The sequence below is a fragment of the Schistocerca nitens genome, chromosome 11 (genome assembly GCF_023898315.1).
Source record: "Schistocerca nitens isolate TAMUIC-IGC-003100 chromosome 11, iqSchNite1.1, whole genome shotgun sequence".
In the NCBI taxonomy this organism is placed as follows: Eukaryota; Metazoa; Arthropoda; class Insecta; order Orthoptera; family Acrididae; genus Schistocerca; species Schistocerca nitens.
In genome coordinates this window covers 60,898,638-60,967,951 of record NC_064624.1, presented here as the reverse complement: position 1 = coordinate 60,967,951, position 69,314 = coordinate 60,898,638, and the positions used below count along the sequence as shown (strand labels likewise).

The 69,314-nt window shown below is 42.8% G+C and overlaps 1 protein-coding gene across 1 annotated transcript; it reads left to right on the top strand.

Moving 5' to 3' along the window:
- The first annotated feature begins 10,578 nt into the window (after positions 1-10,578).
- LOC126212624 (ankyrin repeat, SAM and basic leucine zipper domain-containing protein 1-like) lies at positions 10,579-56,859 on the top strand. The gene is made up of 3 exons (XM_049940052.1): positions 10,579-10,673; positions 56,478-56,629; positions 56,738-56,859. Exons 1-3 carry the CDS (start codon positions 10,579-10,581, stop codon positions 56,857-56,859), a joined length of 369 nt encoding a protein of 122 aa, XP_049796009.1.
- Positions 56,860-69,314: the final 12,455 nt, after the last annotated feature.

Sequence of the window (69,314 nt, the reverse complement as noted above, 5' to 3'; positions counted from 1 at the left end):
TTTCGAGTTCTTTTAAATTTGGCATGCTTTTTTTGTTGCTTCTGCAACAACGATCTGACGCGTCTTGTGCACCATGTGGGATCAGTACCATCACTCATTAATTTATGTGGTATATATCTCTCAATTGCTCTCGATACTATCTCTTTGAAAACATACCACAACTTCTCTACACTCATTACGATTTGCCTGCTCCTCCTCATACAACAACTTGTCAACTCTCTCCAAATAACTAACGAATTTATGGAACTCATCCCTCGGAGCTGCAATAATTTTGTTTCGCCAGTTCATGGGAACTTATAATACCTTCCAAAATTCTTTTGGATGTACATTTCCTGTTGGATCAAAACGTAAAAACTGCGTGTTAGCGACATATGATATTTCAGACGATTCTGCTACAAAACTACACCCACAAGTGTTAGTTCCATGTCTGAGGTTAGTTTCAACTTGGCATAATCTACTGCTATGCTCACCCGACTTATTTTCAACCTCTTCTACCTGGTTAGTCAGCTGAAGAACATTTTCTTCTGACACACCCACTAGGTCAGACACACTTTTTACTTCATCCATCCTTTGGCATATTATTTTATCACCTCTACCCTTTGTTTGCAAAAGTAACTTTTTTCAAGGCATCTGTTAATTCAGTTTTTACAGTTCTAGTGCATTGTTGGTAGTTATTCTCAACTTGAGAAATTTTGCCATCTACTTTACATTCTAAAGACTTCAAATCATTTTCTCACTTTTTTTTAAACCGCAGTTTGCCTTACAAGTTTTTCGTTGATTTTCTGGCCAATTGTTTCGGCAAAATTAGTATGTTCATCTTTTATAGAACCCATTATAGCTGCAAACATTTATTGCATACATCTTGGTTCTATTTTCTGCATTACTGTTTCTGTTCATGTTGTTCCACCGATACTATACCAAATTTTGTATCCAAATTTGACACATTTGATTCAGTTACACTACCAGCCATTGCCATCACAGAACTGGTTGTTACCTATTTCATGCTTCATTTCACTTCCAGACTCTACATTATCTCCACCAGTTACATTAACTGACGTACTTGAAGCAGCTTCTACTCCACAGCCCGTAAATAACAAAGAAACATCGTCAAAAATCTCCTCTTTTACTTTAACATCTACTAGGCCTACTCCTCTCTGTTCAGCCCTGCTGGTTTGTGAAGCACTTATATTCATTGAGGGTCCTTCCTCTTCTTATCGTATTTTAAAATGTTTATCACCTTCCATGTTACTCTTTCAAAACACACATACACACACACATACAAACACACACACACACACACACACACACACAACCAAATGTAACAAACTTACCTTTCATTGAATGCTGCAGCCTCGGCATGCTGAAACAGAGTGTCACACCACCTCAGCCTGCCGTACCAGTGTAAGGGTCCCCGCTCATCGTGTAAGTTGGCATCACTGCTCTTATGTACTGCTGCTCGTTGATACCGCTATGACGCCGCCTGCTGCTTCGCTGCGCTCTGTATTACATCTTCTTTCTTGTCAGTCTCTCCGGCGTCGCGAAATGGGTTGCGTTCAAAATTCCGCGTGTACCGATTTACAAAATTTTTCATTATCGTTCACTATACGGTCTCACTAAATTTCCCTCAACCACGGATTCAATGTACCACGTCTTTTTTACTGTTTCCCCGGCATATGCTCCATGTGCGTCAGCACGGTTCCTGTTGCCTGCACCTACCTGTGAACTCGTGCAGCAGATCAGTGGTAGGAAAGCCGAGCAGAAACCTACCGTACTGCGACTCGCACCAGGCTGCATACAGCGTAACTATTCTAAGAATTGGGAAAAGGTCTGAATTTTGAGTGAAAGGTAGAAGTACTGACAATTTTGGTATATTCTGAAATTTAGAATTGCAAGTTCACTGCCAAGCCCGTGCTAATCGTAACACAGTCATGCGCAAACCCTTTCATTCACGTTAGCAAGTCTGTGGTAACGTATTTCCCGAAATATGAACACCTGCTAAGCAAGGATTGTTCTTAAACGCAAATGCTCGCCACACTAATAAGTTTATCAGTGTCTAATTAATACAATCAACTTTTTGGTCATCGATCTTCTCAATGTGCCACGTGATAATTACTTACAAAATCTGTACTTCCTAAAACGTCTGCATTCAGTGTCTTAAAAATTTCTCACACTAGTTCGTACAGCGTTTCTCAGTATAACAATGATCTACATATTTACACATTCACGCATCATTCACACTGCTGAAACGTATACAAAACTGTACAAACATAAATAAACAAAAAATAATTTAAGAAATCAACAGAACAATTCACGAAAACATTCTCTTGGCCTGTTTGTTGAATGTGTCTGTCCCCTACTTTACTCTGGTGGATGAAAATTAGAACCACATACTCTGCTGAGCCCGATTCAGACCGTCTGCCACTGTACATGAATGAGTCATTCTCCCGATAAAGTCTTGAGACAGCAGCTCACTCGTAGATCCCCTGTGTGAAACAACTCCTGCAAGGGTACGTGCATAACCGCTACTGAAATGACGAATAATACAGATTCATGTCATAAAACAATCTACATCTACCCCGCAGGGGGTCCACAACTCTTTTTGTGGATACGTGCGTAGCGAGCACAGGACCCAGAGCTAATGTGGCTTTCCTTCCTTTCCGGGCTGCATACCTTCCCTTTCCGCATCCTTCCCCATCCCCCATCTTCGCCCCCCCTCCCCTCACCACTGGCTCCTTCCTCCCCTTTCTCCCCCTCTGGGAGTATGGTTTGTGCCTACGTCTGGAGACGGATGCTCATAAATGTAACGCATTCTTTTCCTTCTCTGCTTGTATGTCTTCATCATTCCTTTGTCCTTCTCTTTTCCTTACCTCTTCTCTTTACCCTTTTCTCCGCTGCGGCGTTTGAGACCTCTCCTTTCCTTTCCCTTTCTTTGTTTTTCCCTTTCTCTTTCTTCCTGTGCGTGTCTGAAGGCCGACCCACGCATTTTTGTGCGTAGCCGGTGACGGGGTAACGCGTAATTCCCCGCCCCGGGTAGACAAATGGTCCAAATGGCTCTAAGCACTATGGGACTCAACTGCTGAGGTCATTAGTCCCCTAGAACTTAGAACTAGTTAAACCTAACTAACCTAAGGACATCACACACATCCATGCCCGAGGCAGGATTCGAACCTGCGACCGTAGGGGTCTCGCGGTTCCAGACTGCAGCGCCAGAACCGCGCGGCCACTTCGGCCGGCCCGGGTAGACAGGTAGGACACATACGTACCCCCTGGTAACGGCCAGGCCCAGGCAGGGGTGATTACCCGAGCTGATACCTTCCAAAAGTGCCGATTGGTCCCTCCGTCCGTTTCTTGGGAGGTGTGACCTGAGGTGTGAACAATCACCTAAGGCGGGAGTGCCCTCAGAGGGCCCCCACAAGGGAGGAGCGCGCCATCGGAGACGCCGGTAATCGTGGGGGATTCTTCCGCAATGGTTTCCTCACCTTCCACTATGTCTGCTCACAAGCGTAAGTTCACCGAGTCTCAGCCACAGACAGTTCTTCAATCGTTGCCACAGTTCCTTGTTGTTTCTCGGTCTGACGAAGGGCACGACTTCTCCACGGTCAACCCTTTCATTATTCAGAAAGGTGCCGTCGCAATTGCAGGTCCTGTAAAGTCTTGTTCCAGATTACGGAATGGCACCTTGTTGTTAGAAACAGTCAGTGCCCTTCAGGCAAAAAAATTGCTGCGTACTTCACTGCTCCACACCTTCCCTGTCCGGGTTGAAGCGCACTGCACTTTAAATTCCTCGCGTGGAATCGTTTATACACGCTCCCTCGATGGATTGTCTGGCGAAGAAATTCAGCACTACCTGTCTGACCAGGGCGTAACGGCTGTTCATAGAGTTATGAAAAGGGTTGACACGAACATCATTCCAACCCGCACTGTCTTCTTGACATTTGACAAAGTTCAACTTTCATCAAAAATCAAAGCAGGCTATGTGAATTTCCGTTCGCCCTTACGTCCCAAACCCTACGCGTTGCTATCGGTGTCAGCGGTTCAATCACACCAGCCAGTCCTGCTCCAATCAGGCCAAATGTGTTACGTGTGGCAAGGATGCCCATGAGGGTGCTTGTACACCTCCATCCCTTCGCTGCATCAACTGTATGGGTGACCACGCTGCTTCCTCTCGAGATTGCCCCATTTTTAAAGACGAAAAGCTCATCCAGGAAATCAGAGTGAAGGAAAAGGTGTCGCCCCTTGCTGCTCGAAAATTATTCGCCAGTCGACAGCCCACCGTGCCTCAGACAGGAAGATACAGCACTGTCCTTGCTTCTCCTCGGCCAACAAAGGAGGCGGCCACGCAGACTTGCGACCTCACCTTTAGTGCCACGATCGTCAGATCGGCCAGCGCAAAGATCGCCCGTTCAACCTCACCACTTTCGCCTGCCCACTCTATGGCTCACCCTTCATCGGGTTCTGCTAAATCTCGAGTCCAAAAGTCAGACACCAAGACTTCGAAAAAAGAGCATACTTGTGACGATTTTTACGTACCCCAACTTCACAACCATCGGTTCCTCCTTCATCTAAACATCATGTTTCAGCTGAATGCCATTCCATGCTGTCGGTCGCAAGCTCTGAGCAGTCGTTGAGTTGACGGCAACCTTGGTCACATTCCTCCATTTTCTGTTCCCCCTATGTCCATTATCCACTGGAATATCCGCGGAATTCGAGCCAATCGGGATGAATTGTCGATCCTCTTACGATCCTACTCGCCGGTCATCTTCTGTCTTCAGGAAACAAAGCTGCGTCCCCATGACCGCTTTGTTCTCCCCCATTTTCAGTCCGTCCGATTTGATCTCCCCTCTGTTGAAGGCACTCCAGCCCATGGAGGACTCAAGATTCTTCTCCATGATACTCTCCATTATCACCCAATCCACTTAAACACTTCCTTCCAAGCAGTCTCTGTCCGTCTTTCCCTTTCTGGACATACGTTTTCTCTTTTTACTTTATACATTCCATCGTCCACACCAATGGCACGAGCTGATCTTCTTCATCTTCTTGGTCAGCTTCCATCCCCCTATTTGCTGGTTGGGGATTTCAATGCCCACCACCCGCTTTGGGGATCTCCACATCCTTGTCCACGTGGCTCACTATTGTTAGACGTTTTCCACCAAGCGGATCTAGTTTGCCTCAACACTGGGGTCCCTACATTTTTGTCTGCCTCCACTACAAATTTCTCTCATTTGGACCTTTCGGTCGGTACTGTTCCGCTAGCCCGGTGCTTCGAATGGTTCGCCCTTGATGACACACACTCGAGTGACCACTGTGCATGTGTCCTTAGACTGCAGCTTCAACTGCCATATATGCGCCCGCGACGCTGGAAGTTTGCCCAAGCCGATTGGACACTTTTTTCGTCTCTAGCGACATTCTATGACCGTCACTTTCCCAGCGTCGACGATGAGGTCACACATATTACCGACGTTATTCTTACAGCTGCGGAACGTTCAATACCACGCACCTCCGAATTGCCCCGGCGCCCCCCAGTTCCTTGGTGGAACGAGGCGTGCCGTGACGCAATACGTGAACGTCGACGTGCTCTTCGCGTTTTCCGCCACCATCCAACTTTGGCCAACTGTATCCGCTATAAGCAGTTCCGTGCGCGATGCCGTCGCGTCGTCCGCGATAGCAAGAAGGCAAGCTGGAACTTCTTTACTAGCTCATTTAACACTTTCAGTCCCTCCTCGGAAGTTTGGAGTCGGCTTCGACGGTTATCTGGAGCGCCTAGTTTCTCCCCGGTCTCTGGGCTCACTGTCGCGCGTGATACGTTAGTGGACCCCATCGCAATTTCTAACTCCTTGGGTAAACACTTCGCTGATATTTCGAGCTCTTCAAATTACCCGCCAGCGTTTCTCCCGAAGAAACGTGCAGCGGAAGTGCAATCTCTTGCTTTATTCTCTCAAAATCGCGAAAGCTATAATACTGTTTTCTCCATGCGGGAACTCCAACATGCACTCTATTCTTCTCCCTCCTCCGCCCCAGGACCGGATGGTATCCACATCCAAATGTTGCTGCATTTATCAACCCATAGTCTCCGTTACCTCCTTCGCCTTTATAATCGAATTTGGACCGACAGTAATTTTCCCAGACGATGGCGGGAAGCTATCGTCGTTCCTGTTCCGAAACCTGGAAAGGACAAACATCTCCCCTCTAGCTATCGCCCCATTTCTCTCACGAGTAGTGTATGTAAGGTTTTGGAGCGTATGGTGAATTGCCGTTTAGCTTGGTGGCTGGAGTCCCGCAGTCTTCTAACACATGCCCAATGCGGTTTCCGAAAGCATCGTTGTGCAGTTGATCATCTTGTTGCTCTCTCCACTTATATCATGAACAATTTTCTCCGGAAACGCCAAACAGTAGCAATATTTTTTGATCTGGAGAGAGCATACGATACCTGTTGGAGGACAGGCATCCTCCGGACACTTCTCTTGGGGCTTTCGAGGTCGGCTGCCCCTTTTTCTTCGCGAATTTATGGCGGAGCGCACATTTAGATTGCGGGTGAACACTGCTCTCTCCCGTACTTTCTCCCAAGAAAACTGGGTACCCCAGGGCTCCATGCTAAGTGTTGTACTGTTTGCCATTGCCATAAATCCAATTATGGATTTTCTCCTTCCTGATGTCTCGGTCTCCCTCTTTGTGGACGATTTTGCGATCTACTACAGCTCTCAACGGACCAGCCTTCTTGGTCTTCAAGGATGTCTCGATCGCCTCTACTCTTGGAGCATCGAAACTGGCTTCCGTTTTTCTCCCAGTAAGACCGTTTGTGTTAATTTTTGGCGACGTAAGGAGTTTCTTCCACCCTCCTTACATCTAGGACCTGTCAACCTTCCGTTTTCGGACGTCGCTAAATTCTTGGGTCTTATGTTTGACAGAAAACTGTGCTGCTCCTCCCCACATTTCTTATCTTTCGGCTCGCTGTCTGCGATCGCTCAACAACCTCCCGTGTCCTGAATGGTACCTCCTGGGGAGCGGACCGAGTGGTCCTTCTACGCCTCTATCGCGCCTTAGTGCGCTCGAAATTGGACTATGGAAGCATAGTTTACTCTGCTCGGCCGTCTATTCGTCGTCTCGACTCTCTCCACCACCGTGGATCACGTTTAGTGTCTGGAGCTTTTTACACCAGCCCTGTGGAGAGCCTTTATGCTGAGACTGCTGAACCTCCGCTGTCCAATCGGCGAGCAGTCCTTCTGAGTCGTTATGCTAGCCATCTGTCTTCCATGCCTGCTTATCCAGCCCATGACCTTTTTTTCGACGCCTCCTTTGATGTAGGGTATGCAGGCTGCCCCTCCTCCCTACTACCACCGGGAGTCCGCTTCCGTCAACTGCTCCGTTCTCTCTCCTTCCGCTTTCCTAAAACCTTCTTAACAACTTGGGGTACAGCACCGCCTTGGCTCCGTCCGCGGATCTGCCTGCTCCGTGAACTTTGTCGATTTCCCAAGGATGGTACCCCTTCACTTGTTTATCGTCGGGCATTTGCTGCTCTATGTGCACAAATGAAGGAAGCCACATTTATTTACACTGATGGCTCGAAAACATCGTTAGGTGTAGGGAGTGCCTATATTGTTGGCGATACCCCAAATCAATTTCGGCTCCTGACCAGTGTTCGGTTTATACTGCGGAGCTTTACGCTGTTCTCCAGGCTGTCCACTACATCCGCCGCCATCAGCGGACACAGTATGTTATCTGCTCAGATTCTCTCAGCTCTCTCCTCAGTCTCCAAGCTCTTTACCCTGTCCACCCTCTGGTCCACAGGATTCAGGACTGTCAGCGCTTGCTCCACCTGGGGGGCGTCTCGGTGGCGTTCCTCTGGCTCCCGGGACACGTTGGTATCTGTGGAAACGAGGCGGCCGATATAGCAGCCAAGGCTGCAGTCTCTCCTCTTCGGCCAGTTATTCAATCGATTCCCTTCGCCGATCTACGGAGCGTTTTGTCGACGTGTTGTTTATTTATGGCACGCACATTGGTCGACACTTACCCATAATAAATTGCGGGACGTGAAAGCTCTTCCTTGTGCTTGGACCTCTTCCTCCCGAACGCGTCATCGGGAGGAGGTAATTTTAACTAGACTCCGGATAGGGCACTGTCTTTTTAGCCATCGACATCTTTTAAGCAGCGATCCTCCCCCACTGTGTCCCCACTGCTCTCAGCTGTGGACGGTAAGACACCTTTTACTTGAGTGCCCCTATTTTAATCCGTTACGCTCCCGTCTACAGCTGTCGCCTGATATATCGTCGATTTTAGCAGATGACACGGGCTCGGCCGATCGCGTTCTCGAGTTTATTAGTGCCAGTGAAATGACGTCAGTCATTTGAAGCTTTTTTTTTGGGACAACCAACCCCTTTCTGTAGTGGATTTTTAAGCCTTCCTTCAACTTTTAGTTTCTCCAATTTTTTGAGTTTCGTTCCCATTGCTGCTGGTTTCCATTTTCGGTTTTTACTGTTTCCTAAGTCACGGACCGGGCGCTAATGACCATAGTAGTTTTGCGCCCTAAAACCAAAACAAAAAAAAAGCAAAAAAATCTACATCTACATCTAAACTCCGCAAGCCACCCGACGGTGTGTGGCGGAGGGTACCTTGAGTACCTCTGTCGGTTCTCCCTTCTATTCCAATCTTTTATTGTTCGTGGAAAGAAAAATTGTCGGCATGCCCCTGTGTGGGCTCTAATCTCTCTGATTTTATCCTCATGGTCTCTTTGCGAGATATACATAGGAGGGAGCAATATACTGCTTGATTCCTCAGTGAAGGTATGTTCTCGAAACTTCAACAAAAGACTTTACCGAGCTACTGAGCATCTCTCTTGCAGAGTCTTCCACTGGAGTTTATCTATCATCTCCGTAACGCTTTCGCGATTACTGAATGATCCTGTAACGAAGCGCGCTGCTCTCCGTTGGATCTTCTCTATCTCTTCTATCAACCCTATCTGGTACGGAACCCACACTGCTGACCAGTATTCGAGCAGTGGGCGAACGAGTGTACTGTAACCTACTTCCTTTCTTTTCGGATTGCGTTTCCTTAGGATTCTTCCAATGAATCTGTCTGGCATCTGCTTTACCTACGATCAACTTTATATGATCATTCCATTTTAAATCACTCCTAATGCGTACTCCCAGATAATTTATGGAATTAACTGCTTCCAGTTGCTGATCAGCTGTATTGTAGCTAAATGATAAGGGATCTTTCTTTCTATGTATTCGCAGCACATTACGCTTGTCTACATTGAGATTCAATTGCCATTCCCTGCACCAAGCGTCAATTCGCTGCATATCGTGCCGCACTTCAGTACAATTTTCCATTGTTACAACCTCTCGATATACCACAGCATTATCCGCAAAAAACCTCAATGAACTTCCGATGTCATCCACAAGGTCATTTATGTATATTGTGAGTAGGAACGGTCCCACGACACTCCCCTTCGGCATGCCTGAAATCACTCTTACTTCGGAAGACTTCTCTCCATTGAGAATGACATGCGGCGTTCTGTTACCTAGGAACTCTTCAATCCAATCACACAATTTGGCTGATAGTCTGTATTCTCTACTTCATTCATTAAAAGATTGTGGGGAACTGTATCGAACGCCTTGCAGAAGTCAAGAAACACAGCATTTACCGGGGAACCCGTGTCTATGGCCTTCTGAGTCTCGTGGACTGTGTTGTTTTTTTGAATAACACGAGATGTAAAGAGAATATCTCGTTGAATAAAGTACTACTATAGATCTTTACAACCTTTTTAATATTTTGGTAGATGTCCATTTTGAACCATTTCCAGACCAAGTAACATTTCGCTGTAGAAAAAATTTAGAGATAACGTCTTTGTCGCATCTGGAGCTTGTACTCCAAATGAAATGTGCTGAAAGGAAAGGAACTCTTGAAAATGTTATTACTAAAGATTTGCAGTTACTCACCAATGGCATCAGTCTGACAGAAAGGGTGTGATACTGCTGGAACTGACTGATGACAGATAACATTTATCAACTGTCGCTGGAGACAGGTGTGGCTGTCACTCGTAGAAGTGTCAGTAGTCACCTGTATGCTGAAAGGGCTGCTCCGCGTTGCCGTGTTTCAGAATCGTCCGCAATGGAAGCAGTTAAGGACGTGACGGAGGCAGTGACTGTGGACCTGGGTGCACTCCTGGACGCCGGGGACGACGCCATGGTGATACTCGAGGCAGGTGACACGAGGCTGGTGGCACACAGGGCCGTCCTGGTGGACAAGAGCCCAGTGTTGGCAGCCATGTTCGCGCACGACACCCTCGAGAGGAGCACCAGCGTGGTGAGGATTGCCGATGTGGGGGGCCCGGTGCTGAGGCAGCTGGTCTCCTACCTGTACACCCTGTGGGCCCCCCAGCTGCCCGGCACGGCCCCCCAGCTGCTGGCCGCAGCAGATAAGTACGGGGCGTCGGGGCTGAAGGCGGAGTGCGAGCGGCAGGTGGTCGCTGAGTTGACCGTGGAGACCGCGGCAGCGACAGCTGTCCTTGCAGTCCGCCACTCCTGCAGTGACCTCAGGCGCACCGCCATCGAATTTATTAAGGCACATACCCATGAGGTGATGGCCACTCAGGGGTGGGCAGATGCGATGCTTCATCAACCTAAAGACTTTATCGAAGTGAGCCGATTGCTGTATGATCCACCACCACAAATCGGGTAAGTGTGAGCCAACCCACTGATTCGTGTCTCTCGGTTCTAGGTGTGTGTATTTCCAACTGTATAATTTTTCCCACTGAATTTTCGTAGATGTGTGTCTGCTGCAAAATACACCGTCATAGACAGTCATTTCACGACAGCTCACAATGCTATCATTACCCTCGTGTAGCAGTTTCAGTGAACCCCTAAACTGAACAGTGTTCATTACCAGGTATGTTAGCTAACAAAAATCATCAAAGAGCCAGTTTGTAGGCATTATATTGAACTAGATGTATAGAGAAAATGGTTGTTTAGGTTTTAGCATCAACTGTCATGACAGAGGGTACACTCACTGTGTGAATAGATCATGACCCAGACTGCTGTGGACACAAAGCTGTATTGCCCAGCACAGGCTCCGATGCAGTGATGGGTGTAGTTTGCAACTGGCAGCCTGTACTGGTTGCTGTAAGCCTGTTCACATAAAGTAGTGTTCAAAGTTGTTCAGTGCCTCTGTCGCTGATGACAATGAGACACCTTTGAATAGTGTCACCCTGCATTAAGATGACGACAAAGTAAGTCACTTACAATCGACACATCGAGCAAGGTAGTGTACTGCAGAATGATTATAGAGGATGGTGGCAACATTTTTACAAATTTAGATTGCTGATGTTGACCTGTGGAATTTTCGTCATGTAGAAAAGAAAATTATCAGAGTATTCACTATTCACACCTCAGTACTACAGCTTTGTCTCTGTTGCATAGTTTGTCTGTCACCTATTTCTGTGTGCAGGCCATGTCAGCAAGTATCCCAACATAATTCTTCGTTCTCTCCAAATCGAAACAGTACATAAGGGATTTTAATTGCTGTAAGGGAATGTTGTTGTTGTCATCTTCAGTCCTGAGACTGGTTTGATGCAGCTCTCCATGCTACTCTATCCTGTGCAACCTTCTTCGCCTCCCAGTACTTACTGCAACCTACATCCTTCTGAATCTGCTTAATGTATGCATCTCTTGGTCTCCCTCTACGATTTTTACCCTCCACGCTGCCCTCCAATGCTTAATTTGTGATCCCTTGATGCCTCAGAACATGTCTTACCAACCGATCCCTTCTTCTGTTCAAGTAGTGCCAGAAACTCCTCTTCTCCACAATTCTATTCAATACCTCCTCCTTAGTTATGTGATCTACCCATCTAATCTTCAGCATTCTTCTGTAGCACCACATTCAGAAAGCTTCTATTCTCTTCTTGTCCAAACTATTTATCGTCCATGTTTCACTTCCATACATGGCTACACTCCATACTTAAATGTATACTCAACGTTAACAAATTTCTCTTCTTCAGAAACGCTTTCCTTGTCATTGCCAGTCTACATTTTATATCCTCTCTACTGCGACCATCATCAGTTATTTTTCTCCCCAAACAGCAAAACTCATTTACTACTTTAAGCGTCTTGTTTCCTAACCTGATTCCTCAACAACACATGATTTAATTCTACTACATTCCATTATCCTCGTTTTGCTTTTGTTGACGTTCATCTTATATCCTCCTTTCGAGACACTGTCCATTCCGTTCAACTGCTCTTCCAAGTCCTTTGCTGTCTCTGACAGAATTACAATGTCATCGGCGAACCTCAAAGTTTTTATTTCTTCTCCATGGACTTTAATACCTACTCCGAATTTTTCTTTTGTTTCCTTTACTGTTACATAAAAGAACAATCGTCTGCTGTCACGGCTTGTATGGAAGGTGTTCAGAAAACTGGGTGAAGTAAGCATCGGTGCTCCGGTGTATGGCTGCTCACACCTCTCGCACCCTGGGACCACCTCACCAGACAAGCCAGTCCTCTAGGCAGTTCCGGCTGGTTGCCTAAAATTGAGTCTTCTCACCTCATTTTGTAGTCATCTCTATTCAGCCGTTAGATAAAGCTCACACAGTACTTCGATTTATTTCCTTCTGTGTGACACAGAATACCATGCTTTACTGCATCTTCAATGAACAGATATCCGACCCGTCTGCGTGTCTCGATTGCTCCATGGCTTTTCGATAGCCACCCAGTGAACACTACAGACTTTCATTCTACTGTGGCACACCTTATGACATTATCTGTCCCATCCATTGTTGTTGCTATTGTGCCTCTGATTTCTGTGGGCATTAAAGTCTCTCTGCGACCAGAGTTACCTGTATTCTGCACCATTTTACAATTGCATATGTTCATAGAAGTCTACTAGCTACTAACACTGATAAATTATCATTTATTTTTCATTTAGGTTTTAATACTTATGTAGTATTTTATGTGCTATTTGGCATATCAGAAATCTTGTGTTTCAGATGACACTATGTGCATTCCCTGAACCAATTGTAATGAACTTATAGCCGGTATTGTAAATCATTAAGTGTTTTTCTCTTTTATTCAATAAAGATTATCATAAAAATTCATGTTCCAAACAACCAACATACGACAATTGTTAGTTATGTTCTTGAAAAAAAAAATTGAAATGCAACACGTAAATATGTTTCTCTACATTACTCCAAACTCGTTCTGCACACTGTGGGAAATGACCAAGGTCCTAAGTTTGAAAAAGTTTTTGTTAATGGTAATCTTCTTACTAACAGTATTCTTTGTGTACATTTTACAAATTCTCTTGGTGATGTATATTAGATTCTTGTCATAATTAGTGGTCTTCACCTAGTTCACGGCCACATACTTCCCACATTATTGGGTGTCAGCTGCAGACACATATACATTATTTGGTTCTGGAACTGCCTTGGTCTGTCACTGATTCCACTTGCCCCCCACCACCACTCCCCCTCAAATTATACTTAGTGTCACACTCAAAACTTTATACACCACAGGTGCCTACTGTTTTAATAATAATTAAAATAAGATGTATAAAACCGCATGTAAGCAGAATTATTTTTTACTTCATACAGTGAAGTGATACAGTTTTTTTCCCATTTCTTGGGGAGGATATCTCAACCTCCCCCCCCCCCATGTATCCATGCCATGCCTTCTAGACATTTGATTCTCATGGAATTTACAATTCATGCCTACTGTATGTGGGTCCGCAGCTCGTGGTCGTGCGGTAGCGTTCTCGCTTCCCCCGCCTGGGCTCCCGGGTTAGATTGCCTGCGGGGTCAGGGATTTTCTCTGCCTCGTGATGACTGGGTGTTGTGTGCTGTCCTTAGGTTAGTCAGGTTTAAGTAGTTCTAAGTTCTAGGGGGACTGATGACCATAGATGTTAAGTCCCATAGTACTCAGAGCCATTTGAACCATTTACTGTATGTGGAGGACAAACTTAATTTTATTTCAGTACCAAGTTCACGGCACAACTTACGGACTACAGTATCACACACACACCACACACACACACACACACACACACACCACACACACACACACCACTAGAAATTATGCGAGGAAAAGTTCTGTGCTGACTGGGACTCTTAACCCTGTACATGCTACCACCACTGACTACACACCAAGAGGTGTTCACTGTCAAATACTTTTTCACCAGTCACTAGGAGTGGAATTTATAAATCTGAAATGATAGGCCAAAAAGTTCTGTGCCTGATTCAGAGTTGTAACCGGCACCAATTGTTATTGACGACATTGCATGCACAAATGCTAAAAATCATAATTGCTTTTCACCTATTACTTGCAGTGCGAATGCTACAACTTGAAATCACACAGTGAAAATTTTTGTACACAACTAGTGTTTAAAACCTGACACCTGTGCCTTTCATTGAAACCTGGATCACTATGGAATGTTGCAGACACAACAAAATGATGGAACTGTATCGTCCGAAAAGTGTTCAAAATGGCAGAAAGAGATACCTGAGTTAGATTCTCAGTTCAGCACCAACATTTTCAACATTGCAAGTTCAAATAAGTGTGCTGTGACTTTACATGATCATTGGTTCAGTAATGAAATAAAATTTCTGGTATAGGAAAGGTTGATGGTGAGCTTCTAATTGTCGGACTATGTTGTTTAACTGAACTCAACAGAAGCTAAGAGGGTCTTTTCATAGTTGTTTAGTGTTCGGCTGATCAGTGACTCGAACACAGAGCTTAATCATATGAAGCTAGAGTCATTTTAACAGACCACCAAACTCTCAGTCCAGTGCCATTGTTTTGTTGTTAACGAAGGATGCTTCTCACTGGATGAGCGTTCCCTTTCCCTGGAGGTTAATTACAGCCTTTACAAAACATTCTTTACCTTGTTAACCCGTAATCAACTTTCACTAGTGGCCTTACCTACCTAATGTGTACTTTCGACTTGATTTTGTAATCGATGAAATAAAAACACATAATTGTCAGCTGCCTTACTGGAATTATTGTAGCCTATGGAAATTTCTGCAGGAAATGTTTCTCCCACCTGAGCAGCTGTGATCTTGTAAGAGTTTAGGTTGCACAACACTAGAGCGTACAAAAAAACTCGGTGATAAGTATCAATCAAACTTCCAGAACATTCTCCGGGTACCTTTGTTGTATTAATAACTGCAGTAGTGTGGTATTGTGTCAAGGAAAGTTAATCATTTTCTAGTTCTTTATTTTTGTGCTAGGTGTGTATAATTTTACTAAAAGAAGAGATGCATTTGATTTATAAGGAAGTCAATCATAGGCAGTCGCTGTTGTTCTGAGAATGGGTCCATTGTTATTCTCGAAGTGGATTCCTTTCGTTATAATTTCTGAAGAAATTTTACTTTGAGGTGGTACTAAGCAGCTCTGTTTATCGAATATAATGTTTTTTTGAAGAGGTCATTCATTATTGTAGTTTCTTCTGTTATTATTAACACCACCGGTCTTGGCAAAGACGAGGCTTGTCTTCAGTAAATGTAGCTTATGTAGCACAGATAATCCCTCCATATAAATTCCATGTGGAAAAAGGAGGCCTAAAAGTGTACCGTGCAAGTGTGTAAGGAAGTCCATAATTTTTTCTCATGTAGCCTAAAAGGACCACCCATAATTTAACTGAAACAAGTAGATTCATGCATAAGATCATAGAGATTTTGTTCTACATGTTCTCCCACAGGTTGCAATAAGTTTAGTTATCAACCATAATTTTTTATTTGAATTTATAAATTTTTTCTTGGAGTGACTTATTGAATGTTGTACACTTGACGGTCATAAAGATTTTTGTTTAAGCCTTCGAAAATGGTGCACGAAGTATTTTGTGCGTGTATGTGGTAAGTGCGCTGAACAAATCATATCAGAAAATAATTTTCTCATTTTGAGTTAGTTTGTCTTGATGTGGTGGTTTACCAGTATGGCCCAATTGATTACTGGCAAACGTCATGAAATGAAATGTGACCAGTTAACCATCATGCAACACCTTAATTCAATAGCAAATATTGCGGAAGAAAGAAAGAAGTAATTTAGTGTTTAACGTCCTATCGACTGCAAGACCATAAGAGACAAAGCAGAATCTACAGCACTCAAATGTGGGAAAGGAAATAGATAGTGGAATTTCAAGGGAAAGGTCACAGCATTTGCATTGATCAGCTTAAGAAAAAAAAGGGAAATGTAAACCAGGATGGTTGGATGGACATTTGAGCCATTGGGCCTTAACTTGATAAAATGAAAATGTTTGGTCCTGAGAAAAAATGTACAGTCAGAGGCTACTGTGTCCTTAGAATGTAACAGTATGCATCTGGTGTGACAAAGGTCTTTTGTGCTAAGAAATTGTTCCCAGGGATATGTCCATAGTAGTTAGCATCTGTTGTATTCGTGGTTGTGTGCAGATAATTTCATTGTGTCATTTGAAATAGTAATACGTGCTCATCAAACCAAAGGAGAAAAGTAATTTTGATTTTTATCGCCTCTACGTGTCTTGTCAACAATGACAGGTGGTGTTGATTTCAACTGTGTCACACACAACTTTTCAAGCCATCATTTCAAGTTAAGACATGTCACTCATAGCAACTGGCAAAAAGGAATTCGATAATAAACATTTTCTTGTGTGCAGTCAACAACGATGATGCATTCAGGCATGCAGCATGCAGGCTTAGATTTCCACTCCACACAGAAGTTTCCGTTAAGTTATTTCTGTTTCAGACATGTGCACATCTTGCTACAGCTAAACTAAGCAGATGTTTAATGTGTATTTGTGGTTAGAAAACAATGATAGGTGCTGGATTCAAATCCCAGTAAAGGTACAAAATACTTTCTCAACATTTCAGATTCGCATCTTGCTATATTTGGATATGTAATGTATTATTGCCCTTAGTTAACAATCCTATTACTTGCTGGGTTTGAATCATCTAACACAAAACTTTATGCTACGTCATTTCAACATTTGCACACACATGCTTACATGTGGCCAAAATGATATTTAAGATCTTTCATACTTACTTAACAGAGGCAATAGTTGCTTAATTGGAATCCTGGATGCTAGTCTAATACAAATGTCTTCGTCATGTAATTTCAAGTTGAAACTTAGTTTCTGGAATGTCATTTATTGCAATAAACTTGAGTTCACAAGTGCTGGAGACTGTCACCTAATTATACCAGGTTTCGTGATATTTACATTATCGTGACATTAGTCTGATTGTGGACTCAGTATTACAGATCAATTTCTTCAAGTAGTGTCTCGTAGTAACCATTTTGTAGAGTTAAATGCCCGTACCGAAAAGAGATCGGAGGGACTGTAAGACTGTAACATTATGTGGGTGCATACAATTTAGGTGGAGTGGAATTCAGGCCGTTTGTATAGTCATTCATTTGTATTAACGGGAGCCCTGTCCCCATATGTGGCACATGTCGTCCATATAGTTGCCAGTGTGTGGATGGTCCCTCAGCAGTGCTGGCCATAGGGAGGCACCCCCACATCCCCACGAGGAAACGCCAGCCAGCTCACACCCTGCCTCTCTCTGTATGTGCAGCTCACCAGTCGTTACAGAGCTGAGTACCACAACCAGAACCACCACCACCTCCGCCGCTGCCACCACCTCTGCCAGCGCACCTCGCCAGACACCTGCTGCTGCGCGGCCCACGACTCCTCCACCTGATGAGGCCACTGTCTCTCAAATGCGATGAGTTCCCTCAACACACACACACACACACACACACACACACACACACCATTATATGGTAGATCAGACATCAATACTGAAAAGCATCAGAACATACATTCATGGGTGGTATCCTCAGGACTAGATCATAGTATCATGGGAGAGAGGTTAATTAAGAATAGGTTGGTAGAGAAAATAGCTATTGTCAACAGTTCAGTGACTTATTCTCAAGATCAGCGAACCAATGCCAACAATAATTCATGCAATGTCATCCACAGAAAATTTAGTGGCAGGTGGAGTATGAGTGCACTGAATGTGTAACACTATGTCAAATGAGATAATTGTATGTTACTCTGGATGTATTGGAATGGTCTAGCAGAGGTTACACATAGACACACATTTATGAGACCATTTTTGGTTCTCGTCAGGAATGAGACAGGAAAAACAACCCAATAATTTGCTATAAAGTTTCTGTTAGTAACAAAAATACTCTCTGCAAGCACCAACCAGAAGCAAACATCAGCAGAGCCTTAGTGTGTCAGCGTGTGGTCCACCTTGGTTGCCCCACTGCTGTAACAGCCAGTCCCAGTAACCACAGACATGCAAAACAGAAACTCTGCCTCCTGTTGACAATGTGTCTGTCTGTGTGAGCAACAGATTTGCAGTGCCATGAGCACCCAGAATCCAGTCATTTGTGGTATGCGTTCCTCTCTCTGTCTTTCCCTTCAGTTTTTAACCTCAACAACAACCTCTAGTGCCACAGCAGTTATTCCCTGATGCCTTCAAATATAATTTACCATGCTGACCCTCGTACTTGTCACAGTTTTCCACATACCACACTATCCTTACCTGTTCTGCACAGACATTCCACAGTTCTTCTGTTATGAGTTCACCTAGTTTAAACATCCTTCTATAGCACCGAATTTAGAATGCTCCGATTCCCCTCTTGTTTTTTTCCATAATCCATGATTAATTTTTATGTAGTACTGTGCTCCAAATATACATTAAGGGACATCCAATACAAATTAAGGCCTATCCTTGGTATTAGTAACTTTGTTTTACAAGGAATCTCCTGCTTTTCCATGCAACATTACTCCTTATAACGATCATGCTCTGTCCCTCAGTGTAAATTAGCTTCACGTGTAATAGTCACTACAAGCAGTCTACTGTGTGGTCCTTAATTCTGATGTAAACTTTGCAACCAATGTTATTTCTGCTACTCCGCAGTACTTTCCTCTTTCTTCCATTCATTAATCCTGATTTAGTGTTCATTCAACTATTTATTACATTCATCAACTCTGGTGATTCATTCGGACTTTCAGTGAACACAGAAATATCACCAGTGAATTTTATTAAACAAAATTGTTTTCACCTTCAGTTTTAATTAAATTCCTGGAAGTTTCTTCAATTCCACCAATGATTCTTCAGTGTTCATCTGAACATTTGTGGATACTACCTGCATCTTTATCTTTAATCATCTTTGATTCAGAGTACCAATTCTTGTTGATTCTTGCTCATATTCTATGTTATCTGCTGTACCATATACGTACCTTTTAGAGAAAAAAATTCACTGTTTCATGCTGTCAAATGTCATGTAAAGATGTACAAATCCAATAAATGTCTCTTGATTTTTCTCACATATTCCTGCCACTACAAGGTTGAAGGTCAAGTTGACCTCCCTGGATCCATTACTCCAAATTTAGCATCCTCAAACAGATCATCAGCTTTGTCTTCCATTCTTCTGGATGTTGTTATTTTTGTCAGTAAGTTTTATTCATGAGCTGTTTAGCTCATTGTGCGTAAGCTATCGCACTTACCAGCACTTGGTCACTTCTGTAGTGTTTGGATGTCTTTTTCTGGCTGTCTGTTGTTATGAATTGTCTCTCATCGATTATATAGACGAACGTGAAAATTTGTTTGATCGCCATTCATTATCACATTATCTAGAGCCTCATAGAAGTTAAAATTCACGTTCCATTCCTGTGTACTTCAGTATCCTATTTATTTACACACTGAATTCATGTAACAACTCTCTTAAAATTTACTTCACTCATTGTCATAACTAAATTGTGATCTGACTGTACATCTGGTCCTGGGTACACCTTAAAATCCAATACCTGATTCTATAATGTGTGTCTGGTTGTGACGTACTCCAGCTGGAAATGTCTTTACCAACTAAAGCTCTGCCTCCCGTCTTAAGAGCTGAAAATGCCAAGATACCGAAGCAGCCATACAAATGTCACAGGGCACAGCCTTGCAGCAAGTCAGCCATCCACATGTGGTGGAATGGTGCAGGAGGGCTCCTCCAAAGGGAGTGCTTGTAATGGTAACACCGACCACCATAAATGGCAGTCAGTGATTACATTAAACCTCTATGAGGAATTTCTGAGAAAGTTGTGACCATGAGATAACCTAATGGGAACAGAACAAACAATCTGTTTGACTGGGATTCATTTCCAAAACACTCCAGCAGAGTATAACCAACACTAAACAGGTGGGTGAGGAACAGATGTTCTCCAGCACAAAAGCAAGTCATAATATTTCGTATTAATATCAGTTGCCAGCCTAATTAGGAATTTTTGTCAAACAATGTAATAAAGCTCAAGGCAGTGGTAAGACTAACCTAACTTTCCTTAACACCTTCTAAACTCTTTCTTGACATCTGTTCGTGCTACAACACAGTAACCTAACCTTGCAGATAAATGTAGTACTAACTTGGAAGTGAAGACAATGTACCTTGAATGAACTACATGCAGCAGTTAATACAACCAGTCACCAACACACATGATACTAAACAGGGCAGAGCATGAAATGATTCTGATTTAAATCAGGGTTTATTATGATCATACTCTATAACATCATTGCTTAGTACAATGTCTCTATGCCATTATATGAACCAGCTTGCATTAAAATAGCTAACATAGTAAATATTTCTTTCTTGAGCTCAGTTTGAAGCAATTAAACAGAAAGCAAATCTAACTACACTGGCTCTGGAGGGACCTTTGCTTTGCTTCATTAACCAACTAGCCTAGCACATGAGGGCTCTTAAACTTTCATGGCTTGATGAACCATGCTCATTAACAAAACTACACAAGTGTGTATGGGAAAATCTCATGAATAATTATTCATTAAGTGAAGCACAACAAGCTATAACTCTTCAAAAAACAAATGTGCTTAGGAAAGCAGTCTTTTTAACCTTCTCAAAATATGGTTGACTGTGCAAATGCCAACACAATTTTAAATTCAAGTTCAAACACCTTCTCATAAAATGAACAGTGATAAAGCTTTGTAATTCTGATCAAAGTGGATAATTAATAATCTTTTTTACTTCTGTTCAATATTATTATTCTTTTAACTAATAACTTTACTATTTACTGATACCTTTTTAAGTAAGGCAAATTATTTGAGAAAATGATTGCAGATCGGTTTAAAAATGCATTGGCAGTGTACATTTCTCAAACTATAAAACTGAACTTTAAACACAACTCCACACATTAGAAAGCAATCACAACTATTTTTACAGCTGCTGAATAGTCTTTTCACAATAAAGTAGCACACTTGGAATTAAATTCACTAGGATAGGATTCCTGGTGAAGTTTGTGATTTGGGATAATCACAGGTGCAAGATAGAGCTTTTAGCAATACCACGATTATTATTAAAATCAACCAAATTTCACAAATACCTGGTCCATTTACAGAGTGCCAAATATAAACATTTTGGTGGAAGGCTGGTGGCACTGGTGGCGTGATTTGCAGCGGCTGTTAACATGGCGGCGATGTAGTCATGGCAGTACTGTTGGCCTCGCCCTGTTATAGATCTTCTGAATTATATTTTTGCAGGGCCGAAAACAATGCCATAATAATGGTATCACCAAATGCAGCACCAGAGGTCCATAAATAATGCTCTTAGCTCCTCTGCCTCAAAACTGCAAGAACATTAGCCACAATGTTCCGCTACTGCTATCGAGATGTTAACCACAGCAGTGGTCAGGCCCGATTCCTTACTCGTTGCAAAGGACACATTTCAGCTCACGCTAACCACTCCTTTTCCATTCTGCCAGGCTACTTCCGTAGCTGCAGGGATTCCCCACATTTTTTACATTCAACCCTGCATTCGCTAACTATGGACCAAGTCATTTACAGTACATTATATAATAATTATTCCAGCAGTTATTTACATTAACAAGCTTAATTTAAACTTTGTTCCAAAAGTTCACATAACTGAAATATGTATATATTATCAAAGAATTTCCATGACAGATAAAACACTCTACATATGACAGATACAGCACTCTACATAAGCAACTCTACAAATAGAAGTATCAATACAAAGTAGGTCAAAAATGTTTGTTACATATGCCCCATGGTTCACTGAAGATTCCTGCTAGGCAAACAACACCACCGCCTGAATGGTACCAAGCAGTCGAAAATAATAATCACTTCATCCAGAGTTGAGCATGAAAAGAATACATTGCAAAACACATTAAAACACTATGCACTCTATACACTTAATTACCAAAACAAGACATAAGAAACATTATTCAATTATGTACACCTGTCATAACTGACTCTCATTTTGTGAAACTGTGAGTTGTGTAGTAAGCAAAATTTATCTGTATTGCCAAGAATATTGAGTAGCATTTTGTAAGCATTCAAGAAATGTAGGTACACACACGCAAGTATACCCCCTACAAATATCAAAAGCAATTTGACGTTGTACATGCAACACATCCTATAGCATGATTTTGAAGTTACAAAGGAGGAAACTATCAATGCTGATTCTAATAATAGTACTCCATTCTTTGATATTTACATAAACAAACATATTTAAACTGAACCTACTATTCTTTTCTTACTGCCTTTATTTGAAACACAGTCCCTCTTTGAAAACTGTAGCAAAACACATACAACACTAACAGATATGAAAATAAAATCATTTTGCTACCTGTAATAGCAACTTGCACTGCATTTAACAACATTAACAAATTACTTATCACATTAATGAATTGGCTGCCCATTTGGGTTTTGGCAGTCCATTACAGACGTAGTTTTTTTACCCCACTTTGGCAAGTCTTAAATGCTGCCCATTCTGTATTTAAGGCATTCCACATTTCTTTTCAATTTGGCAACATTTGCTTGTAGCCCTTTCAGTACAGGGTTTCACATATTTTACAACAGGTTTTAGAATCTGAAACTTCTAAGATAGTAACAGCAATTTTACATAGGTAACAACATTTTTATGTGAACATAAATTACAGTTAAATACAGTATAGTAGCTTCATAGGATAGATACATTATTTCATCTACAGCATAATATACATTTTTAGTCTGGTATGATTTCTTCATTTATTCATTCCTAGGTACATAGAGTTTGAGATCCACTACATTATGGACATCAAAGAGCTTCTTCGACTCTGGGTAGATTAAATAGTAGGGATTGTTGTGAGGTGTGTCTTGTACTGTGAATGGCCCATTATATATACATAAATTTAGAAATTTCGTGGTTAAGTTCACTTGATTATTCATGGGTCTTCAGAAGAACATAGTTTCCAATTTTGAACACGGCAAACTTCAGGTTGCTATTGTGCCTTTTAGATCTCGTTTCGGCTTTGTTTTTTCTTTTACCAAATCTTTCTTCTGGGATAATCCCAAATCTGTAAACGGTGGGAACTCTAGTTTTTCCTCAATTGAACATTTGTTCTTAGTATTGAGCAGAATTTCCCCAGGTGTGATCTCAGTAAACCCATGAGGCAAGGTCTTCATTAAACTCTCAAATTCACATACAAGTCTGCCCTACACTCAGTGGTTATGGTGACAATAGGTACTACATAACCATCCTATTTCCCTCGTATACTGTTCAACAGGGTTGCTGCCTGGATGGTAGGCCGAAATATATTTAGTTTCTACACCATTCTGCTCCATGCCGTCTTTCCAGGTTTTTGGCATTAAATTGGGGCGATTATTGGGCAGTACTGCACTGGGTTTTCCAATGGTTCTCAAATACTGAATCATCCTATCGAATACTGACATTACTGTCACCTTTTTTGGGAGATACAATTTTATAAATTTAGAAAATACTTCCAAAATCACTAAAATACATTTACAATTACCAGAAGTTGTGGGGAGGGGTCCATACAGGTCCACAGACAGTAAATCCATGGTATCTTTAGGTAACATGTTCTGCATTGGGTCTTGATTAGTTCTGTTGGTTACCTTAGCTCTCTGGCAGATGTCACAAGACCTAATACGTTCAGTTACCTTTAGACTCGTACTATAACACTAGCCAATTTATCCAGACACTCCTTTTGCCCAATGCTAGTGAAAGTAATATGACATCTGTATCAAATTGGGTAGGACAACACACCATCCATTCTTCAGTAATGAAGCCTTTCCTCTTATACAAGATACTTTTAAAAATCTAAATTCACTTTCACAGATTTCCAAATTGGATGCTCATTTTGATGATATCGCATGCTTTTGCAAATCTGTTCAAATTCATTTTTGCCTCAACATCTTCATGTAATTAATTTGGAAAGTTCCGTCTCCATTGCATTCCTTGGGTACTTCATCAGTACCATTGGGACAATTCATTGCCACATAATTTTTTGTACTCTTTACATAGCAGATTTCATAATTAAATTGTTGCAGGTATAAAGCCCACTGGGTGAGCCTGCCATTTAGAAGGCAACAATCTTTAAGGAATGTTTGAGCTTTGTGGTCAATGTGTATTACGATCTTAAAACCCCACCAATAATCTATAAATTTCTTGAGGTCCCATAATATGGCCAAGGCTACCTCCTACTCTGATATGGTGTAGTTCCTCTTGTTTCCTGTCAATGCCCTGCTGGCAAAAGCTTTAGTTCTATGTGCTAAATTTCCTGTACCATTTATATCCTGGAAAATTTCAATACCAATCCCATAGGTGCTACTGTCAGTATTCATATTGAAAGTCTCTGACAGTACTGGGTGATGTGGAACATTATCATGTCAAAGTTTAATCTTTAAAGTTTCACAATCCTGCCGACTCTCATCTATCGAAACAAAAGCACTAAATCTTTTTATAGATTGTTCAATTATGGATTATTGAAGGGTTGCCCCTTACCAAATTTTCTGTAAAATCCACACCAACCTGAAAAGGCTTACAACTGTTTCCTATTTTTTTGTGAGGGAAATTTTTCTAAGGCACGTAGCTTTCTCCAAGTCCTTATTAATGCCAGTATTAGTAATTATATGGCTCAAGAATTTAATTTCTAATTTTACAAGTTCACATTTCTATAATTTTAAAGTGATGCCTCCTGCTTGAAGAGCAACAGTTTGGAGCTTTTTTGCCAGTTTTCATTGGAGATAAATAAATCATCTACATAAATAGTTAACCTGGAACTCAACTCCACCCCAACACAAAGTCCAGAGCTCTAATAAACACTGCCAGAGGGGTATTCAGTCCAAATGGAACTACTTCGTATCGATAACATTTCCCGGTAAACAGGATTGCTTTATATTCATGTGATTCTAGACTTAATGGGATTTGCCAATAGCCAGCAGTCATGTTGAAGCTGGTTAAATACCTCATTATGAAATTTTGGCAACATTTTGTCCAGATTTTCAGGCCTGTCCACCTCTCTTTTTACTTTGTTTAGAGTTTTTGCATCAATGGCAACATGTACTCCTCCATCCTTGTTTACAATGATAAGTGGACTGATATATTCACTGTTACTGTGTTATATCACTCCCCATTCCATAATCTTATCTGTTTCATTCTGTACATCCTGTTTTTTAGAAAAAGGTACCGAATACGGTTCCACAAAGAATGGATCATGATCCAGAGTTTCAATACAGTATCCAAAATTTCGAGCCTGTCTGGGTTAGCCAAAAGTGATCTACTGTTGCTTTCTAAGATAGTAATAAATTTTCGTCAATATCTTTTGAACTTCTCACTGCAAAGAACTTGTCCTTCAGTCTTGTATTGCACTGTAGGTCGATCAGTTCCATCTGTAGATCATTCGGAGCATCTTCAACTGATGACGAGAACAGTCGAGCAAAGAGGCGAATGGCAGGAGACAAACTCGTATCATCTGCAAATTGAGCTCGAAATTGTTCCTTAATTTTTACAATTATTGAAACGTATTCTTGAAATCTAGCACTTTCATGGACCAGTCCAAGAGTCGGGAAATGTGCAGTGTTTTCTGTCATTAGCTGGCGCTCCCAAAGCGCAAGCTTCCTGTCAAAGGTATTTACTTTTTCCAACATGTCAGAAATTAAATTATTTTCACCTTGCAAACTGACGTTCAGGCTCTTCATGTGAGACGTAATGTCCACAAGAAATGCAAGGGTCTTACAACATAGGTTCACTTTTTCCCTTCTCATGTAAGAATGTTACTATGACCAAACGTAAATCAAAAAATATTTTCAGCATTTTACCTCAACTGATCCAGCGTACTTCAGTATAGTAAGCTATGTCGCCGTACTGCGCTCCTAATTCCTCCAAGAACCGCCGAAACTGGCGATGCTTATGCCCATGTGTCTTCAGGTAGTTTACAGTATGCACAACAATTTGCATGACGTTTGCTAAAGTTACTGATTTTGCACAAAGTGCCTATTGATGCAGAATGCAGTGAATCCATACGTCTCATTTGTGCACCCTAGCTTTTGGCGCATCCGTGCTATGAGTCCTCTCCAATGGCCTTGCATTGATGGTGCGCCATCTGTGGTCACTGAGACTCACCGATTCCAATCCATACCGACACCATCAATCTCTTGCTCGGCAGCTTGGAGTAAGTCCGCACCTGTAGTAGTCCCTTTCAAAGGTACTAAGTACAAAAGTCCTCTGTTACACAAAGTGCATTATCGACACGTCATATGTATATCACAACTTGGGCTGTATCTGTAAGATCTATTGCTTCATTGAGCGCAACAGAGAAAGCAACAAATTCTTTTGCCTTATTTATTAGCTGCCTGTGCACATCGCCGGCCATAGCACTGATACGTCTTGTCACTGTTTGTTTGGATAGACTGATTTCTTGAAACCTGCTAATGCTCGTGGGGGGCACCAGTTCTGCTGCATCAGTGAGACACCCTTTCACAAACTCCCCTTCGTAAAAGGGTTTCCCAGATTGTGCAGTTCTTAATGCAATTTTAAAACTTGCTTGCAGTGAAGATTTAGTGTGGTTGTCATTCTGGAAAATTGAAAACAGTACATTGTACAGCATACAGTAAAATAGACATAAATGTAATACAAGAAACTAAGAAGTATCAGTTATATTGACATCTTCAACTTTCGTAGTCTTGTCTTCCTCAGTTGCGTGTAATATTACGATATATTGATAATTTTTACTTATGGACCATCTGACAGCAACTGAATAAAACACAATTTTAGTGCCATACGCGTTTCGCCTTTATTTTCTGCAAGGCATCATCAGTGGCCTGGAATATGTACATATGATTGCTATTTTATTTACATTTTGGCACTGTGCCTATAGGTTATAAACAGTTCTGGTGGTTGCTATTTCCTATTAAGTAGTAATGTTTTGAACTGTACTTACAGGTTGCATGGACAATTTCTTACATATTACTCTCCTGTTAAATTTTTGGTGTTGTTGTTCTTCTTATGAACGCCAATTTGCGGTTTTTTCCACATTCCACAGCACTATGCACTGAACGCTTGTTTTAATGCAATGTTTTGGTTTCTGTTGCCAACTGTCAAATGTTTTTGCCAAAGATCGAAACTTATGAGTGTAATTATTGAAGTATCTGTGGTCTGTTTGTGTATGCATTTGAGTTTGTGTATGTGTTTGTGTGTATGTGTTTGTGTATGTGTGTGATATTAATTTTATTTATTTTTTTTGTGCTGTGTGTGTGTGGGGGGGGGAGAGTTTTTTTTTTTTGTTTTATGTTATTTCCTTTATTTAGTGTAGTAGGTAGCCTGTGCTGATGTGTGTTTGTTCATGTATCAAATGTTTGTTTTCTGCTATGGCTTTCTGGATGTGGAAGTTTTCCTGTGTTTGTATAAGATGTTTGTCATGGTTGCTTATTCTCATTATTTTCATTTCTTGGTCCATGTTTGTAGGATGATTGTTGTAGTGTTTTAAATGTTCTGCAAATGTGGAATGGTTTGTTTCATACTTCCAACATCTGATATGTTCTTTGTATCTTGTTTCAAAATTCCTGCATGTCATGCCTATGTATACTGCATCACAACTTTGACATTCAAGGTTATATATTCCTGATTGTTGGAATTTGTCCCTCTTGGTAGCTGGCTGGCTTAGGTGTGATTGAAGGGTTTGCCCAGGCTTATATGCTATTTTGAAGCCCTGTCTCTTTAGGATGTTTGCAACTCTGTGTGTTAGTTTATGTGTGTAGGTCATGGTGTACCATCTGGCTCTTTTCTGTGTGGTGTTGTCATTGTGTGTGATTGTTGAGTGCGTTTGTAAGTTTTCAGCTTGTGAGTTCTTTTGTATTGTGGAACTGTTGTGTTTGTTTTTTATTTGTGTTTTTATTTTTTGATTGAGCTTGTGTACCACATGTGTGTCATACCCGTTGTTCCTAGCTATTTGTATGATTGTAGTCACTTCTTGTTCATAGTTTCTCTTGCTGAGTGGGATTCTGTTTAATCTATGTAACATGTGTCATAGTGCTGCAAGTTTCTGGCTGTGGGGGTGGTTGGATGTGGAATGTATTATTGTGTCTGTGGCTGTTGGTTTTCTAAAGATGTTCAATGTATGTTTGCCATTTTCTTTTTTAATTGTAATGTCAAGGAAATTTATTTGATTTTCTTTTTCAAGTGTGAATTTTATGTTCTGATGAGCTTTGTTTATTTCTGAATTGAGTTCATCTATTTTTTCACTTGGCTCATCTACCAGACAAATAATGTCATCCACGTATCTGTACCAATATATGATTTTGAAACTTTCATTTGTGGTTATCTTTTCAAATATCTGATTTTCTAGGTGACTGATGAAAATGTTTGCTAGTGTTCCTGATATTGGGGATCCCATGGGCAGTCCATCAGTTTGTAGATAATATTCTTTCTCAAACTGAAAGTAGTCTGAGCATATCTGTTATTTCTTCTATTGCGTCTGTGGTGAGGTTGCTGTGGGATGAGAGGTTTTGTTCTATGATTTCTGTTGTTTCTGTGATAGGGATGGAGGTATCGATATTTTCTATATCGAATCAACTCAGTGATGCTGTGTGTGGTACCTGTATGTTCTGTATGTTTTCTATTAGGTTTCCTGTGTTTATCACTGTTCTGTTGTTTTCTACTTTATAGTGTTTTGTAAATAACTTTTGGAGGTGTTTGGCTATGCAGTATGATGGGGCTTTCTTGAAATTGATAACAGCTGTCATTGGCATTCCGTCTTTATGTACTTTCGGTTGACTGCGGAGTGTTGGTGCTTGTGGATTTTTCTGTGTTAAGTAGTATTTCTGTTTGTCTGTGAGTGTGTGTTCAATGTTTTTCAGTGTTCGTTTCACATTTGCCTGGAATCGTGTAGTTGGATCTGACTTCAGTTTTCGTATGGCATTGGTGTTTATGTATTCCTTGGTTTTGGTGATGTATTGCTCTTTATCCATTAGCACTGTTACATTTCCCTTGTCTGCTCTTGTTATTAATACGTTATTGTTTGTTAACTTTTGTTTTAACCTTTTCATAGTGGCTGCTTCTGTGTGGTTGTTCTTATTGTGTGTGTGCTGTGTTTGTTTTATTATGCATTTTATTTCTTCTTTTACTAGTTCTCTTGTCAGTCCTATGTTTATTTCACAATTATTTTGTTGTTCTTCACGTGTAAGGATGTGTTCAGTTTCTACTATGAGATTTTCTATGTACTGATTGTTCACTTTGCTATTGGTGCAGTGTTTCAAACCTTTTTCCAAGAGCATTTTTTCATTTTCGTGTAGTTCTGTCTGTTAGGTTAACTAAGCGTGGATGGAATGTGTGTTGGTGTTCATGTGGTTTCACATTTAAAATGTAAATGTATTTTAGCGTCCTTTTTACTGTTAGTTTCATTATCTTCTGTTTATGTTTGTTTTGTAAATGTTTCATTTCTGTGTATGTGTTGTGTTCGTTTTTTTCTACTGGTCCCATGAAAACTTCGGAGTTTCCTACGTTTTTTGCCAATTATAGATGAGTCTCATAGAGCATCATGTTTAGGTGCTGTTTTTTGAATAGAGCATCTTAATTTCATGTAGTAACCAATATCGTTCTGCAAATGATTTCGACTTTTGTACCACTGTAGAACTGTTTTTAACCTTTACATTAATGTAACTTGGAATTAAATCATTCTTTTTGCATGTTTTGTTGAATTTTATGTGCTGTATCGTCTGTAAGAAATTGTTCACGCAACCTGTAAGTACAGTTCAAAACATTACTACTTAATAGGAAATGGCAACCACCAGAACTGTTTATAACCTATAGGCACAGTGACAAAAATGTAAATAAAATAGCAATCATATGTACATATTCCAGGCCACTGATGATGCCTTGTAGAAAATTAAGGCGAAATGCGTATGGCACTAAAATTGTGTTTTATTCGGTTGCATGTCAGACGGTCCATAAGTAACAATTATCAATATACCGTAAGTATCAGTTACTCTGACGTACTGTAAAATCGAGTTGATGTGTCTCATACAATTTGTTAAGGACATTTAATTTTGCTTGCTGTTCTTCACTGTTGAGTACACTACACTCATCTTTGTGATATGTATTGTAGTGTCTTTCCAATGAAAATTTACGCTGGCTGCCTATTATTCGGTGGCACAGCAAACACTGAGTTTTCACCAATGGCTACAAAAAAGAACTGCAGTACCCAGTCATTTTTAAACAACTGAGAACATAGATCTACATCTACATCTACATACATACTCCGCAATCCACCATACGGTGCGTGGCGGAGGGTACCTCATACCACAACTGGCATCTGCTTTCCCTGTTCCACTCCTAAACAGAACGAGGGAAAAATGACTGCCTATATGCCTCTGTACGAGCCCTAATCTCTCTTATCTTATCTTTGTGGTCTTTCCGCGAAATATAAGTTGGCGGCAGTAAAATTGTACTGTAGTCAGCCTCAAATGCTGATTCTCTAAATTTCCTCAGTAGCGATTCACGAAAAGAAGGCCTCCTTTCCTCTAGAGACTCCCACCCGAGTTCCTGAAGTATTTCCGTAACACTCGCGTGATGATCAAACCTATCAGTAACAAATCTAGCAGCCTGCCTCTGAATTGCTTCTATGTCCTCCCTCAATCCGACCTGTTGGGGATCCCGCTCGAGCAGTACTCAAGAATAGGTCGCACCAGCGTTCTATAAGTGGTCTCCTTTACAGATGAACCACATCTTCCCAAATTTCTACCAATCAACCAAAGATGACCATCCGCACAACTGCCATTACATGCTTGTCCCACTTCATATCGCTCTGCAATGTTACGCCCAAAATTTAATCGACGTGACTGTGTCAAGCGCTACGCTACTAATGGAGTATTCAAACATTACAGGATTCTTTTTCCTATTCATCTGTATTAATTTACATTTATCTATATTTCGAGTTAGCTGCCATTCTTTGCACCAGTCACAAATCCTGTCCAAGTCCTCTTGTATCCTCCTACAGTCACTCAACGACGACACTTTCCCGTACACCACAGCATCATCAGAAAACAGCCACACATTGCTATCCACCCTGTCCAAAAGATCATTTATGTAGACAGAAAACAACAGCGGACCTACCACATTTCCCTGAGGCACTCCAGATGATACCGTCGCCTCCAATGAACACTCACCATCGAGGGCAATGTACCGGGTTCTATTATTTAAGAAGTCTTCGAGCCACTCACATACTTGGGAACCAATCCCATATCCTCATACCTTAGTTAGGAGTTTGCAGTGGGGCACCGAGACAAATGCTTTCCCAAAGTCAAGGAATATGGCATCCGTATGATACCCTTCATCCATGTTTCGCAAGATTTCATGTGAAAAAAGCGCAAGTTGCGTTTTGCAGGAGCAATGCTTTCTAAAGCCGTGCTGATTCATGGACAGCAACTTATCTGTCTCGAGGAAATTCATTATATTCGAACTGAGAATATGTTCATGAATCCTGCAATAAACCGACGTTCAGGATATTGGTCTGCAATTTTGAGGATCTGCCCTACCCTTCTTATATACAGGCGACACCTGCGCTTTTTTCCAGTCGCCCGGGACTTTACGTTGGGCAAGAGATTTGCGATAAAAGCAAACTATGTAAGGAGCCAATGCAGTAGAGTACTCTCTGTAAAACCTAATTGGAATCCCATCAGGATCTGGCAATTTATTTATTTTCAACTCATTCAGCTGCTTCACAACCCCAGGGATGTCTATCACTATGCCCTCCATATGGGAATCTGTACGAGACTCAAACGGTGGTATGTTTGTACGATCCTCTTGTGTGAAAGATTTCTCAAATGCTAAATTTAAAATTTCAGCTTTCGTTTTGCTGTCTTCAGTTGTCAGGCCAGACTGATGAGTGAGTAAGTGGATGCAAGCCTTCGACACGCTTACCGATTTTATGTAAGACCAGAATTTCCTTGGGTTTTTAGCAAGATCTTTTGCTAAGGTATGACGGTGGTAGTGGTTGAATGCTTCGCGCACCAACCTTTTTACAGCAGCAAGATTCTCTACTAACTTTTGCCTGACCTCTTTCTCCCGATCTTTCTTGTACCGCGAGTGTAACTGCCTTTGCTTCCTGAGCATTCTCCAAATTGCGCTGTTAAACCACGGTGGGTCTTTTCCGTGCTTAACCCACATTTTCGTCACATACTTGTCCAATACATGATTTACAATGTGTTCAAAATTTGCCCGTAATACTTCCACGTCCATCGTACCGGAAGTCAATGAAGTCGGTTCATTTACTAAGTGGGATGCTAACAACTGCTTATCTGCTCTTTCTAGTAAGAATACTCTGCTGGCCTTCTTGACCGACTTTTTAACTTTCGTAACCCTAGTCGTAATGAAAACATCATGATCACTAATCCCTGTCTCAACACTGACACCTTCGATGAGGTCTGGTCTGTTTGTGGCTACCAGATCTAAAATATTTCCATTACGCGTTGGCTGTCGATTTAGCTGCTCAAGACAGTTTTCGGATAATGTGTTCAAAAGTAATTCACATGACGGCTTGTCTGTACCACCTGTAATGAATCCATAGAGATCCCAGTCTATACTACGTAGGTTGAAGTCGTCTCCGACTAATATAGCATGATCCGGGTACTTCTGCGATACAGAATGTAGACTCCCTTTGAATGATTCTAGAACTGTCATGGTGGAACCTGGAACTTCCTATCTCAGGGTTCAGCCAGGCCTCAGTTCCGAGAATAATTTGTGCGCCACACGCTTCCTGGTGGGCAGTAAATTCAGGAACTTTATTCCGAACACACTGGAAATTTACTGCTAATATCTTGATAGCTGAAGTGTCTTTATACAGAGCGCGTCCTGATTTCTCTGCCTGCACATCAACTGGTGAGTTTTGATTAGGACACCTCGCACTACTGCCTAGCCTAAAAAAAAACCAATGTGCATGCCACAAGTACTCTGCTACCCGAGTAGCCGCTTCCTTTGTGTAGTGTACCCCTGACCTATCTAGGGGCGTCCTAAAATTCTCCACCCAATAGTGGAAGTCTGCAGCCAAGACCGCCACAGAGTCGACGAAGCCTCTGGTTGAGACCCTCCACTCGGTTCCAAACAAATGGACCTCAATCTACTCTGGGAACGATGCTGCAAGTAGAGAGCTCTGCTTGCACCCCGCGTGCGAGGCCAGCGGTCATCACCAAATCCGCCAGCCGCCCGTACGAACTGAGGATCGTCTCAGAACCCTAGCGACAGGCATCATTGGTGCCAACGTGAGCAATTACTTGCAGGAAACTGCGCCCTGTATGCTCGTTAGCCGCAGGCAAGGCCGCCTCCACATCTCGGATGAGGCCCCCCGGCAGACAGAGTGCACGTTGGAATTCTTTGCAGCCCTGTACGCTGCTTCCCTAAGGGGCTCCATTACCCGCTTAACGCTGGAGCTCCCAATAACGAGCAAGCCTTTGCCCCCGTGTGGCTGCTCGGGCCCTGCTGAAGGAGCGGCCACCTGCCCACTGACAGGACGAACGGGCGAGGCCAGCCGGCCAGCCTCCACATTTGCCCTCCGCCTCGAGCGAAGCAAATGCGTTGCAATCCGCCACTCACGCTGAGGTGAGTCCTCTGCTTTTCCACGTGCCATTTCTCAGTACTTCTCTGTTAAGGTTTCGGACACCAGGGGTAAACGGGACTGGGTATGTTGCAGTCTTGCTTGTACCACATCTGATGGTTGTCCATATTCGCGACTGCGGAAACGTTTCTCGTCTTTCATAGCACCTGTAGTCACCGCTTTGCCCGTTCCTTCGGAGGTGCACAGGAACTTTGCATCGTAATTCGGAATACCACAGGCTCTGCAATAACGCAAGTAAATTCGATGTTAGTCTGTATCCGTAAAGATAAGATTGTGGCGGTAACTCTGTCATTGACGCAAACTTCCGATTACCCTTCCAGGAAAAAAAGTCAAATGTAAATACAGCGCATCGAAAGAAGCAGAGCAATGGGCAATTCCGCTGAGTTTTTAGTACTCAAAGTGAAATCAGTGAACCCCTGTATCGTAGATCGTATCTCTGCTTAGCAACGTAAACAGAGATCGCAGTTTGGTTCGCACTGCTAAATAATAAAAAAAAATATATTTGTATTACGGACAGTTGTGCTTTGGGCGGTGTCCATTATCGTTCATAGCCTTTCGACAAGCAATTACACAAAAGTTTCGTTTGTCTGGGACCAGAATAGCGGCTTTTGCGGCCGCCCTGACCGGACGCGCTGTGGCGCTTCTCTTTGGGTTTTACGACTTTACATTCAGTCTCTGCGTTACAGTGTTGTGTAAAACTGATTCTGGTGATGCAGCATTTTAGTTTCCTTGTTTTCGCGAGCTGTTAACTGCTGACATGGCAACCACGTTTCCCAGAAAGCTTACCCTAAGATTTGGATTTGACAAAGCAGCCCGTAATGTTCAGCCAAGTTAACTGGAAACTCATGACTGGATCGTTGACGTTATTGGCCTTACTTCGGATCAGATGCACACTGCTTATTATAACTTGGAGCAATACTGCTTTTTTGTGAAGGTGCTTTCCTCGTTGGTGCTGGAACGGATTTTGCAGAAATTTGAAGGAAAAGCTGAATACCGCCATCGCGATAATTCGGTGAGTAGAGTTACCATTTCAAATGCTGATGTTGATTATAAACAAGTCAGAGAATTTAATTTCCCACCTGAGGTAGAAAACTGCTACTTAAAATATTATCTAAATATGGTGACATCAGGCAAATTTGTAATGAACGATGGTCCAGCCAGCATAGATTGCGATGCTTTAGTGGCGTTTGTTCTGTCGATATGCATGTCAAACTAAACATTCCATCTCATATTTTGGTCTGTTGCTACAAAGCGCACCTTATATACAATGGACAGACTTTGAAGTGTCACATATGAAAGTGAGCATCTCCGGCAAAACTGTCCAAAAAAAGTGTTTGTATTGCAGAATAATTTACAACAGCCTGAAAGGTTATCACTGGCTGATCTTGTGACCGAAAATCAATGACGGGTGGTGACCTTTCTAGCATTACGGGAAATGTGGACGACATACCACAAAATACTCTTGAAGCATTTCCACCTTTACTCAGGAAAGACACTGCAGGCAATCCGGCTGGAAAAAGTAGTATAGCCACTAACAAGAGACGTCGAACTTGTAACGGCAGTAGCACAGATTTCAGACAATATTGTCAGCATAGATTCAAACTCTTGAGTCAAGTGCATCAATAGACAAATCGAATCCGCCACCATCACCCGAACAGGTCAAAGTGACACTACAGTCCCATTCTGTAGCGCTGGGCGCGCCAGTAGATGGCAATGCGCTCGCCTTGGTGACGCCACAGCCCCGCGCTGCAGTACCCGTACGTCAACCAACGCAGACAGATTCACTCGCAGATGCAAGTGAAAGCAAACGTGACGAGGTAGCGAGTGATTGTCAACAACAGGCGACGTCACAACCCAAATCCCAAGACTAAGAAGTGGAGTTTTACAGCAATAACACACAAACAGCAAACGAAAGCGATCATAGAAGTGACGGGGCGTTGGAAGAAAGTTTCCAAACTGCGGATGCGCCGCCTTTGGCAGACGAGACGAGATGGTGGCACACGACTGTCCCCCAGATCCACCGACACCGCCCTCAGTGGAAAACTACTCAGGGGGTGGGCGGAGCAGACATTCGGTGAAGGCCAGAGTCAATGCAAATCGCAAGAAAAGTAAAATGAAAGGTTCTAATGCAAACCGGGACGGTGGTCTCCAGTCAGATTCTCAGAAAGTATCCGGCATGGAGTGGCATCAAATGATAGACTAGCGGGAAAAAAGGTCACTCCCCTATGTTAGTCATATACGATTGTTTGTTGTTGTGGTCTTCAGTCCTGAGACTGGTTTGATGCAGCTCTCCATGCTACTCTATCCTGTGCAAGCTTCTTCATCTCCCAGTACCTACTGCAACCTACATCCTTCTGAATCTGCTTAGTGTATTGATCTCTTGGTCTCCCTCTACGATTTTTACCCTCCACGCTGCCCTCCAATGCTAAATTTGTGATCCCTTGATGCCTCAAAACATGTCCTACCAACCGATCCCTTCTTCTGGTCAAGTTGTGCCACAAACTTCTCTTCTCCCCAATCCTATTCAGTACCTCCTCATTAGTTACGTGATCTACCCACCTTATCTTCAGCATTCTTCTGTAGCACCACATTTCGAAAGCTTCTATTCTCATCTTGTCCAAACTGGTTATCGTCCATGTTTCACTTCCATACATGGCTACACTCCATACAAATACTTTCAGAAACGACTTCCTGACACTTAAATCTATACTCGATGTTAACAAATTTCTCTTCTTCAGAAACGATTTCCTTGCCATTGCCAGTCTACATTTGATATCCTCTCTACTACGACCATCATCAGTTATTTTACTCCCTAAATAGCAATACTCCTTTACTACTTTAAGTGTCTCATCTCCTAATCTAATCCCCTCAGCATCACCCGATTTAATTTGACTACATTCCATTATCCTCGTTTTGCTTTTGTTGATGTTCATCTTATATCCTCCCTTCAAGACACCATCCATTCCGTTCAACTGCTCTTCCAAGTCCTTTGCTGTCTATGACAGAATTACAATGTCATCGGCGAACCTCAAAGTTTTTACTTCTTCTCCATGGATTTTAATACCTACTCCGAATTTTTCTTTTGTTTCCTTTACTGCTTGCTCAATATACAGATTGAATAACATCGGGGAGAGGCTACAACCCTGTCTCACTCCTTTCCCAACCACTGCTTCCCTTTCATGCCCCTCGACTATTATAACTGCTATCTGGTTTCTGTACAAATTGTAAATAGCCTTTCGCTCCCTGTATTTTACCCCTGCCACCTTCAGAATTTGAAAGAGAGTATTCCAGTTAACGTTGTCAAAAGCTTTCTCTAAGTCTACAAATGCTAGAAACGTAGGTTTGCCTGTTCTTAATCTTTCTTCTAAGATAAGTCGCAAGGTTAGTATTGCCTCACGTGTTCCAACATTTCTACGGAATCCAAACTGATCTTCCCCGAGGTCCGCTTCTACCAGTTTTTCCATTCGTCTGTAAAGAATTCGCGTTAGTATTTTGCAGCTGTGACTTATTAAACTGATAGTTCGGTAATTTTCACATCTGTCAATACCTGCTTTCTTTGGGATTGGAATTATTATATTCTTCTTGAAGTCTGTGGGTATTTCGCCTGTCTCATACATCTTTCTCACCAGATGGTAGAGTTTTGTCATGACTGGCTCTCCCAAGGCCATCAGTAGTTCTAATGGAATGTTGTCTACTCCCGGGGCCTTGTTTCGACTCAGGTCTTTCAGTGCTCTGTCAAACTCTTCACGCAGTATCTTATCTCCCATTTCATCTTCATCTATATCCGCTTCCATTTCCATAATATTGTCCTCAAGTACATCGCCCTTGTATAAACCCTCTATATACTCCTTCCACCTTCCTGCCTTCCCTTCTTTGCTTAGAACTGTGTTGCCATCTGAGCTCTTGATATTCATACAAGTGCTTCTCTTCTCTCCAAAAGTCTCTTTAATTTTCCTGTAGGCAGTATCTATCTTACCCCTAGTGAGACAAGCCTCTACATCCTTACATTTGTCCTCTAGCCATCCCTGCTTAGCCATTTTGCACTTCCTGTCGATCTCATTTTAGAGACGTTTGTATTCCTTTTTGCCTGCTTCATTTACTGCATTTTTATATTTTCTCCTTTCATCAATTAAATTCAATATTTCTTCTGTTACCCAAGGATTTCTATTAGTCCTCGTCTTTTTACCTACTTGATCGCCTGCTGCCTTCACTACTTCATCCCTCAGAGCTACTCATTCTTCTTCTACTGTATTTCTTTCCCCCATTCCTGTCAATTGTTCCCTTATGCTCTCCCTGAAACTCTGTACAACCTCTGGTTCTTTCAGTTTATCCAGATCCCATCTCCTTGAATTCCCGCCTTTTTGCAGTTTCTTCAGTTTCAATCTGCAGTTCATAACCAATAGATTGTGGTCAGAATCTACATCTGCCCCTGGAAATGTCTTACAATTTAAAACCTGGTTCCTAAATCTCTGTCTTACCATTATGTAATCTATCTGATACCTTTTAGTATCTCCAGGATTCTTCCAGGTATACAACCTTCTTTCATGATTCTTGAACCAAGTGTTAACTATGATTAAGTTATGCTCTGTGCAAAATTCTACAAGGCGGCTTCCTCTTTCATTTCTTCCCCCCAATCCATATTCACCTACTATGTTTCCTTCTCTCCCTTTTCTTACTGACGAATTCCAGTCACCCATGACTATTAAATTTTCGTCTCCCTTCACTACCTGAATAATTTCTTTTATCTCGTCATACATTTCATCAATAGCTTCTTCATCTGCAGAGCTAGTTGGCATATAAACTTGTACTACTGTAGTAGGCATGCGCTTTGTGTCTATCTTGGCCACAATAATGCGTTCACTATGCTGTTTGTAGTAGCTAACCCGCACTCCTATTTTTTTTATTCATTATTAAACCTACTCCTGCATTACCCCTATTTGATTTTGTATTTATAACCCTGTAATCACCTGACCAAAAGTCTTGTTCCTCCTGCCACCGAACTTCACTAATTCCCACTATATCTAACTTTAACCTATCCATTTCCCTTTTTAAATTTTCTAACCTACCTGCCCGATTAAGGGATCTGACATTCCACGCTCCGATCCGTAGAATGCCAGTTTTCTTTCTCCTGATAACGACGTCCTCTTGAGTAGTCCCAGCCCGGAGATCCGAATGGGGGACTATTTTACCTCCGGAATATTTTACCCAAGAGGACGCCATCATCATTTAATCATACAGTAAAGCTGCATGTCCTCGGGAAAAATTACGGCTGTAGTTTCCCCTTGCTTTCAGCCGTTCGCAGTACCAGCACAGCAAGGCCGTTTTGGTTAATGTTGCAAGGCCAGATCAGTCAATCATCCAGACTGTTGCCCCTGCAACTACTGAAAAGGCTGCTGCCCCTCTTCAGGAACCACATGTTTGTCTGGCCTCTCGACAGATACCCCTCTGTTGTGGCTGCACCTATGGTGCGGCCATCTGTATCGCTGAGGCACACAAGCCTCCCCACCAACAGCAAGGTCCATGGTTCATGGGGGGGCATATACGATTACCACGTTAAATATTAATAGGATACAGTCGGATGTTAAAATAGCTGCTCTGAAACAGTTTCTGTATGAGTCAGCGACGGATATTGCTCTCCTACAGGAAGTGGTATTCCCACAATTAAATTTGTCCAATTACGTCGATTTTCACAATAATTCCACTGAAACGAGTGTTGCACGGCCATTTTAGTTAGAGAAGGCATCCCCGTACATAACGTTGATAAATTAGAATCGGGGTGAGGTATTGGGATAAACGTAGCAGGAGTTACTATAGTCAGTTTATATGCTCCTTCTGGCAGCAGTAATAAAGCTGCAAGAGCCACATTCTTTAGTGAAAGTGTAATTTCTTTACTTAGGAAAAACCCCATCCAACTTAATAGGGGAAAATTTTAATTGTGTATTGAGTCGAAAGGATCAAATCCCCAACTTCAATTACTCACGAGACTTGAGACGTCTCGTTGTTGATTTAAAATATGCGTGGGAAATAAAATAACCAACAATGGTGAACTTCACTCATTGTTGCGAATTCATGTAGTAGAATGGACAGAATTTACGTATCGGAAAATTTAGCAGATAAAGTACTGAAAACAAACTGTTCCCGTTAGTTTTTCCGATCACAGTGCGTTGTTGACCTGCGTAAATTTAACACCACAATCTACCAGAAGAGTAAGAAGCCAGTGGAATCTAAATATTTCGTTATTATCAGAAGACTACTTAGAAGATGCCCTAACCAGAGCTTGGGAAATGTCTCCATTCACTGAACAACTTTCCAAGTGTGATAGAATGGTGGACCCAACGAGCGAAACCGAAGCTAAGGAAAGTTTTAATATCTTTCAGTATAGATATGTCCACAGAAAGGAAACAGACTGTAGAATTCTACTATAGCGTGCTAAGGGAACTCTACGATCAGACAGATGCAATTCCTACAAGATTAAAAGACATCAAGCAAATAAAAGCAAAATTATCAAGTCTGAAACGTAAGAAACTGGAGGGACTTGAAATGAAATCCAAAGTAAAATCAGTCACTGAAGATGAGACTGCTGCATTGTACCATCTTGTCAGACACGCCAAGAATAGAAGAAGTTTCGTGGATGAACTTCAGATCGATGATGGTACCATAATCACCAGCCAGAAGGAAATAATTAGAGAGATCTCAGCGTGTTATGAACGTATGTATGCGTCAGGGGAAACACAAGCGAAGGAGAATACGATGAGCTCTTTGGTGCATATCTTCCACGAATATCGCGAGATGATGATGGTGAGAACATTTCTTCGGACATCACCAAGGAAGATGTATTAGAAATCGTGTGCAGCTCCCCCGCTAGGAAATCTCCAGGATCTGACAGACTGCCCATTGAATTCTATAAACGATTTTGGAGCCTAATAGGAGAAAAGTTCGCCGAAATTGTCAATGAAGTCTTACAGGTGAAGCCAGTACCTGCACAGTTCAAACAATGCAAAATCGTGTTGATCCCGAAGAACAGAGGCTGCAAAAAAATAAACAACCTACGGCCGATTTCGCTTTTAAATTCGGATTATAAAATTATAGCTCGAGTAATTAACAAGCGCTTTACACCATGCACCGCTGACATCATAGGCCAACAGCAGACTTGTGCTTTCAGAAGGACGATTTCACAAACTGCGGCTTTGTATCTCGATGTCATTGCGCTAGCGCAGGCAAGTAACATAAAATGTGGACTGCTTTTCATAGACGTCCATAAGGCATTTGATCAAATTAATCACAAATGCCTGATAGAGACAATGCGTCGAATGAACTTCCTGCCAAAAACCATCGACATCCTCGAGAACGTGACAATGGGTGTTACTGCACAAATCTCCGTTAACTGTCAACTGACAAAACAAATTGACATATAAAAAGGGGTGTTACCCAAGGCAGCCCCTTATCCATGCTCCTGTTCGTTATACCGCTGTAACCTTTCCTGAGACAGCCACAGCACAGGCTGACAGGCATTACCATTCAAGGAACAAAGACCGTGGTAGGCGCTTACGCTGGCGATGTGGGCGTAATCATCAGAGACCAAACAGATGTGACGCGACAAGAGATGGTACTCGCAAAATACTGTTCCGCATCAGGTGCGAGGGTAAATTAAAACAAAAGTAAATTTCTATACGTAAAGCGGCTTGCTAACTTGCGCATTGAGTGGGTGAACCATGTTAATGAACGCAAAGCTCTTGGAATAGCATTGATAACTCCCCTTTTAAAAATGATAGCAATAAGTTGGCGGGAGGTGGCAAGAAAAATCAAGGGAGCTTTGATTGAAAACTGTCAACGTAGCATAGACCAGTTCCAGAGAATACTGTTTATCAACACGTATATTTTATCCAAGGCCTACTGCATAGCACAGGTTCTCCCCATTCCATCAATGGTGGAGAAGGCGATCATGTCCACCTTAGCAGAGTTCTTGTGGAAAGGGGAATTGTTTCGAGTGCCGGTGAAGACAGCTGTTTTGGATCCAAGCAATGGAGGAATTGGTCTGACATAAAGTGTAAAGCGATGGCATTGTATGTTAAACGAACATGGGGCATAATGTGTAACGATCCAGGGTGCACTACAGCAAAACTATACGACATTGTCAGGCCAGAAAGTGTAGAGCCGCCGATAAATATACAAAAAATAAGTTTTAAGCTAAAACACATTCGGGAGTATAATATTGAACTAAGTTATCCCAGCAAAAGGCTTTTAAACTCCAAAAAAGTTACAGTAAAGGCGATTTTAGCTGAAAGACGGAAACATGAAAATATGGAAAATGAATTCGAGAAAATACTTAAATATCAGAATCACAATAAGAAGTATGGTAACATGCTCCGAATTGTCTTCAATAGAATGGGTATTGGTTAGGAACTGGATTCCTAGTAGAGAGGGAATGGGTTGGGTTCACGTTCCCGGCCCTAAACTCACCTGCAAGTCGCACATGAAAAATAAATCAGATACAAGAATATGGCGACAAACATCTGGTGTCTGATATAAAGGAAGATCTTGAACTCCCCAAGGATGCGTTTAGAAGGCTGGAACTGACAAACATAAAAGCCAATGAAGGATTTTGCGATGTCGCTGTTCGGGACTGCTCCGCTGTCCACGTAATTTACCCTGGAAGGAACACTCGTCAAGGATTTACTGAATGATTAATTTGGGTCCGGGAAATGATGAGGAGGAACCTCAGGCTGCAGAAGAGGAAAATGTGCGTGCTGAACTGCCACCGGTTGAAGGTGACAGTGAAGGTGCGGATTTGTGCTACTGCTAAAGACTCATTCTTTGAACACTGTAATGTATGACTGCAATTATGTCACCTCATTTATGTCATTTCTTTCTTTTTGCCCAACAACAGAAATCATGGCAGTGGGTTTTCCATTTTCCATTGTAAAGTATATGAGGAGAAACATTGGTTTTTTAATCAGAATAACAAAGTCGATTGGGAAACATTCAATTTTTATACATATAATAATTATAAACTAGAACCGCAGTGGTAATTATCGTAAAAACAAAGCAACTTTTGCGACATCTTGCGCAACAAATGAAAACTGGCGTTTGCAATAAATCTGTACAAAAACATGCCCCATTAACATTTACGAAAATGCTGCTAGTTTCTGATAATTTTGAGGCAAACCAGTCATACTGAATCATGTCTCGGAATATTGGTGACGATGATTGATGGAGAATTGTAGAATGAATTTTGATGCAATCTTCCCTGGAATTAATTTCACGATTCTCCTGTTACAATGCGCTGCAATTTTGCAAGCGCTTTACGAAATTTTTAACTTGCCTGTAAAAGTAAACATCACAAGGTTGTACCAAAGAAGTGCATTTTTGAGGTATGACTTTTAGAGACCAAGTTGGCACATTTGCATCATCTTGAAAAATTGCATCATATGTCTCCGGAATCGTTTGACCTCCCCAAGAGTCAATGAGAAGTAAATATTTACTCTCTCCGACGAAAGATTTTAAACATTTGCGGAGAAAATCCATGTATAAAACTGTCGTTCCTTTTCCGGACTGCGATGATGTTACGATGACGTTCGTATAAGTATTGCCATAGCCATCTATTAATTAGTGAATACGAGGTCCGAAATGACCGGTCGCTTCTTGTAAGCATATGAAGACATGTGGGAGCAGTTTTCCGGATAATGTTATTGAATATTGTGCGGTGTACGAATGCGTCACTTTATTCAAATCCGACTTTTTTACGAAAACTGTTTTACTTACTTTTTCAGTGAGATTGATATTGGTATCCTAAAACAATAGTATTTTTAATATTAAACAATATTCGAATGTTTATGTAAATATTTTTTCTATACTTAAATTTGAATTGATATATTTTACATCGGTAAAAACATTTTGTACGCAGAAAACATGTATTTACCTGTTTGGTCAGTATGTATCGCATAATCCTCGTCGTGGTATTGAGGGATTAACCGGCACGTCTGCCGACGAAAGGCCTCCGCAGACGCCTGGATGCCCTCCATTGACGCCACCTCTTTTTTCGAAACCAGTTTCGTGAGCTTGCGTTGTGAAATTCTGTGCTTCTGTTTAAATGCCGTGGCCTATCGATCACACGCCTTGAATTTGAAATCCGACGAATTGTGCAGCCGCAGCCAATGTCCATTGCTGTAAATTTCTTGTCGCAACTTGCTGATATTGCTGTCTTGCTTCCACAAAAAGGTCGTAGGTCCACGAACCTATCGCCTCAAATTTATCCATTCGCGTACCACCACTTTAAATATCTCTCCCACTGTGAATGATATTCTTTTCTCTTCAATTGGCGGCATCCTTTTTTTTTTTTCAACGTCACCAAGGGCCACTGAGGTGCGCTTTAGCAATATTCACGACTTTGTAGGCAATGGGAATCATATCACTTTTAAATCTTTTCGGTGACGGTTTATATTCGTCTGGAGACGAATCATTTTGTGCCACTTCGAACTGTTCGTCCTTCTCCTCACATTCTTCACAATCCTCATGAGCGTGAATTAATTCCTCTTCAGTTACGAATGTTTTTGCACCCAAAAGTTCCAGTGTATTATTATAAAGTTGTCCGGCCAATAACATAGCATCGTGAGAGATTTCTTCCGAAGATGTCGATGCAATTAAAATATTTTCCGTCAACAGCTTTTCATAATACAGCACTGCGCCCTTCAATCGTAATTTTGATGGATCACTATGAACGGATTCTTCAGGAATTTCTTCTCCTTTCCAGATGAGCCAGCAACTTCTTCAGTCGACGTGTTCAACCTCGGATCGGAATAACACGTCGAAATTTGAAACGGGCATGTCTGTTCACGACGAAGTCGAAAAACAAACTGCCGTTTACTTCTCGCGGCTCGCGCACAGTCCTATGCGCAGATGGCCGTTATAATCCCAAGGGGACCCTTACAAAGCCCCTCTAAACCTTGAAACCCCATGAAACGAAATAGAACAACGAGCACGAATATTTTTCAGTGAATGAAAAACTTCACATTCCTGAGCTAAAATAATGTCAGTTTGAGAAACTTTTTGAATAATTGGTGGAATAACAAAAGAAAATGAATCAGAAGAAAAAGAACCCAAGGCTTCTGGCATAAGAGTCCCAGCCCTAACCATTTTTTTAAATTGGTCATAACATTCCACAGTAGTACATTATTTTCAACTAACATTTAAAAGTAATTAAACAAACGAAAATTAATTACAGGTTCCTTGACATTTTAGAAGAAATCAAGGCCTAAACCAGATAGTGATGTTCGTCACTTGATCGTATTTGGTTTTTCAAAGATCAAATTGTCTGGTTTCTTCATGTTCTGAATCGCATAATCGAAAATGGAGTTCACATGACGCTTCTTCTGAGGAAGTTGGCGTATGTATCACAGTAATTATTTATGCGTAGTAGCTTGTGATGCTGGTCGGAGATGTACGTCCAAAAATCTCCTCTGCTCCTTTATTTACTGGACAGCAAGTAAAATACCGCGTGTCCCTTCAACCAGTTGACGGCATTTTTCTTTGAGGTGGGGTATAATTCTTTTTCCGGGTATAAAAGGCACGTTGGCGTTATCAAATACGGCAGTTTTCTCTGCATAGTTGCTAATTTTTTTCTGATTGACAACCATATATTATCTGCATTTCCACAGACAAATTGATGTTCATCTCTGTCAATCAGGTTGCAAGTGGTACACGAAGGGGAATCAGCCAGATGAATGGAATGTAGACTGGAGTTCGTAGAAAATTTCCTATTCACAAAATAATACCACAATGACTAGGCCAAATGGCGGATCGACACTGGACCAACATTTTATACTCATAAGGCACCTGAGAAACTTTGGATCGATTTTTCACGGGATTTTCCGAGTAGTGCGTCCTAATATTTTAACCACGTGTGGTGTTAGGGGTCCATGCAACATTTCGGACAAATCTCCGACCCCGTGGTCGTGCCGTCTCCTTGTGAGTTATGGTGGGGAGGTGGCTGATCTCCACGTTACCTGCGTTTACGTTTAGTGATTTTGCTGTCTCCTCTTCGTTTATTGCTCTCACGTCAAACGAAAACAAAATTGATTTCCGTGGCCGGGAGCTATCAAGCGAAGTAAAATACACCGATGAGAGTACAGTAGACTAAAATATGTTATTAGTTTCAGATTTTGTTTTATTTCCACCTTCCTGACAGTCGGGCCTTAATCGCCTTGCAGAACAATAGTTATTTTTGTCGGTTTGCTGAAGAAATTTGGCTTTTACTAAGCATCCTCGCTGAGGCAGTGAATTTATTTATTGAAATCCACATTATTGGCTAGTTTCAGCTGTTTGCTGCATTTCAAAAGTGCACGTTTTCATCCAAACAATTATTATGTTACTAACACCTGCAAACGCGATTTAAGTTTTGACAGAAACTTGTGCAGTTTTTAGGTATAATCTACCGTGGTTGCTTACATACTTAAGTACTCTCCCCATAAAATGCTGCAGGAATGCAATTATGCGAGACGAAATCCAAAAATGAGAGTATGTTCGATATCTGGCCTTAGGGTTTACACAAATTTGTGAATAGACCCGAAATACTATGAGCGTAGAATCGCGAGTGGAGAGACACATCCTGCAGAAATCTGCGCACTATACCGTGTTGCCCGTTCGTGCAGCTGCCTCTTAACGTGATTTTATTTCGGCGATAACAGAACCAAGTCAGGAGCACGCCTTAGGTAGCCAAGGTGGCCAGTGAATGTCGATATGGACCAACAAAGAAATGTTTCCAAGAGGTTGTAATCGATCTCCACGGAATCGGAATTTTCCATTAGTGTGCAAAGGCCTTCATTACGACACAGTCATGAACCAATGCTCTGTGCAGACGGGTGTTCATTTGGAATGATTCTTGTGATGGTCGGGGCTAGGTTCTCAGATAAGGCAATCAATTTAAGAAGTACAAACAGCACATCTTCACCTCTGATGACGTTATTTGAAAAATGTAGTGTTGCACTGTGGTTGCAAACGGACGTAAGAGACGTCACTTTGCTACTTGTTGCGCGAGAGTCCTTATAGGTTGGGCCATGACGGAGGCCTAATCATGCCAGATTGCAAGTCAGTCACCAGTGAGCTTTCTTACGCGAGAGTGTTTTTTGATGAATGTGCCACTCATCGTGCAAGATCACTGGGCAGCTGATTCTTATTTTATTTCGGCATGAGATGTGGAAAATATCAGTGCTGGACTGAGATTCGAACTCGGATCTCCCTTTTCGTCACGTCTGATGGCTTGGTGTTGATACTTTCCACCGTTCGCTGCGCGGTCTGCGCGGCTGGCCCCGTCGGAGGTTCGAGTCCTCCCTCTGGGATGGGCGTGTGTGTCGTCCTTAGTGTAAGTTAGTTTAAGTTAGATGATGTAGTGTGTAAGCTTAGGGACCGATGACCTCAGCAGTTGGGTCCAGTAAGACCTTACCACAAAAAAAAAGTTCCACCGTTCCGTTGTTTCCCCACGATTCCAAAGTCGTTACCGTCTTGACGAAAGATGCACGACTGGGTTCGAATCTTGGTCTGTCTTTTCAATTTGTAGCAAGGACACACCAAACTTCATGTGACAAATTATGATTTTTGACGCCTCTCCGTACTTTGTCAACAATAACAATGGGTATGGGTTTCGATTTAGTCAGAGGCTGTTGGCTAGTGTTGAAAAAGAATGTCAGCGTCTCTTTTCATGTAGTCGAACGGTATGTGCAGGGTTCGATTCCCAGTCGCCACAGGAGTTTTCGTCGTGTCATTTCCAAACCAGACACGCGCACATTCCGCTGCTGGTGAAACGAACGCCAGTGTGCCTTCAGCGGCCGCCGCGTGCGGACCTCTGCTGCGAGCTGCGGTGAGTCTGAGAGCTTATCGCAGCTCTCCGCTGCAGCCTTTGTGTCTTGGTAAATGTCGGGAGATGCTAGCATGAGTCAGCTCCGCATAGCAGACACAAACTGGTCGACTGAAGCGCGAAAAGGTCCAACAAGCAGTCCAGAAATTAAATGAAACTTCGGAGGGAGGTTCCAGTCGCACTACTCAGCCTGGACCTGTCATCCACACACCAGCCGCCGCCAGCGCGCCCGGCCCCGCGGATGTACAGCGAGACGCAAGCGCAGCTCCCCACAGAAACGCGCCCAACAGCCGCTGATGGCCTGTTCAGGTTTCTGCTCGCGAAGAACTGCTCGGATGAGGTGGCGGCGGATGGGGAAACGGCAGAAACTCGTTCAGCTTCCAGAGGCGCACCTGTCAGTCTCCGGTAACGAACGGTTACCTCACCCAGACCCAAGTGGCAGGAGGCGGATACGTATGTCACATTTGTCAATACGTTTTGTACTGAGTGTATTCGATGAAAGAGTCGAATATATGAAATGTGGTACATTACGAACCCATGTCAAACTTAGAGGATTGCACCTTTAAACATCTGAAAGTATGTAGCGTGAAAGACTTCATGTATGTGGCAGACACTGATGTTATTCCACTTCAGGAACTAACGGCCGCTGCGCTACACGATCTCTTGGGGTATGTCGCTGTAATTAATACTGGAACTGGAATTGAATTGGAGACAGCGATACTCTCGAAAGAGTCAGCCACGTTGAACAACTCACAAATAATAGAAACAATCTACATCTACATCCATACTCCGCAAGCCACCTGACGGTGTGTGGCGGAGGGTATCGTGAGTACCTCTGTCGGTGCTCCCTTCTATTCCAGTCTCGTATTGTTCGTGGAAAGAAGGATTGTCGGTATGCCTCTGTGTGGGCTCTAATCTCTCTGATTTTATCATCACGGTCTCTTCACGAGATATTCGTAGGAGGGAGCAATATACTGTTTGACTCCTCGGTGAAGGTATGTTCTCGAAACTCCGACAAAAGTCTGTACTGAACTACTGAGCGTCTCTCCTGCAGAGTCTTCCACTGGAGTTTACCTATCATCTCCGTAACGCTTTCCTGATTACTAAATGATCCTGTAACGAAGCGCGCTGCTCTCCGTTGGATCTTCTCTATCTCTTCTATCAACCCTATCTGGTACGGATCCCACACCGCTGACCAGTATTCGAGCAGTGGGCGAACGAGTGTACTGTAACCTACTTCCTTTCTTTTCGGATTGCGTTTCCTTAGGATTCTTCCAATGAATCTGTCTGGCATCTGCTTTACCTACAATCAACTTTATATGATCATTCCATTTTAAATCACTCCTAATGCGTACTCCCAGGTAATTTACAGAATTAACTGCTTCCAGTTGCTGACCTGCTATATTGTAGCTAAATGATAAGGGATCTTTCTTTCTATGTATTAGCAGCGCATTACACTTGTCTACATTGAGATTCAATTGCCATTCGCCCGCATCTTGTGGTCGTGCAGTAGCGTTCTCGCTTCCCACGCCCGGGTTACCGGGTTCGATTCCCGGCGGGGTCAGGGATTTTCTCTGCCTCGTGATAGCTGGGTGTTGTGTGATGTCCTTAGGTTAGTTAGGTTTCAGTAGTTCTAAGTTCTAGGGGACTGATGACCATAGATGTTAAGTCCCATAGTGCTCAGAGCCAGCCAATTGCCATTCCCTACACCATGCGTCACTTCGCTGCAGGTCCTCCTGCATTTCAGTACAATTTTCCATCGTTCCAACCTCTCGATATACCACAGCATCATCCGCAAAAAGGCCTCAGTGAACTTCCGATGTCATCCACAAGGTCATTTATGTATATTGTGAATAGCAACGGTCCTACGGCACACCCCTGCGGCACACCTGAAATCACTCTTACTACGAAAGACTTCTCTCCATTGAGAACGACATGCTGCGTTCTGTTATCTAGGAACTCTTCAATCCAGTCACACAATTGGTCTGATAGTCCATATGCTCTTACTTTGTTCATTAAACGACTGTGGGGAACTGTATCGAACGCCTTGCGGAAGTCAAGAAACACGGCATCTACCTGTGAACCTGTGTCTATGGCCCTCTGAGTCTCGTGGACGAATAGCGCGACCTGGGTTTCACACGACCGTCTTTTTCGAAACCCATGCTGATTCCTACAGAGTAGATTTCTTGTCTCCAGAAAAGTCATTATATTTGAACATAATACGTGTTCCAAAATTCTACAACTGATCGACGTTAGAGATATAGTCTATAGTACTGCACATCTGTTCGATGTCCCTTCTTGAAAACAGGGATGACCTGTGCCCTTTTCCAAACCTTTGGAACGCTACGCTCTTCTAGAGACCTACGGCACACCGCTGCAAGAAGGGGACCAAGTTCCTTCGCGTACTCTGTGTAATATCGAACTGGTATCCCATCAGGTCCAGCGGCCTTTCCTCTTTTGAGCGATTTTAATTGTTGCTCTCTCCCTCTGTCGTCTATTTCGATATCTACCATTTTGTCATCTGTGTGACAATCTAGAGAAGGAACTACAGTGCAGTCTTCCTTTGTGAAACAGGTTTGGAAAAAGAGATTTAGTATTTCGGCCTTTAGTCTCTCATCCTCTGTTTCAGTAGCATTTTGGTCACAGAGTGTCTGGACATTTTGTTTTGACCCACCTACCGCTTTGACACAAGACCAAAATTTCTTAGGATTTTCTGCCAAGTCAGTACATAGAATTTTACTTTCGAATTCATTGAACGCCTCTCGCATGGCCCTCGTCACATTACATTTCGCTTGCGTAATTTTTGTTTGTCTGCAAGGCGTTGGCTATGTTTATGTTTGCTGTGAAGTTCCCTTTGTTTCCGCAGTAGTTTTCTAACTCGGTTGTTGTACCATGGTGGCTCTTTTCCATCTCTTACGATCTTGCTTGGCACATACTCATCTAACGCATACTGTACGATGGATTTGAACTTTGTCCACTGATCCTCAACACTGTCTGTACTTAAATCAAAACTTTTGTGTTGAGCTGTTAGGTACTCTGAAATCTGCTTTTTGTCACTTTTGCTAAACAGAAGAATCTTCCTACCATTTTTAATATTTCTATTTATGGCTGAAATCATCGATGCAGTAACCAGTTTATGATAGTTGATTCCCTGTTCTGCGTTAACTGTTTCAAATTGTTCGGGTCTGTTTGTCACCAGAGGGTCCAATATGTTATCGCCACGAGTCGGTTCTCTGTTTAACTGCTCAAGATACTTTTCAGATAAAGCACTTAAAAAATTTCACTGGATTCTTTGTCCCTGCCACCCGTTATGAACGTTGGAGCTCCCAATAACTAATAAACCCCTCCCCCCGTGTGTCTGCTCGGACCTTGCTGAAGGAGCGGCCACATGTCCACTCACAGGCAGAGCGGGCGATGCCACACGGCCAGCCTCCACATTTACCCTCCGCCTTGTGCGCCGCGAACGCCGCTGAACCCGCCACTCCCCTTGGGGAGAGGGTGGCCCAACCGCGCCCGGTACCCGCGAGGATGTCTCGACAGCATGGAGAGTGGGTGACGCATGTGTAACACCTGGGGTGTACCTTGCGACGCGCCAGACTCCCCACTGCCGCTACACTCCGAGGCAGCAGCCTGAAGACGGCTGACCGCGGCCATCAACACGTTCAGCTGTTCGCGAACAGTGGCCAGCTCCTCCTGCGTCCGTACACAGCAGTCACACATCCTATCCGTCCTAAGAAATCAATTTACTGTGGAGAGTTAATCAACTTTTAACTAGACTGCTAATTCACTAAAGGCGGCTGATAGTTGACTTAACTGTGGTTACCAGACACTTCCTGTAGAAAACAGTGAAAAAAGCACTACCAGTCTAAGGACTGTATTCAAAACACTAGCACTGCTGGCACTATGGCTGACTAAAGGGACTCTTGAGATCAGTTAGTGTCCTGAATGGTGGTTACAAAATTAATGGTGAGCGTTCTTGCCTGGAGAGTGAAAATGATAATGCATGAGGTGACTGGCCCGTATCGAGCCACGGTGGGTAGAGACAGAACAAGTATTCAAACTGCCCGTGAATATAGAGACATGGTAGCTGCGGCACATGTTCTCACGCTCGAATGCACCGTAATGTCGCTCGATTTCGGGAATGCTTTCTCTAGGGTGAATCACCAGTGCCTTCTTGAAACAATGACTGTACTGGATTTTCTGCAATATTTTGTCGAGGTAATTGGTATAATGTTGAAGAACAGCAGTTTGCAAATCATGATGAGTGGTCAGCTAACAAGGCAGCTCGCACTCAAGAGTTGTGTGCGACGAGGTGGTCCTGTGTGGAGGGCCTCGTTCCCCACTGCCGCTGCGGCCCTGCTAGCCACTCTGCAGAAACAGCTACGAGGGCTGCACGCATGCACACACACACACACACCGCCAGAATATCATGTGTAGGTCATACACAGGTGACGTGGATGTAGTGATCGTTGGCGACAGCGACTGGGAGAAGGCACTGCAGGTCATCAGCAAATCCGAACTTGCATCAGGTGCGAAGCCGAGCAAATCACACGTGGAATATCTCTGCAAAACACGGGAGACCTTAATGTGTTGCCCCATATGGAAATTTTGGGTATCAGCTACAGTTACATATAAATCGTACTACAGCTGCAAACTCCACGAACATCCTTGCCAGTCTGCCAGCTAGCGCCAAAGAACATAGTGTGAGAAGACTTGACGATATCCAAAAGGCACACTTTTCAAATATGTACGTGGTTTTTAAAGTCAACTGTGTAGCAAAGGTTTTACCCAAACCACGTGAAACAGCAGCAAGATTTCTCTCAGCTCGTAGTAACATTTTCAAGGTAAAGTTTGACACGCTGACTTCAACTGGAAATGGCGCGGGGGGGGGGGGGGGAGGGAGGGATCTCACAGACGTTGGGAGAACATCACAAGCTGTATTCGTGTGTTCCACACACGAGATGCGGAAGAAGACTCACACGACCCTGGTGTCTCACTTAGCAGACGAAATTACTCCCACTGTCTTGAATCCAGCCATAGATGCACGGCTTTTATCATTTTGAACAATTTTGATTCGGTTATACTCGAACCAGAGTTCGCCCATCGAATATGGTAAAAGTTAGGAATATATGCGTGCAATTAACGGAAAAGGAATGCGGAAATGTGACTGTACAAAAGTAGCTGCACTACAGATGGGTCATTTGGATAAACATCAGCACCCCTCACCTACCAACAAGTGTGAAACCTGCTCGGTAGAGGGCAGTAAACAGGAAAGTAGCAACCAAAGCGAAACTTCAGGCAGTCCACCTAGGTGATTCGCCAATACGTGATAATTGCAACCTGATAGCAAGTGAAGAAGACAGGTTTGTGAGCACTGAAGTGGAGGATATCCGGGGACTTATCAGACAAATGTTGGCCGCGATAACACCAACATTATTTGCAATATCTTGCCTGACGATTTTCTGAATTCTATCAAGGTGACATGTCATTTAGAATAAAGAAATGCTGTAAAGTGGCTAAAAGGACGAACAACGTGTCACCTGCTAACAGAAGGAAACAAAACAAAACAAAACGCACGCCGGGCACAAGCGAACAACGGGGCGGCGCGTCTCGTCCAATCCGGCCGCCCTGGGTGTGCATCACAGAGGCGAAAAACTGCAGGAGAAACTCCGCAAAATTTTTTGGTACGTATAGTTACGTGAAACAGTGTGCAAACTGAATAGAAAGAGACGTAAACGCAAGAACAACATAATGAATCGTGCTGAACCTCTTTTGTCTTTAACACTATTTTTTACTGAGTTATGCCGGCCGAAGTGGCCGTGCGGTTCTAGGCGCTGCAGTCTGGAACCGCGAGACCGCTACGGTTGCAGGTTCGAATCCTGCCTTGGGCATGGATGTGTGTGATGTCCTTAGGTTGGTTAGGTTTAACTAGTTCTAAGTTCTAGGGGACTAATGACCTCAGAAGTTGAGTCCCATAGTGCTCAGAGCCATTTGAACCATTTTACTGAGTTATTCATTTATTTTTAAGGAAACAGAAATGTACACTAAAATAAGTGGATCAGAAGCGCACCCTATTTCGTGTTGAAGGCATCTCGGAGGAAAATTTTGTCCTCACAACAAAAGACATGGTACTGCTTAGTACATTTTATTTTACTTTATTCCGTATGCCACAACTTGTTTTAACCAGAAGACGGGACTGCCCTCATTTCTTCTTTTCTGTGTTACATTCATCGTTATCCGAAGCATCCAAAATGGCAGCATGGAGCTTCCAGCGAGTGGATTGCTCGGAGTTAATAGAGGACCAACATAGCAAAGAAACCTCGCGAAAATTATGCATTGGATTAGGAAGAAGATACTGCGAAATAAATTGGAAAGCCAACCAGAGTGAACACGAACTTCGAAGCCGTCGCCCACAGCTGACATAGTTTCTGTGCAGACAGTCTTCTGGATGAAGTATCAAAAATAAAAAAATAAAAAATATTCCACGAAAAAAACGGAGTGACTCGGAGTCATGTAAGGGAGGAGGCGTCGTGGCCAGGCCCCGGAATGGTTAAAAAATTAAATGAAAGAAAAGGGGTTAAGGGCGCGAGTTTCTAGTCTGCACGTAGTGTGTTCGAATCCGCAACTTACATGAATTTAAATTCGTGATAAAGGTTGCTAGTTAAAAAAAAAAAGTTGAAATGATTCTAGCTACCTATGCTGAAGTTCAGGGTTCGTTTCTTACATCCGGCAGTCATTTTCATCCAATAGAAGTAGCAGCTGTCCCACATCTGGTAACCTGGAGGAGAGTCGGTACAGGCTGGGCCCTGACAGAGGAGGAAGTCATGATGCATTTCCACTGCTTCATTGTTTCCACTTGCCTGCAAAGCTATAAAGACGTTCACGAAAGACATGTTTGTGGGGTTCGAATCCTGTCATGGCACTTTAAGTTGCAACACATGCACACGAAAATACATGTGAGATATTATGATTTTTAATGCCTTTCTGCGCTTTATCAACAATAATGGTGGGTTCTGGATTCGACTCCCTAGTCAGACACGCAGCTTTTCGTCCTATCATGTCAGTTTCAAACATGCCACTCACAGCTACTCGTGAAAGAGGATAGTACAGTCAACGTGTCTGTGTAGTCAACAACTGTGTGTACAGGGTTCGATTCCTAGCCAGCGGAAAATTTTCATAATTGTATTTACAATACAGACATGCGCACATTTCGCTGCTAATGAAGTAAATCATTATATAACGTCTACGCGTGACTAGAGGTCCGTGTCGATAGGTGTTGGTTTCGAATGCCCATAACACAAAACACTTTCGTCTCCTGGGTTTAGTTTGTCATCTCGTTGCTGGTTAAAAATAACGATTTGTAACGTTTGATTGCGCTCAGTTAACCATGCAATTAAGTGCTTCGTTCGAATCTCCAGGAAACACACAACTTTATGGCAGATCATTTCGAGTTTGAACCTGCACACATTGTTACTTGTGACTGAAACCGTACTTGAGATATTTCGTCTTTACTTGCTGGATTGCATTCCCGGATAGTAGCGCAGTGAGAAAACTTTCGTCGTGTCATTTAAAGAAGGATGCTGCTTTCTGAGGTTTCATTTATTACAATAAATTTGAATATGCGAGCGTAATGTCTGTGTAGCGTCCAATAACACGTTTCCTGGTATTTGCATTATCGAAGTGTCAGTTTGCATGTAAACTTATAATCACAGAGAGCAGTTTTCTCTTGTGGCCTCATGCAGTGAACATTTTGTACAGGCAAAGACTGTACCGAAAACAGAACAGAGGAACAATGTTACGAGGACTGATTACAAATCAGGCGAAACACAATTCAAATCGTTCCGTAAAGTTTCTGGCGTGCAGCCGCATAAATTCAGCCTCTTCTCCTAATATTTCGGCCGGACACCGTCCCGCCATCCCCAGAGCGAGCCGAGGTGACTGACGCTGCCGCACTTGGTCCGTCCTTTTAAACCCGAGGACCGAACCACTGAATTTATGCGGCTGCACGCCAGAAACTTTATGGAACAGCCCTTAGGCCGCAAAAACATTAAGATGGACGACAACTGAGATCGTTCAGATGATTTTGAGCATGATAGCACATGTTAAATACATGTGCGTATGCTATGAGGCCATAAAATGTCACACACACACACACACAGTTCTTTTATGGGGGTGGTGTTGCCGAGTTGGTGTTTGTTATCTCTCACATGTTTTGAATAAATTGTTGTCTATGTGTCAGAAAGCTTCAGTGTTTGGTGAGGCTGAATGAAGAAAACTGCCGGTAACTGCAGTGACATTTTTTTGCCTGCGTAGCAGGAAAGTGTCTGTTTGAAAACCAGGAGACGGGATTCTTCTTGTGTGTGACCTCTGGCAGTGAAGCTGCAGACAGAGACCAGTGTTAGCTGCAAGAAGCCTGTCCTGTAGTGGAGGTGAGCGACTGGTTAGGTGTAGCGTCCCGAGAGCAGAGGAGCTGACTTGCAGGAATGAGTGTGACAAAATGTGGTAATGAAACTCTTTCAGAGGTTGTATAATGCTATTTGTAATGGACGATGAGTGAAGATTTTCTTATGAGGGAGATAGAACATTTGCAGTAATTTAATACATACACACAATTGCGCACTGTTTTGTACTGTAGGAGGGGGATACGGTAGGTTTGTTTCAGGACAGATCTGTATTCACAACAGTTGTTTCCTCGTGTGGCTGTTTTCCTCGTTCTGTGTGCTGTGTGTTTGTAGCAGAGAGTGGCAGTTTGTGTTTTGTGTAGGAGCCTCTCTGCAGAGGAGAGGGGCAGTAGGCTGGTCCAGGCGGCTGAGCGGGGGGCAGTGGGGGCGCTGAGGGCGCTGATCGCCGCAGGGGCCGATGTTGCGGCGAGGGGCGAGTGGGGGCGGACCGCCCTGCACTGGGCAGCGCGCAGGGGTGACGTCGAGGCGGCGAGGCTGCTGGTGGGGGCGGGGGCGGCGGTGGACGCCAGGAGTGACACTGGGTGGACGCCGGCGCATTACGCGGCACTCTTTGGCCGCGCAGAAGTGGCGGCTGCGCTGCTCGACGCGGGGGCCGACAGGGGGTCCACAACTGGTGATGGGCGGACAGCGCTGGACATCGCCAGGCAGTACAACAGGAGGCGGCTGGTGGAGATGCTGTCATGAGGCAGCCCGTCCAGCGAACTCTGTGCAAAAAAACAGGAACTGAAAGAGTTTGTAGGAGAGTAACATTCATAATTTTTAAGTAAAGATCCAAAGAACTCAATCCTATTGTGACTCACTAATTTCAGCCCTCCTCAAGTAACATACAACACACACATAAGGAACGTTGTAGCAAAAGCCAGACAACGCCAGATAACAGCAAAATAATTCAGGTAACAATGGACAATCCTTCTCTCAAGAAAAATGTCTCGAGTACACTTCCAGACTAAACTTGGCAAAAGTCAACAGTTCACTGTGAACAAACACAACTTCTCTATAATATCTGATCGCTGAAAAGCATTCCACACCAGTCAGCAAGGTGCTGCATCAGACTATTCTAATTTGCAACATACCGAGATTAACGGTATATCAGTTCTATCACCAGAATTCTCGCTCCTGATATCAGACTCAATTTACTTCTCCATATTCAGCAAACATTCTACTCTACCGTACCTGTTGTGTTTAATAACGATGCGTAGCGGTATTCACACTACATAATGCGACCATCATCTGGAACCATACAGTCAGTCCACATTTAACTAAACACAGAGCACAACATCACACGCATACAAAATGTGAAGGAAATCCTGTCTATCTGGTATTGTTGTCTGTACTTGACGCAAAAGATTGCAACAAGCAAAGTAATTCTAGTTGTATTCGAGACAGAACACTGAGCCCGAGTTTCAGCACACGAAAGCAATTTCGCAACGACGCACACGAGTCTCGACACTCATCGGTCACAACGGCACAGCTGAGACGGTGACGCAAGTCGTGCAACTACAGGTAATAAAATTACACTTACTTTCACTCATACATCGAGTAAGTAAGTGTAGTGGAGAGTGTACGCCTGTCAACTCAGTTGCTGTCACCTCACTTCATTCCCTGTGGCGCTGCTGCGGTCGCAGCTGACGCAGCTCGCCACTCTCTGCCAGTCCGTGGCTCCTGCCACAACTGTCAGCCGCCTCTCTGCTTGTGAGGCGCCAGCAGGCAAACGGCAGAACAGTCCGTGAGGCCATCACTCAAACTTCACTCACAAAGAGTACTGACAAGGCGCAGAACAAATGCTCAGACACAACATTGCCCTCACGAATCTTTTCAACAGTAAAATTTCTTCTCCGAGACCGTCCTTATTAACGTCTACACTGTAGCAAGATTCGTCGTTTCCCACAAGCTCTTGGACCGGAGAATCGTGTTCGCTTACGTAGTTCCACGGGAAACGGAATGTCTCCGTGTTGCGTGTGGCTGCACGCATTACAGTCAAGTTCCCTACAGCTGTGTAATAACGTGCCAAACATTTAGCTGAAAACTGTTCCTCGAGCTATGGTTTAAATCGTCCCCTGCTGCTTCATCAACAAAGCGTTTTCTTCTGCCTTGCGTTTCTCTCAGTTATCAATCATTACATTCACTTCAGGTGATATTCCAATATTTTCTGCTACTTTGCAACTTCCTGCGTAAATAGTATGCCAACATTTCCCAGCTGATTTAATTCTTCCGCGAGACTCTTATTACTACTACTTGAAACAATGTTTCTCCGGTTTGAAGTACAACTTCACGTATGTTTATTGCACGTAATAATTTCAAATACTTATGAATGCTCCTTAGTTCAATGTGTTGCTCCCGCAGTCCAAGTTATTAGCAAGTTCAACCGCCCATTGTAATCCTGGCCAATTCTCGGCAAATGGATGCATGGCACCTACCCACACAGACCCTCTCGTTGCCGATATTTTCTTTTAAAACTTTACGTAGCTGCCACTTTCATTTTAAATGAGTTTCTTAGAAACATCAGCTGTCCTGAAAACAGAGGAGAAACGTCATGGGGAAGTATCGCAGTTAACTCGAGTGCTTCTTTTTGCCTCGTCTTCCCCACATGTGGCACATGTAAGCTGACGTTTCGTTGCTCTGTGTGCAACTATGACTTCCAGATCAGACACAATCTTACACACCGCCGTGATGTTAAACGCTCTTAGTGGAGGTAACAGAGAGCCATGTTACGCATCTCGCCGAAAGTTCGGGACGCGCCTGACGCCCTCCACCTGGTGTTGTCTGCTACTGCGGCTCACTGGAACGGCACAGCACGCTACAGCAGAGGGGAAACAGCCCAGAACTCCATCCCCTTTCCTCGCATCGTCAAACACGCCGGAATTCACTGCTCATATCGCTCAATAACCGGACGCCAAATAGTCTGAAACGTGTTCCTGTTTAAACTGGTGTATGTAAATGTCTGGTTGGTATCTGAGAAACTGGTAAAATTTATGCTGATATGTAAATAGGTTAATCTCAGAGCATGGCAGCAAAACTTTTTAAAATTAAATTTTGATCGGAAGTATGTGAAGCACACGCTACATGATGCGAAATCCAGTCGAGCCACCACGTCAAACAACTCGCCTGCGAGAGAGCATGGCGTTTTCAATGAAACTTAAAAGTGCTATTTGATTGCAAACAAATGACTCAGGTTAAAATGTTGGCCCTGAATGTTGTTAATGTTTATCTTCAGCCTCGCAAAGAATCACTGCACCAGCAGTTTTACGGTAATTACAGAGCAAATGAACACACAATTTTACGCATCCAACTTTGTGTAAAACTGTTTCAAAACTCACAAGGTAACACCTGTCTCAGATCTACCGATTTGAAACCTCTGAAATGATGTACTTTCTCAGATATATCCCGACAATTACACTATCTGACAGTGGGCAGTGGTAATTAAACATGTTGGCCTACCTCTGAGAACGGAAGGTTCGTTTCTTCTGCAACCTATTTACTATTAATATAATGACAGAACTGTCAAAAACCAAAAAAGAGGAACTGAAGTTAACGACTGACAAATGAGAGAAAGGTTCCAAGTATAACTATGCTTCACTAAGCCACAACAGCAACACACCCTTTACTCAGAACTACACATGTCAGCACACTCACTGGTGCGACGCGCTTACATACTACGAGTAAAATACTTAAAACGACTCACCACGCAGGAACTGGAGAATTTATTGTGATTTCGCGTGCTGCGTTGATAGCTACAGTGCTGTGCTATAATGCAAAACACATTGTCCACCTTGCCACCATGATTGTTTACATCGTTTCATATTTGAAATATTTTGTGGTATGTTATTAGTTTTGGAGTAATTTCTACATTTCGTGTTTTTACTGATACGTCTGTGGTTGACAGCCTCCAGCTGTTCCAGCACAATATGTCTCCAGAACTGAGTCTGAATGCAGTGCTGGACGACCCACACCCTACATGAGAAAATAATTACGAAATACTATCAGCCCTGTATATGTTTACTTACAGCTGCACAGTAAAGGCTGATATTAGGAAAAATACTTTGTTTTTCTCGCATCTCCAGTTATAGAACAGTTCTTACAGGTAGCGACAATGTGTAGGAGACTAGAGAACAATCAGGTGAAGAAAGGTTCAACAGTAATTTCGAAAATGTAATTCAAATGACGCAACGGATATCTAATTGTGCAAAAAATGTCTTAGAGCTGAAGTGGAAGAATAAACATAATCGGTGTTGAGCGCACCGCCATCGAAGAAAATGGAAAAATCTACAAAGTAATGGAGCTAAATAACTACAAATATTCCAAAGTTTAGTTTTAGACCTCTTTCCTTTGGCAGATTCTTAAAATACAACGTTGTATGTATGTATGTCTGTTTTCACCTCTGCAACTGAATGTAGCCCAGTCAACTGGTTGTTGTCCCATAACGAAACTGCGGAAGATCTTTTAATGACGTGTTTTGGCCTACTAAATAATAATTTCGTGGTTGCTGCCTTGTAGCAGACTGGCTTCACAACGAGAGATCCAGAAAGCCTCAAAATTTTCACTCTCTTCTCAGATTTTCGTTCGTTTCACGAAGACTATATGTTTCTCGGAGTTGAAAACCCAGCACAAAATTACAGTAGCCAAACTCTTCTACAAAACGCACCAATCAGGTCTGATTTTCTGACAGCGAGCGGTGACGGCGCTAGAGCGCGCTGAAGAACGGCGACTGCCGAAAATTCGGATCGCTCCTTTAACGGCCTTCGTCTGTTGTTTTCTGGTATTACGGCGCACTGCAACGGTACGGCACGCTTCAGCAGAGGGGAAACAGCCCAGAACTCCGTCTGCGTTCTTCCCATCACCAAACACAACGGCATTCACCGCATACATCTGGTGACGAAAGTAACGTCATATCTTTTGAAACGAGTTCGTATTTATTTAAACTCGTCGTTTAAAGTGTCTGTCTGGTATCTGAGAAATTGTTGAAATTTGATACCGAAATGCGTAAATCTCAATACAGTGCAGCAGAACTGTATAAAAATGTATGTGAAGGACACGCTACACGATGCGAAATCCCCTGTAGCCAGTTCATCAAACAATTCGCCTGCGAGAGAGCAGGCCGTTTTGAATGTAATTTATATGCGCAACTTGTCTACAAAACTAATGACTTAGATTAAAATGTTGGCCCTGGATACTGTTAATCCTTATCTTTAGACATGGAAACAATGACTGTACCAGAACTGCTTTTGTATTTATAATGCAAATGAACATAGAATTTAACGCATCTGAGTTTAAGTCAAACTGCTTAAAAATTGACAAATAACACCTTTCTGAAACAATTTATCGATCAGAAACCTCTGAAATGATGTGATATCTTCACAGATGCATTCTGGTGTGTGACGGAGGATACTCTGAGTATCACAGGTGTTTCAGCCTTTTCCTGTTGCAGTCGCGAATGTGTTGTAGTCTCATCAAAATGTTTGAAATCGACTGAGGAACTTTACGCCCACAAGAGTAAACAGCTTTCATAAGTTTCAGCTCAAAGTATCAGTTCCCATTACGATTAGCAGAAGTGCCGAGCGCATCCTTCACGTACTTCCGTTCAAAATTTAATTATTATACAGTTCTGTTGAACTGTATTGAGATTATGAAATTGCATTGTCCTCCTTTTCCTAAAAGCTCCTTCACAACTGTAGTGGACAAGGTTCATTCTCACGCTAGGCGTACTGTAACTGAGGAACCAATCGAGAACGGAGCTGAAATTGTGCCGTTTGTACTGACATGCTTCCCGTGTATCAATGATTCGGAACGGAGGACTCTAGAATATTCGGTAAGTAAAAGGCCGTGCCAGGTTAGTCCTCAGGGACGGTGCGAGAAATATCTCTGTCTGGTTTTTCGTCCTTTGGCGACAGACCGACGTTGGGCGGCCATTGCTCCCAGAATCCATTCAACTCGTGACGTGTTTATTACAACCGATCCAGCGCCGTCACGCATGCAGCACGCTATAATCTGGAGAACTTGGTCTTGAATTGTTCTCACTCTCTCAACGTGGTATTAGTTAACTGCAGGAGCGTCTACGGAAAGTTCTCAGAACTAATCTCGCTTATAAGCGGTAACAATTGTCACACAGCAGTAGGGACGGAAAGCTGGGTGAAACCCAAAGTCAGTAGCAACGAGATTCTAAATTCCGGTCGCAACGTAGGTCGTAAAGAGAGGTCAACCGCTGGTGTTTAAAGCAGTGAAAATAGGATTACATTAGAGAGATCAGTGCAGATTCCGAATGTAAAATGGTTTGTGTCAAGGCAAGCGTTAAAACTGGATCAAACGTGGTGATCGGACGCTTCTATAGACTCAGCAGCAACAATGGCGTAACAGTTTGAGGGAAACCTGGAGAATGTTTCGCGTGAATTTGCTGGCCATTTTAGGTGGAAACTTTATCCTGCCATCTATACAGGGAGACAGGTGGCTAAAACTGGTGGCCATCCTTTCATAAAATATTGCCCGGTTTCGGCCGACAGTTGTGAATTCTGTATGTCTGGAGAGACGCCCACACGGCCGTACCTCTTTAATACACCGATTCTCGTCCGCCCACCCAAGTTAGCTACTCTGGATGGCGAGCACCTGTTGGCTTTAGTTTTGTTTTTTCGCGTCCTCTGCTATTTACACCCAACATTGCGATAGGAACTGCATTAATCATTTCGTACCACGTCGCACGCAATCTTCCACACCGTCGCCGTGGTGCTGAACACCCTGTATAGAGGTGACACAGCACCCTCCTGTACCCAGTTGCTGGCTGTAGCGAGGTGTGAGAGGTTACGGCAAAACACACACCGTGTCCTCCAGAACTCAAAGTAGTGCCGTTAAGTCGATCTCACGTCGTACACAATTCGAGCCACGCTCACTGCTTACACGTCGTCATTTATCCATAGCCACAGCTACACTACGCCCAGCAAAGAATAAATCCGTACCATCACCTCATGAGCGTTATTCGTGTTCAAAAAATTCTTCGCATTCAGTCTCGCCACACAGGTCATAGGCAGTGCCGTGAATGTTTCGCGGCTTGCTACGGAGATTTAGGATTGGCGCCAACTGAATGCATCAAAGTGAAACACGCATCAAAGGCAAACACCTGTAAGGACTGTGTGAAGAACAAAATTGTTGTTAACCTCCCAGATGAGCGTTTAAGTAGTGCAGCATGTGGTTCGTTGGGACTGAAATGCTCGATAAAACCGACTGCTGGTTCTCTGAAGTGAAGAAATCGTAGGCAGTTACTCTCGTAAAGAAACGGCCAACGATAGTGACGTAGATGACCAGCAAATGTTTCCGAAATAAATTTAAGAGTTAAAATTTCCATGCCGCAAGTACGGAAAGCGTTGGTGTATGGGATGAAAGAACGTGCTGAGAACTGGGTGGTAAGGAATGCTTACATACTTGTAGCCCTGATGGAAAGCAATCCGATGAATAGGAAGATGCAGAATAACGTGAAATCCGGTCGTTAATAATCGCGACGTTTAATGTACACACTTTGGACCTATTCCTATGAAGCAATAGAACTGTCAATCAGTGACAGAAACACCATCTTGCATGACATGGTTTCTGATATTGCTAACGATATAAGGAGCGAAAGAATCTGTAGCTTCACCAAGCTGGACTAACCGCTTCCAAAACATCGCAGAAAATCACGTCTAGAAAGATAATAAAGAAGGTAGCGAGAAGAAGGTCTTAAAATTGTATAATTCAAATTTCGGTGTTGGTACGTTTCGTCTGATATGTAAAGAATACGATCGCTGTTCACAGTGAGTCTACCGTGAACAATGAAATCAGTCTCTGAATTTGCGATAAAAGGACGCTTTCATTGAGAGGCGTGAAGAGGCGGATTTGGAGTCAGTATCTGCACCCACATTTCTATATAGGGTTAATACACAATTATCACTCTGGGTGGCTCAATGTCCATTGTTACCTGTGTCAGTCGGCTGGAAAGTGCAGGACTTGTGCAAAGGTCAACGTCACCCACAGACAAAGTAGTGACAGACTCATCGACATCTGGAAAAATGGCAACATGAGTGTTGTTACAGTTGTAATGCGTCACGCTTTTCCTCCGCTTTCAGGAAGCAAATCCCTCTTCTTTGCAGATAAGTGTTTACCTGAAGGAAATGAATTAACCATCGAAGTGTTGCCAGAAAACAGTTCCACTCTTCCGCTAAACAGCTACTTTGTAAATTCCGCGTCATATGCTGTTAAATTAAGTTCAGCCTGTGTCACATCTGTAACGAAAAAAGTATTTTCTATTTCTGGCGACAATTCTTTGGGGCCTTTCGTCTTGCTACGGCTGCTTACTTCCGTCTCAGCAGCTGCCAGGGAGCGCCAGGAAACAGGCGTCACTGCGCACGCGCGGCGGCGACTACGTAGGAAGCCCGAGGTTCCTGTGAGCAGTTGCCAGCGCGTTCGTGCGCATGCGCAGAGCTGAATTCGCGTATGAGCAGTGCCGCTCCTGGCTACTTGAGACGCGGCTGTTTCCCGTATGAGCAGCAGCAGCGAGTAGCCAGATGCTGCCCAGAATTTTTTTTTTTTTAATAATGCCAGATTCGCGCACGCGCAGAGCAAGCTGAGTTACAGTGCGGGGTCATTCTCCACGTGACCCGTGTGTATGTTTCGTGATATTGCCGGTCTCTCTTCCTTTACAGCTTCCACATCAAATAAAAACAAAACGGATTTCTGTGTCTGGCAGCCATCAAGTGAATTAATATACATTCTCATAATAATGAAAGACTAAAATAAGTCAATAGTTTCAATATTCTGGTTTTACATTATTTCCAAGTTATTAACAATCAAGCTATTTGTGTCACATCTGTGGAGAACTTTGCTTCTATTAATTTTTTTTCCGTTGAGGCAGTTAGTTTATTTGAAACAAAGTCTTTCGTTCCGCACTATTGGCGATAACAGGTATGATGCTGACTAAGGAGGCAAATTTGGTCAGTAGTTTTGAACTAAATATTTTGTTTCAAATACACACATTAAAAAAAGTTTTGCGTCACCCCGGTTCCCAGATTTCCTGAAGACAGACGTCGACTGTGGATATTGCATCACAGACACGGTCCCTTTGACTGTTCAGAGATGTCACTAAACTGTCCCAAAAGATCTAAACAACGATGCATGAGCAGCGCCAATTAGATGGAGTGGGTCCGACAGTTGATCAGTTTGAAATGTCTCTTTCAACGGTCTCTCCGCGATATTTTCAGAAATTTTATAAATTATATAACTCAGTACATATCTCGAAATATCTCTTCTTATCTTACCGATTCCCAAACTCTAATATACGATGAGTATCAATCCAAAGTAGTTTCAAGTCCTATTATTCCTTGGAGCGTGCATTTACTCCATGGAATAGCTCCTCTGCTGTCTACGTTTTCTCTTATGAAAAGGAGGATTCAGATCTTGCCCATCAGCCCTGAAAGAACGAAGATGTATATGTATGTATTGTTGAGCTAGTCGCCATCTTGATGAGATTCTGTATGAGAAGGAATTTAATACATGAACTAAACTAAAGTAAGTGTGTTCGCGTGTTATTTAACTGATTACTATTGACAGTCTCTGCTTACTACGCTGTGTTGCACGGGATGAGTGGGGAACGTCTGATTTACACTGGACGAACCTGTCGTTTTGTACGCTCAAGATATCCAGTTTATTACTTTCAATAAATGGGCTAACACGGTCTTACCAGCAGATCTCCGGTCTTCCCCATGTGGTCACCGAAAGTTAATAATTATTACAAATAATTTCAGGAGATGGACTGACAATTTTCGTCGCACCGAGACATCGAAATTGCTTCACTGCCTTATGGAATTTAAGTTAAGCTCAATTTAATCAGGATAGAACAGTATTGAACTGTGTGAATGTGATAAGCCTGCTTTGTGAATGAAAATTCCCTTAATATACGCATGTATTTTACCATCCTGATCAGTGAAGCTAAATCAGGCCGGTGTGAGAGAGGTTTTTGAATTTCAGATCCCACAAAAAATATTAAAAGTTCCAGTCATTCCACCAGGAAGGAGGTACACGGCTCGTGTTGTCTGTAGTTCAACCACGCCTAGACGGGCAATACCGCGGTTCGATCGCGTCCGCATTGTCCCTTTGTGCCAGGAAGGGCTCTCAACAAGGGAAGTGTCCAGGCGTTTCGGAGCGAACCGAAGCGATGTTGTTCGGACATGGAGGAGATACAGAGAGACAGGAACAGTCGCTCAGGCCGCGCAAGGGCTACTACTACAGTGGATGACCGCTACCTACGGATTATGGCTCGGAGGGAACATGGCAGCAACGCCAACATGTTGAATAGTGCTTTTCCTGCAGCCACAGGACGTTGTGTTACGACTCAAACTGTGCGCAATAGGCTGCATGATGCGGAACTTCAGTCCCGACATCCCTGGCGATGTCCATCTTTGCAACCACGACACCATGCAGCGCGGTACAGATGGGCCCAACAACATGCCGAATGGACCGCTCAGTATTGGCATCACGTTCTCTTCACCGATGAGTGTCGCATATGCCTTCAACTGGACAATCGTCTGAGAGGTGTTTAGAGGCAACCCGGTCAGACTGAACGCCTTAGACACACTGTCCAGCGAGTGCAGCAAGGTGGAGGTTCCCTGAGGTTTTGGGGTGGCATTATGTGGGGCCGACGTACGCCACTGGTTGTCACGGAAGACGCCGTAACGGATGTACGAAACGTGAATGCCATCCCCCGACCTACAGTGCAACAATATCGGCGGCATATTGGCGAGGCATTCGTCTTCATGGACGACTATTCGCGCCCCCGTCGTGCACATCCCTTCAGGGTAACTACATCACTCGACTAGAGTGGCCAGCGTGTTCTCCAGACATGAACCCTACCGAACATACCTCGCATAGATTGAAAAGGTTGTTTACGGACGACGTGATCCACCAACCACTCTGAGGGATCTACGCCGAATCGCCGTTTAGGAGTGCGACAATCTGGACCACCACTTCTGAAGGTCTCGCCGTATGGTGCTACAACATGCAATGTGTGGTTTTCGTGAGCAATAGAAAGGGCGGAAACGTACAGTTTCCAGAACTCTCACAACCGAGGTGATGCTTTTAATATATAGAACGTAATAGTAAAAATGTTAACCAGATGTAATTACATATCAAATGAAAGAAGGAGGTACTGATTTCTGTGTGTTTAAAAGCGTTCTTTCGGGCAGAGCATCTTCATTTTGCAAATAAAACACAGTTGTTGACAGAAAAAATAGTGGCAGCCAGAATAAATTCACAAATGTGCTGAAAAACAACAGGAGAACAATGCTACTAGTGCAGTTCATAAGGGAATCTGTAGACAGCATTCCAGATAGCAGAATGTAATGTTAAAAATGTAGCCAGATGTAACTACTTACCAGAATAAAGAAGGCCGTAATCATTTCTCTACATTTGAAAGCCAGCTTTGCAGCAGCGCGTCTTCCCTTTGCAAATAAAACGCAGTCGATGGCAGAGTAAGTGGCGGCACCCATAAGATGCCCATTAATCTGCTGATAAAAAGAAGGCGAACAAACCCATTGCTACATTTCATATAGGAATCTGTAGACAGCATTCGAGGTTCCAGGATGTAATATTAAAATCGTTAATAAGATGTAATCGCTGTTATGTGCACTTCTGGATTTTGTACGTACTACGTGTGTCTCAGACGCTAAGAGACACTTCTGAGTCGCTTATTACTCGCTCGCAGTCTTTGTTCAGAGAAACTGTGGTTGCTGGAAGGTGTGCTCGTTTTTGTCATCGCTGCTGGGATGAAGGTAACATTTTTTTATTTGGTGGCACTGCAGTCGCTTACTTGCTGTCTGGAGCATCGGCAGTAAGCTCTCAGCAACTGCAGTCAGAAATTCGCAACTGGCGCGCGGAGAGCAGCAGGCACTGCGTTTCCAAGCAACTACATCACCGGGTGAGACATTTTCATTTCAATATCAGTTTGCTACGAAAATGATCAGCGCACAGGGGCAATTTCACGAGCAGCATTATTTGGCAGATCATTAAAGCACAGGGACAACTTTGTTTACTTCAAGAGATTAACAGTACAGTTTCAGCAGAGCATTTCCATCGAGGAACAGGAAATTAACAGATTCGAGCTTTTTCCACGCACAAACAATACACAATGGTATACACAATTTTTCACTGACACATCTTTTGCTCTCGACAATACAGGTGAAGAATCAAAGCCGAGGTAGACACTTGTGAAGCAGCAACAGACGAACCAAACAATGCACTGAATGGGACAGATATTTCAGCATACTGTTAATAGAATTCCTAATGATTCAACTTCGCTCTCGGCACATTTAGTTTCGAAGAACAAAAATCCGCCAGATAAAATAAAAGAACTTGTTTCTTTCCCCAAGTCACAATGTTCACGTCATCATGAATTGATTGACATTGCAATTACTAATACAAAAAAGGCAGCTGAGGAAAGGAAAATGCTAATAAAGAAGGCAAGTCACAATAGAAAATTCAAAGTTGGACAAAAATTTTTAGTTCGACACCCTTTGTCTTCTAAAGCAAAGAACAGGTGTCAAATATTTGTATTCCTGTATAACGGACGATTTCGGAGTCGACGAATCCCACTTCCGAACGTAGTACATCTTGAAACACTCAGAACGAAAGTTTCCAGAGGTTTCCATCACCTCACCAATATAAAACCTTTCATTGTATAATTATTTGACTTTCTACTCTTCCTTGAGATGACTACACCATACCAATATATAACACTTATGTTCTGACAACACGTATTTCATTTTCTTATGACGTCAAGCGTTTGCGAGTAGTAGTTAAGCTTTTTCTACAGGTTTTCTTTCAATGACATGTATGTGTACATGAAAATAACAATTTTTTCTCATACAGTACTATAAGTACAAGCCACTTTGTATCTTAATTTTCACTGTCATTATTTTTATGTAATAGATACAACAGAGCACATATTACGTCATGCTCTAACATAACTCACCCCGATCTTTACATTACATCATTTTACAAGCAGAGATTACGTAAAAGAAGACAGCAATGATTTTTTTCGTCAATGACAAAGGCATCACACAAGATAAAAGCAACACGAGAAATAATAAACCGAATTTTCCGCGTCGTACAGCATTTTCTCTTACAGGCTA

What these genes read in the sequence shown, in the direction of transcription:
- LOC126212624 (XM_049940052.1), top strand. Translation starts at nt 10,579, where the DNA reads ATGGCCACTCAGGGGTGGGCAGATGCGATGCTTCATCAACCTAAAGAC. An exon ending in GATCCACCACCACAAATCGG is followed by an intron (nt 10,674 to 56,477) that starts GTAAGTGTGAGC and finishes TGTTTTGTGTAG; the next exon opens with GAGCCTCTCTGCAGAGGAGA. An exon ending in GCACTGGGCAGCGCGCAGGG is followed by an intron (nt 56,630 to 56,737) that starts GTGACGTCGAGG and finishes TTGGCCGCGCAG; the next exon opens with AAGTGGCGGCTGCGCTGCTC.